The 72089-nt window shown below is 40.2% G+C and overlaps 3 protein-coding genes across 4 annotated transcripts in view; 2 read left to right on the forward strand and 1 right to left on the reverse strand.

Annotated features, from left to right (window-relative positions):
• Positions 1-1633: 1633 nt before the first annotated feature.
• Positions 1634-17607, forward strand: prlra (prolactin receptor a). Of its 2 annotated transcripts, none has more exons than XM_060934956.1 (9): positions 1634-1820; positions 9433-9514; positions 10438-10573; positions 11082-11251; positions 12923-13095; positions 13544-13685; positions 15159-15255; positions 15376-15445; positions 15603-17607. In XM_060934956.1, exons 2-9 carry the CDS (start codon positions 9454-9456, stop codon positions 16494-16496), a joined length of 1743 nt encoding a protein of 580 aa, XP_060790939.1. In that variant the 5' UTR covers positions 1634-1820; positions 9433-9453; the 3' UTR covers positions 16497-17607. The 2 variants fall into 2 exon arrangements, with proteins under 2 accessions (XP_060790939.1, XP_060790940.1); XM_060934957.1 differs by having other exon boundaries at positions 10441-10573.
• Positions 17608-22829: 5222 nt separating this feature from the next.
• On the forward strand, positions 22830-44292 carry agxt2 (alanine--glyoxylate aminotransferase 2). Its single transcript, XM_060934958.1, has 14 exons — positions 22830-22926; positions 29413-29492; positions 29789-29979; positions 30815-30938; positions 31034-31128; positions 34071-34164; positions 34267-34360; positions 37832-37932; positions 38196-38288; positions 38400-38532; positions 40309-40397; positions 42309-42458; positions 43337-43435; positions 43711-44292. The coding sequence occupies exons 1-14, from the start codon at positions 22830-22832 to the stop codon at positions 43810-43812; spliced, it is 1542 nt and encodes a 513-aa protein (XP_060790941.1). The 3' UTR covers positions 43813-44292.
• Positions 44293-50657: 6365 nt separating this feature from the next.
• oacyl (O-acyltransferase like) overlaps positions 50658-72089 on the reverse strand; it is a 25629-nt gene continuing 4197 nt past the window's right edge. The window contains exons 3-17 of the mRNA XM_060936602.1: positions 68995-69178; positions 67395-67528; positions 65049-65127; positions 63432-63567; positions 62912-63135; positions 61315-61497; positions 60831-60933; positions 60601-60702; positions 59230-59395; positions 58886-58965; positions 57596-57706; positions 55335-55455; positions 52216-52393; positions 51913-52055; positions 50658-50934 (exon numbers count right to left, since the gene is read on the reverse strand). Coding sequence (XP_060792585.1) covers positions 50845-50934; positions 51913-52055; positions 52216-52393; positions 55335-55455; positions 57596-57706; positions 58886-58965; positions 59230-59395; positions 60601-60702; positions 60831-60933; positions 61315-61497; positions 62912-63135; positions 63432-63567; positions 65049-65127; positions 67395-67528; positions 68995-69178 — 2034 coding nt within the window. The 3' untranslated portion in view covers positions 50658-50844. The remainder of the gene's footprint in view (positions 50935-51912; positions 52056-52215; positions 52394-55334; positions 55456-57595; positions 57707-58885; positions 58966-59229; positions 59396-60600; positions 60703-60830; positions 60934-61314; positions 61498-62911; positions 63136-63431; positions 63568-65048; positions 65128-67394; positions 67529-68994; positions 69179-72089) is intronic.

The raw sequence follows: 72089 nt of genomic DNA on the forward strand, positions 1-72089 counted from the left end.
CATTCACTAGGTCCCCCCGTGTGGTTCTGGGATTTTTGCTCACCGTTCTTGTGATCATTTTGAGCCCACAGGGTGAGATCTTGCGTGGAGCCCCAGATCGAGGGAGATTATCAGTGGTCTTGTATGTCTTCCATTTTCTAATATTGCTCCCACAGTTGATTTCTTCCCACCAAGCTGCTTACCTATTGCAGATTCATTCTTCCCAGCCTGGTGCAGGTCTACAATTTTGTTTCTGGTGTCCTTTGACAGCTCTTTGGTCTTGGCCATAGTGGAGTTTGGAGTGTGACTGTTTGAGGTTGTGGACAGGTGTCTTTTATACTGATAACGAGTTCAAACAGGTGCCATTAATACAGGTAACGAGTGGAGGACAGAGGAGCCTCTTAAAGAAGAAGTTACAGGTCTGTGAGAGCCAGAAATCTTGCTTGTTTGTAGGTGACCAAATACTTATTTTACCAAGGAATTTATCAATTAATTCATTAAAAATCCTACAATGTGATTTCCTGGATTCTTTCCTCCCATTCTGTCTCTCATAGTTGAAGTATACCTATGATGAAAATTACAGGCCTCTCTCATCTTTTTACGTGGGAGAACTTGCACAATTGGTGGCTGACTAAATACTTTTTTGCCCCACTGTATATATATCATCTCATTATCTGTAGCTGCTTTATCCTGTTCTACAGGGTTGCAGGCAAGCTGGAGCCTATCCCAGCTGACTACGGGCGAAAGGCCAGGTCATCACAGGGCTGACACATAGACACAGACAACCATTCACACTCACATTCACACCTACAGTCAATTTAGAGTCACCAGGTAACTTAACCTGCATGTCTTTGGACTGTGGGGGAAACCGGAGCACCCGGAGGAAACCCACGCGGACACGGGGAGAACATGCAAACTCCACACAGAAAGGCCCTCGCCGGCCACGGGGCTCGAACCCGGACCCTCTTGCTGTAAGGTGACAGCGCTAACCACTACACCACCGTGCCACCCTATATATAATGTTTAACAAGGCTATGTATTTTTTTAAATAGAGCAGAATGACATTTAGATTTACAAAATAAAAAAATACTAGTTTTTTTTAAGTAATATTAGTAATTCTAAAAACAAAATTCAGATTGTTTATTCTAATATAGGAGGCTTTGTTGATGTTTAACTTATTTCTTATTCAAAAAACGTTATATGCAAATTTGTGAAAAAGATCTGTGAAATTTATTTGTAAAAAACAAATATGTGATTTAAATGTGATTTAAATAATAAAATGTGAATATATAAATATGATATTGATAATACTAAACTGATGCAAAAGCAAAAAAAAAGCTGGGAAATGAATACATTTCTGTGATGAATCCAGTTTGTAAAAATAAAGAAGCTTTTTTTTTGCATCAAATAAAAATATAAAGATAGATTAAAGACATATTAAAATTAACACCTTGATGATATTTTATCCGGATAAAATTAAAAAGAGGGCTTTTGTTTACATATAAATCTTTCATTTATTGTCCTGATTCTGTATTACATAACAAACAGGTGACATGGGCAACCCGGAAGTGGTGGGCGGAGTCCAGACAGGTGCGAAGAAAAGGTTGTTATGGCGACAGCACAAGCTCCGCCCCCCAGCCCGTGCTTCAGGAGCTTATGGAGAGTTTCGCGATTTACTCTCTCAGGCACCGCGTCTCCTTCATCATCATCATCCCGCAGTCCTGAAATCTAGACTCTAACACAACAACAACTAATAATAATAATAAACACACTAAAGATATTTTCAGGAGTCTAATGTCGCTGTTCTGGACCGGAAATCCACTTAGACTGGAGAGGTGAAGGTAAGAGCATTAGATTATTATAATCACACACTTGTTATAAAAGTGTTATTTATTCAGGTTAAAAAAAGGTGATAAAATAGATTATTGATTATTTATTGATTGTTTAATTCTTAATTATTTGGCATTATTAAAATATGTATTTATTTTATCCTGATTTAATTACAGATCCACTTTCCTGCCACAGTGACATTTAAATACATTTCACTTCTTTGGAATAAACTTTGATTAATGCAGTACTATCAAGAAAATACATTTTACTGATATAAAAAACCCCAAAGTGCAACAAAGACTACAAATACAGATTAAAGAGTTCAACATTTGCAGAACAATTAATAGTTTCATAATAATGTTTATTATTATAACACCTTTCCTGTGTGTGTGTGTGTGTGTGTGTGTGTGTGAGAGAGAGATTATGTAATGAGATTTTCACCTCTGTTAAATCCAGCCACTGGTCACAACCCACAAATCTCCTGCTTTCAGACACAACACAAGTGTGTGTGAGGTACTTGTGAGAACATGAGCTTGCTTTGAATGTGAATGGAGGAGAGTTAAAGCTGTGAGGTTCTCCACAAGTTGGACAGGATGAACTCGTCTGTACTGTAAATTTGATGTGATAAGTCAAGTTTATTTGTATAGCGCTTTTAACAGTAAACAATGTCACAAAGCAGCTTTACAGAATTTGAACGACTTAAAACATGAGCTAATTTTATCCCTAATCTATCCCCAATGATGAAGCCTGTGGCGACGGTGGCAAGGAAAAACTCCCTCAGACGACATGAGCAAGAAACCTCGAGAGGAACCAGACTCAAAAGGGAACCCATCCTCATTTGGGCAACAACAGACAACATGACTATAACATTAACAGTTTTAATGTGAAGTCAGTTTCGTTGATGTTATAAACTCTTCATTGATGGAAACTTGAGTGCAAAACTGTTCATGACAACTGCAGTCCTAAAGTTAGCAAGTCAACTGTAGTCCTCAGCCATAAAAGCATTACTGTAAGAGTCCAGAGCGTCCTCCAGGTGTGACTTTCAGCTGTCCACATGGGGCCGTCCTCCACAGGAGCGATGCGATGAGACTCCAACCAGACACAGGGCACCAGGATGGATCAGTCAGGTCCGAGGAGCAGAAGAGGTTCAGCATCTCGATCCCAGGACTGACATGTAACTCAGAGGGACAGATTTGGGGGGGGGAGAGAAAACACAGGTTGTTAGGTATGCCCAATGTCACCTGAATAAGTAGGAACAGTATACATATTGCGCTGAGTACAAGCAGGGACTCCGGCAACTAACTATGACAGCATAACTAAAAGGAGAGAGCCAGAAGGTAACACAGGCATGAGGGAGCCCCGGGACATAAAGCAGCAGCCACTACACCATCAACAAACTCGAGTGAGCAAGCGAGTGGGGACTGACAGCATCCATACATCCCAGTTTACCAAAACACTCTGTCTGAGGATCCTCCAGATCTACACCTTTACCTCATAAACACCATTAACACAAGGCTTGACTAAACAGATATGTTTTCAGCCGAGACTTAAACACTGAGACTGTGTCTGATTCCCGAACACTATTTGGAAGGCTGTTCCATAACTGTGGGGCTTTGTAAGAAAAGGCTCCGCCCCCTGATGTAGCCTTCACTATACGAGGTACCAGCAGATAGCCTGCACCTTTTGATCTAAGTAGGCGTGGCGGGTCATAGAGGAGCAGAAGTTCACTCAGGTACTGTGGTGCGAGAACATTCAGTGCTTTAAATGTCAATAGTAGTATTTTATAATCAATACGAAATCTGATTGGGAGCCAATGCAGTGTGGATAAGACAGGGGTGATGGGGTCATATTTTCTAGTCCTAGTAAGGACTCTTGCTGCTGCATTTTGAACTAACTGGAGCTTGTTTATGCACTTATTGGAACATCCAGACAGTAAGGCATTACAATAATCCAACCTGGAGGGAACGAAAGCATGAACTAGTTTTTCCGCATCATGTAGTGACATTAAATTTCTTATCTTAGCAATATTTCTGACATGAAAGAAAGCTATCCAGATAATGTTATCAATGTGAGTTTCGAATGAAAGACTGGGGTCAATAATCACTCCGAGGTCTTTTACTGCTGCACGTGAAGAAACAGAAAGGCCATCCAGAGTCACTGTGGAATCAGAAAACTTACTTCTAGCTGCATGTGGTCCGAGTACAAGCACTTCAGTCTTGTCAGAGTTAAGCAGAAGGAAGTTAATAAGCATCCAGTGTCGAATGTCCTTCACACATTCCTCAATTCTATTAAGCTGGTGTCTCTCATCAGGTTTTGCAGAAACATACAACTGTGTGTCATCAGCATAACAGTGGAAACTAATACAATGTTTACGAATAATATCACCCAGAGGGAACATATATAAAGAAAAAAGCAGTGGACCCAAGACAGAACCTTGTGGAACACCAAACTTTACCTCAGTATGTCTAGAAAAATCACCATTTACATCAACATACTGATAGTGATCAGTTAAATAAGAGCTGAGCCAGGAGAGGGCCATTCCCTTAACTCCCACAACATTTTCTAGTCTATCCAGAAGAATGGAATGATCAATGGTATCAAATGCTGCACTAAGGTCAAGCAACACAAGCAGCGAGACACAGCCCTGATCAGACGCCAACAGTAGGTCATTTATTACTTTAACCAGAGCTGTCTCTGTGCTATGATGAGGTCTAAATCCTGACTGATACATTTCATGGATGTTATTCCTATGTAAATATGAGCATAACTCCTGTGCCACAGCTTTTTCAAGGATCTTGCAGATAAAGGGGAGGTTTGATATCGGCCTATAATTGGCCAGCTGACAGGGATCAAGGTCAGGTTTTTTAATCAGGGGTTTGATAACTGCTAGTTTAAAGGATTTGGGTACATAGCCAATCGTAAGAGAAGAATTTATTATTTTTAGAAGCGGTTCAATTACTTCAGGCATTATCTGTTTGAATAGACGTGTAGGTAAGGGATCTAGTACGCAAGTTGAGGCTTTTGATGCCGAGATTAATGAAAGTAATTCAGTTTCTCTAAGGGGAGTAAAACATTCTAATTGCTGATCTGATACAGTTATATTGTTAACTACAGGGTCACTTACATTGTCTGACCTTAAATTAGTAGTTTGAATTTTTTGTCGGATATTCTCAATTTTGTCATTAAAAAAATTCATGAAGTCGTTGCTACTACATACTGCAGGTGTGCATGTGTCTATAGTGGACTTATTCCTGGTTAATTTTGCAACAGTATTAAATAGGAATCTAGGATTATTTTTGTTATCTTCTATTAGGGAGGAGAGATATGTTGATCTCGCAGCACTAAGAGCTTTTCTATACTTCAGGAAGCTCTCCTTCCACGCTAATTTGAACGCTATCAATTTTGTTTGACGCCATTTACGTTCCAATTTTCGAGTGGTCTGTTTTAAAGTGCGAGTGTCATCATTATACCAGGGTGCTAATTTTTTGTCTCTGACCATTTTCCTTTTAAGAGGAGCTACATTATCTGAAGTATGGCGGAACGTTGACTCTAAGCATTCAGTTGCCTGATCAAGTTCTGCAGGGGCTGACAGTGACCCAATCAAAGCTGATAACTCTGGGAGATCATTTATAAAGCTCTGTGCAGTAGTTGACGTGAATGTACGTTTAATACAGTAGCGTGGTGAGGTGCATATATTATTACTCAGACATAGTTTGAATGAGATGGGATAATGATCTGAGATAACTTCAGACTGTGGAAGTGTGACTATATTTTCTACGTTTAGCCCGAATGTTAGTATTAGATCGAGGGTGTGCCCACCATTATGGGTCGGTCCTATGATATTCTGATTAATCCCTACTGAATCTAAAATGGACACAAACGCTGTTTTCAAAGGGTCTTCTGGGTTATCGAAGTGAATATTAAAATCTCTGACAACTAAAGCTTTGTCTAAGGAAATAACCAGATCTGAGATAAAATCTGCAAATTCAGAAAGAAACTCAGAATATGGCCCCGGGGGCCTGTAAATAATAAGCAATGGAATTAACTGGGTAGACTTATTTTTCGAGGCTACATACATTATATGAGTATGAAGAACTTCAAATGTATTAAATTTATCACCAGGTTTTTGTGTTACACCTAGATAATTGTTATAAATAACCGCGACGCCTCCTCCTCTGCCAGTTATACAAGGCTGGTGTATATAACTGTATCCAAGAGGACTCGCTTCATTTAATGCTATATATTCATTTGGCTTAATCCATGTTTCAGTTAAACACAGTACATTAAACTCCTGATCAGTAATGAGTTCATTAATCATTAGCGCTTTAGATGTAAGAGATCTAATATTTAATAGCCCCACCTTTAGATCAAAGGTGCTGGCAGCAGCTGTACAGTCAGTATGATCTAATTTTATATTGATTAGGTTACTGGAACAAACTCTCTGAGTATTTCTACCTTTTTGTTGAGCTCGGGGAACAGACACAGTCTCGATGTAGTGGGCCCTGAGTGACGACTCTGTGCAGCTAGCAGACAGTCGGTTTAGCCTGTTTGTCTGCTCCCTGGCCTTGGCTCTGGATTGTCAGGAATTAACTAGGCCTGTTCTGAGACTATGACCTATGCTGCAGGAAATGAGAGCAGCACCTTCCCGAGTGGGATGGATACCGTCCCGCCCTAACAGGCCAGCAGTGCCCTCAAAATTAGCCCAATTATCTATAAAGCCCACACTGTTTTCAGAGCACCACCTGGACAGCCAGCAGTTCAGCAGTCTAGAGTGTGAGCGTTTTCCTTCAAGGCGATCACATCCTTGTATACACACACACACACACACACACACACACACACAAGTCTGAACGTCTGGAATGCTGCTGTGATTGAACCAATAAAAAGTGCTGATGAGAACCGAGAGGCAGGACATGGAACTTTCCTCTAAAGCTACACTCCTGTGTGTGTGTGTGTGTGTGTGAGAGGTACTTGTGAGAACATGAGCTTGCTTTGAATGTGAATGGAGGAGTGTTAAAGCTGTGAGGTTCTCCACAGGTTGGACAGGATGAACTCGTCTGTACTGTAAACTTTATGTGATAATGCAGCATGAGCATTTTCCTTCAAGGCAATCACACGCGTGCACGCACACACACACGCACACGAGTCTGAATGCTTGGAATGCTGCTGTGACTGAACCAATAAAAAGTGCTGATGAGAACCGAGAGGCAGGACATGGAACTTTCCTCTAAAGCTACACTCCTGTGTGTGTGTTAACATGGTGTTAATTTTTTACTCCAAACGCACACCTGAGATCATTCCGGTTTTCAGATTTAGTGTTCAGTGTTGCTGGAACGCTGACGTTCATTAACTCACTTTAAATCAGGAACAGAGACGATCACACACTTGGACTCTGGGGTCATCGCAGAAATAACTTGTATTATTCTATAATAATGTCTCAAATGAGCAGACATGTGTAATATCAGGTGTGTGTGTGTGTTTCCTGAACATTATACTAACAGCACCGAGGTCACATTTCATTCTTTACTCTTTAGGTGGCTCAGTGCCACCTAATTATAGCAGAGGAGTGTGCGTGTGTGTGAGAGAGAGAGAGAGAGAGAGAGAGAGAGGGGTGTGAGTTGAGGTGTAAGTTTGGGTGTAGTGTTTCTGGTGGAGGTGATTGAGCTGAAAGCTGATTGGTGGAGACTCACCTGTGCAGAAACCGTACCTGAGCGAGGGATTAGGGTCACTGCATTAGAGTGAGAGAGACAGAATGTGTGTGTGTGTGTTTGTGTGAGAGAGAGAGAGAGAGAGAGAGAGAGACAATGAGAGAGACACGTGTGTGTGTGTGTGTGTGTGTGTGTGTGTGTGTGGGAGAGAGAGAGACAATGAAAGAGACAGAATGTGTGTGTGTGTGAGAGAGAGAGAGAGAGAGAGAGACAATGAGAGAGAGAACGTGTGTGTGTGTGTGTGTGTGTGTGTGAGAGAGAGAGAGAGAGACTGTGTGTGTGTGTGTGTGTGTGTGTGAGTGAGAGATAGAGAGAGAGAGAGATGCGTGTGAGAGAGATAGAGAACGAGAGAACGTGTGAGTGTGAGAGAGAGAGAGAGAGAGACGCGTGTGAGAGAGAGACAGAGAGAGAAAACGTGTGTGTGTGAGAGAGAGAGAGAGAGAGAGAGAGAGTGTGTGTGTGTGTGTGTGTGAGAGACACACAGAGAGAGACACAATGTTTGAGAGTGAGTGAGTGAGTGAGAGAGAAACCAGTTGTGCGAGTCTGTAATAATGACTCTGATATTAAATCTGATTCTGGTAAATTCAGCCCGAGGTCGATGTTGTTATCAGATTTCCTCTCCGTTCGTTCCAGAAGGTTCTTCACAGTCTGTTTAACACACCGACAGGAAAAATGTTGGAAATTTATGAAGCTGAAAAAGCTCCGAACTCTTCACCTCCGTGATCAGGAACACGCATCTCTACAGCAGCGTCACTGAGGTGTGATGAAGCGGAGATACCGATACCGTCCTCACGCTGATTTATTTTCCTCCAACAGTACGACCTGAAGTGTTTTATTCCTCTGACACCACGGCAGCTCACCAACAATTCCTGTTTTTATTTATTAAATAACGACATCAGTAGCAGCTAGATTCATACAGAGCTCTTGCTTTTTTTTTAATTAAACCATGTGACATTTTTGAACTTTTAAAATGTTCTAGTGTTAAATTGCAATAAATATTTTCTTAATCTCTCAGCATGCAATAATTTCATTTAAAACAAATATCGTAAAGTGTAGGCAGTCATAATCCGAAATTAAATTTCATGAACATTTTTAAAATCCGCCCATTTAAAAAAAGCAAACAACCCCCAAATCTGACAAGGTGTGCTGAAAATTAAATGTGACTCTAAACGGATAAAAAGTACAACATGTTCTTTAACAAATAAATTTTAAAAACCACAGTCTTTGGTAAATTGCTGTGGTGTAAAACAAATAAAAGACGTCCTTTTCCTTCCAGAAGCCTTTCCTCAGACCGTCCTGGTGAAAAGTTTTTATAAAACATCTCACGATCAGTGAGGATTTTTGGATTCACTCTCGTGGGAAACTCAGAGTGATCCGCGACATCGTGACGGTTTTACAGGCCTGTGTGTAAAATGCAATAAAACATTAAAGCGTTTGACTTTGATCTTCTTACAGTCAAATCACCTCAGTGGGAATTTATCATCATCATCATCATCATCATCGTCGTCGTCATGTCACTGAGAGAACAAATAACCTGCAGATTTATAGAAGTTACACAGCGACTGCTGCAGTTCCCCGACCTCCCAGTTCACCTCTTACAAATAAAAATAAAAAATATTAGAAATGAAACACTCCATGTCATGCTGTTAAAGGAAAATAATCCAAGGACAGAGTTACAGCCCCAGCACAATGTTCATTATTTTCCTCTTAGGTTTTATTCCTCTAATTTTTATAAAGAATGATCTACACTTGTTGTGGCGCGTCCTCCAGACGAGTCAGTTCTGCTTTCTCACTCACGTTATAGCAGCTATAAACACTCTTTCCTCCCCTGCCTCTCTTCCTTCCCTCTCAGGAAACTGTCAGTTTTACACCTCGCTCTCTGATGTTCTTCTTTCCTTTTGGTTGGTCTCTGCAGGAATCCTTTTCCTTTTCCACAATGAGGCTCCATTCCGGACTGATCGCGGTTTTGTTCCTCACCTTTTCCTCATCAGGAGCTGGTATGTACGGAAATGAAGAACTGCTGAACTTAAGTGTCAATTAATCCTGAACTGGTATGATGAATGAATTATGAGTAACAGACACACATTTAGTGTAAAATATGATACGCTGCAACTGAGGATTTTTCTTCATTTAACTTTTCTGTTTATTTTTGCTCCAGAGCTGAGATCCTTCTACTGAAAAATCATTGTATAAAAAATGTATTTTGTTTACAGTGTATTTAACAGTTATTCCATGAAATGGAGTCGTACATGAGCTGATGGGCAATGAGGAGCGTAGCACTGACTTATCTATAATCCATGTATGACTAGATTGAGTGGAATAACTGTTTTATTCGATCCACATTCACTGGATTTTGAGAAACGGAGCATTTTTATTTTTTGCAAATTTGATAAATAAAAACTTTATTCAAAATGTCCAACAAAATCATTTCCGCTTAGAATGTAAACAAACTGGTGAAACAACAGGAGCAATTTAATTCTTGAAAAATAAAAAAAGATATATTCTTACCCTCAAATACTTTAATTTCTTATTTTGTTGCTTTTTTGTGGTTTTGTTTGAGTAGAATTTTTATTTCGTCCGCGGTTGGTTCAGCAACATGCGCTGCCATTTTGTTTTTCTCGACTCATGGTATATGAGCTGATATCCTAGTAGTAGAGTAGCCAATCAGAGTGTGTGATTGCTCATAATCCAGTGACTGTGGATGGAATGATAATTTTTATCTCTTTTTCCTTCCTTTTCCTGCTCTTACTATTTTTCCTTGCGCACGTTTTGTTTTACCTCCTTCTTCATTACTTCTTTCTCCTTTGTTTTTTCTTTCTCCTCCACTGCTTCCCCTTTTCCTTTTTGTCTTTCTCCTCTTGTGTCTCTCCTCTTATTCCTGATATTTTTTCTTCTTTACCACTTTTCTTCTCCTCCTCAGTAGGTCTCCAAGCTCCAGATCAGCCCCAAATCGTGAGTTGTCGCTCACCTGAGAAGGAGACATTTACGTGCTGGTGGAATCCGGGGCTCAATAGCGATCCGAACACCACCTACGCCCTCTACTACCTCAAGGAGGGGTGAGAAGATCCACTACATCGACATCACTCATTTCATCTCCTTCACACTCACGTTCCAATTCTGCGAGTGTTTCCTAAGAGCTTGTATTATCAGAGATATAACGAATGTCTTTGTTGACTCTGCCCCCGATCGAATCTGGTGGAAAGCCGTTCATGTTTCCTATAATGACATGAAATGCACCAGTAGTTGGAGTTCTTGGGATAGTTGGACTTCTTACACACAGCGCTTCTTTCTCCAAATGCGATGCGCTGAATTACCACCATAGAGCTCTGTTTTTCTCCCTGATAAATAGTTCTGATTTGTCTAAAGACTTTTTTTACACGTCTTTTTTTTTTTTAGCAGAGGAGTTTCGAGTGAGGTGCAGGAGCACGGATGGTTGTGGTGCCGCTCGCTGCTTATTGTTCTCTGTGGAACTGTTGTTCCTGCTGCTTTCAGGTCGTCCTGCAACTCCTTTCAGCTGACTGTTGCTTTCTCTCTTTTTTTTTTTTTTCTCTCTCTCCCCTGCAGATCAGAGGAGGTACAAGAGTGTCGGGATTATAAGACGGCTGGACCGAACTCCTGTTTCTTCAATAAAAGTGACACGTCATTGTGGGTGAATTATAACATCACCGTGGTGGCCACAAACTCCATGGGCACGAGTGTTTCCGAGCCCGTCGTGGTGGATGTCGCCTACATCGGTACACATTCATCACCTTCATATTCATCCCTCACGCACACTTTATATAAATAAATAACAAATATGAACAAATAATTTTGTTTTGAATCTTTTTAATGAATCTCAGAAACGTTTACTGTTTTTAACAAACTGAGCAATCAGACATTTCGTAAATACAAAAATAAAAACTTAAAATATGAAAGGTTATACAGTAAGAGAGCAAAAAAGTTGTTTTCAGTAATGCCTGATCACATTGTAGGTGACCTTTAGCACACACTCGCAAACTTCAGAAGTGTAAGGTGATTTAAAAAAAAAAGCGACGATGGACTCTGCTCTGTTCCAGAAAATAAATAAATAAATCAGTTCTGCAGTGTGTGAATGCAAAATTCATTCTCATCTCATCTCATTATCTCTAGCCGCTTTATCCTGTTCTACAGGGTCGCAGGCAAGCTGGAGCCTATCCCAGCTGACTACGGGCGAAAGGCGGGGTACACCCTGGACAAGTCGCCAGGTCATCACAGGGCTGACACATAGACACAGACAACCATTCACACTCACATTCACACCTACGCTCAATTTAGAGTCACCAGTTAACCTAACCTGCATGTCTTTGGACTGTGGGGGAAACCGGAGCACCCGGAGGAAACCCACGCGGACACGGGGAGAACATGCAAACTCCACACAGAAAGGCCCTCGCCGGCCCCGGGGCTCGAACCCAGGACCTTCTTGCTGTGAGGCGACAGCGCTAACCACTACACCACCGTGCCGCCTGAATGCAAAATTATTTTAGTAAAAAAAAAAAAAGACAAATATAATAAAATAGGACATTATTATTAATCTTCAGATGCAGAAATATTATTTAGCCTGTATTCATATCTAAATATTTTAAATAATTCTCTTTTAATTTCTCTTTACTTCCCAACAGAGTGACTGATATAGTTTCCTTTTTTTTTTGTGAAAGACTAAATTTAAAACTTTTTCCGATATCAGTAAGAGAAAATCAGTGTGTTATGGTATAACTCAGTTAATTTCTCATCCTGACTGGTAAACTTCATAATAAACGTTAACTCATCCTTCAAATAAAGGTGTGTGTGTGTGTGTGTGTGTTGGGGGTAATCTGGCTGAACCAGCAGTGAGCTGCATTTTTATGCAAGTTATGTTTTAGTGCCAGTTAAACTGCAACCTTACACACTTTAGGAGGGTTTCAGTATTTGAGCGTTTCAGCGTTTCGTTCCTGTTCCATCCAGATATTGCAAAGAACTTTCGTTGTAGATGTTTGAGTTTTACTCAACATTTCAAAAGAAATTTTTAAATTTTTTATTTAGAACATCATGAAACAGTTTAATCTCATTTTTCATTTGTTTTTTTTCCTCTTTTGGTTTTCTTCCATCTCTTCTTGAATTCTTCTTTAAGTTTCTCTTTTCTTGTTTTGTTCTTAAGTTTTCTTTCTATTCTATATCCTTTTCTGCCCTTTTGTTATTCCCTTCTCTACACTTCTGTCTGTCATTTCACCCATCTTTTTTCTTCTTGTCTTTACTTTTCCCATATTTTATTTCAAATTTTAATTTGATCATTTATCTACCTTTTGAAATTTTCCTCTCTTTGTTCAGTTCTGTAAGTTTTATTGCCCTGTAGATGGTCACAGGTTTGCTGAACCATCATTAAACTAATGAGTTTTTATACTTACCCCCAGTTCAGCCCAACGCTCCGGCGAGTGTGAAGTTGGAGGTGACGGATGACGGTGAATTTAAAGCTCCATTCCTGCATGTGACGTGGGAGAAGCCGAAGTCTGCAGACACGGCCTCGGGCTGGATGTCGCTGCTCTACCAACTCCGCATTAAACAGGCCAAAGGCAGCACCTGGGAGGTGTGTGTGCAGGGTAAAGGAGTTCAGTGTAACAAAGGGCTAAAAACTACAGTTCTGTTATTAAAGAATTTTTAAAAAAATGTATAATTGGTGTGGTTTAAGGGAATAAAACTCTCCAGGACATGCTGTTGTAGGAAAACGGAACTGTCCCTCCACTTCATCACACCTCCCTCAGGCTGATTTTCTTACAACAGCACACCATGGAGTGTCGTCTTATTTACTTACTCCAGACATTTCCAGACTGTGTCCAGATGTTTGTATCTCTGCATGCTGCGTAATTCTCAATGCTCAGGTGCTTTTAGTCCTGAAGCTTTGTTTGGAAATGAAACTTGTGTGAATTAATGTTCAACAGTAATAGAGATGTTTTTAAAAGTTTGGAGTTTGTATGATGCTTTGAATAAACACCACAATCATAATGGTGTGTGTGTGCGTGCGTGTGTGTGTGCAGGAGTATGATGCTGGTATGCAGAAGTACTACAACATCTTCAGCCTGTTTTCAGGTAAAGAGTACATGGTGCAGGTCCGCTGTAAGCCAGACCACGGCTTCTGGAGCGAATGGACGAGTCCCGTCTACGTACAAATGCCTGAGTGTAAGAGAAAATCATCCACTCTGCTCCTGTTCTTAGCATATAATATCACTGATTTTTCTTAATTATAAAATTTTGATTTCTTCAGCACAAGTTGAGCTTTTGGAGTCACGCTTATCCTGAGTGATGAACAAATGTGTCACGTTCCGTATAAAGTTCAAAAGCTGGCATTTACCTGAAAATCAAATCCAAAAGCTGTATCATGCTCCATTACCCAAAGTCAGACTCCAAGATGAGCAGCAGGCGTCGATAAAGACTTGATAAAGTGTGAAGTGAGCCTAACGTTAGCAATGGAGATGCAGATGTCTGATATTAACAGGACTGACGTGATGAGCTTGAACGTGCCGCTATTTTATGTCCTTCTAATGCGATGAGCTCAAACCCAATCTTCTGTTTATTTCCTGTAGATATTTTTTTTTCATAAACAAACCCCATGCGCACTTTCTCCTCCTCCTCCTCCTCACCTCCTCCTCCTCACCTCCTGTTCCCTGCCAACAGATGGACTGATTTCATAAAGACAATGTGATCTGATCTGACGTAGTGTTTGCTTTATTCTTTCACTCATCAGGGTTTATTGTTTTTCAGACATCACTTACTGAGAAATATGATGATGTCACTGTGCACCTGCTCACCACCAACTGTAAAATAAATCTCTCCAGATAAACCCCTTTCACTCCCCCCGACACACACCCACGTCATCCTCAACAGGACACTGATTCCGGAATCGGATAAAAATAACAGTGCACCTTCTGTGGAAAAAAAACAAAACTGATATCATGCTTTACATAAGCAGCAATGAACTAAAATACATCTATATTAATACAATTTAATATTTTGCGAATAATAAAATCTCATTCTCATCTCATTATCTGTAGCCGCTTTATCCTTCTACAGGGTCGCAGGCAAGCTGGATCCTATCCCAGCTGACTACGGGCGAAAGGCGGGGTTCACCCTGGACAAGTCGCCAGGTCATCACAGGGCTGACACATAGACACAGACAACCATTCACACTCACATTCACACCTACGCTCAATTTAGAGTCACCAGTTAACCTAACCTGCATGTCTTTGGACTGTGGGGGAAACCGGAGCACCCGGAGGAAACCCACGTGGACACGGGGAGAACATGCAAACTCCGCACAGAAAGGCCCTCGCCGGCTACGGGGCTCGAACCCAGACCTTCTTGCTGTGAGGCGACAGCGCTAACCACTACGCCACCGTGCCGCCAATATATAATGTATTAATGTGTATTAAAGTATAAAATATATTTGGAAAACAATTTTTGTATAATATTTTTTAAATTTTATATATATAAAATACACAACACAATAAGTGCAAATGAAATATCGTATATTGATATTTAAAATATGCACTTTGATAAATTAAAACAAAATCTAAAATTATTTAAAAGAATAGGAAATGTAAGATGACTTTTTGTGAATGCTGCTTTTCACGAGTCGCTTTTCTTTTTCTACAGACCTTGATCAGGAGCGCTCCGTGTGGATCGTGGTGGCAGTTTTTTCAGCCTTCGTCCTCCTCATCCTCATCTGGACCATGACCCTTAAGCGGAACAGGTGAGTCTGAGACTCCCGGTTAGCGTGCATTAATTACATGTATGTAGTCTCAGTGGAGGAGGCGTGGCCTCAGAGCCTGTCTTTATAATTACTAATTTTTTAAATTATTATTGCGTCTAGTGTGAAACATTGTCTGCTGCCTCCAGTTCCTGGACCCAAAATCAAAGGCTTTGATCAAAAACTTCTGAAAGTAACTAAACACACACACACACACACACACACACACACTTCATCCATTTAATTAATCAGCTCATTAACCAAAACATATACATGTTTTTACTTCATTTTGACTAATTACTAAAGTATGATTGGTTAATTAATCTTTACTCTTGCTGTCTTCATGACAGAGTGGGAAATCAGAGGAAGCGTTCAACGCCCTGGTGATCCACAGTTTCCCACCAACCAAATACGAGGAGCTGCTCATCGATTATCTGGAGGTTTACGATAACGAGATGCACAACTTAGTTTTAGACTCCAAAGATCCGCCCGTAGTATCAGAGACGTCCACGTCATCAGACAGCGATTCGGGTCGTGGAAGCTGCAACAGTCAAACCCTGTTAATGGACAAGAGCACAGAGGAAAGGAATGAGGGCGGAGCCAAGCAGGCTGGCAAGGTTTCCATAGAGCCTGGTTCTCTGAACAAAGAAGGAAAAACCCAGATCTGGAATAACATGGTCTCGTCACCTCAGCTACATCCTGAGCATCACTATTATCAACAAGATCTCCATTCACAGCAGCCACAGGACACCAGCTGTACCTATCACAATGTTCCAGAGACTTCCTGCATCTACTCATCCATCCAAATCAGGAGAACTCCAGAAAATCAGCTGGAAGAGCTTCTGAACAAACCTCGAGTCTGTGGATCCTCTGAATCCGACAACACGGCCGCTGTCAAGCCCCAATCCACAGAATCCCAATCCACAGAATATGTAGAGGTGCAGACAGTCAATCAGGAAAACCTTCTCCATGTCCAACCTCTCTCTGATCCCGAGGAGCGAAGTCCGGATCTTTTGGACTCCTCATTCAGCAAGAATTATAGCAAGGTGCAAGACATTACCTCAGATAATCTGCTGCTGCTGCAGAGGGATCTGAGAGGTGTTCCAGAATCTTCTGGGGATTGCCAATGCCAAACCCTTCAGCAGGAGAACCATCAGACCTGTAAACCCAACACCATCCTGTCCTCGTCCTCCATTTTGCAGCTGGGGAACGGATATGTCGACTCAACCATGATTATCTTTTAACATCTTTTATCCATTTCTGATTTGCAAGAGATAAAAATACAAGCTTTCAGAGGTGACTCATGGAACAGGCAATCAAAATCTCTTCACTGCCAGTGGTTCTAGAAGCTCCCTGGAGGTTCCGAGAAGGTATGAAGGATGCCTGGGGAGAACGTCTGTGTGTGCTGTGCATGTGCTACAGACCCGAACCTCATGTTGAATGTCTTTGGTTGAGACGAGGTTCTGCTGGGTTGGTACTTACCTCAAAAGAAGCAAATTGAACTGGAATACCAAACCCAAGGTTCTTTCATAGCAGAGGTTCATGCAGAAGATGACCATCTGTCTTACCCAATCAGTAGACTGAAGAAGTTTTAGTGATGCTAATCATCCTGATTTATAGCAAACTATTTTTCAGCTTATGCAAGACACTACAGGGCGAGCTGGGAAGTCTTTTTCAAATATTATGTTAGTTATCATCATTAATCTTCACCAGTTCATTGTTGATATTCTTAAGTATTTTTTGTTTTGGACCCTTTTCATAAATGTACACTTATTTATACAAATGAGGCTTTGTCTAATTAAATATTCATATATTTTATTCATATACTTAATATGGGCATAAACCTCAGATGTCCATATGATCCGATATCATTCATAAGGCAACAATTATATACTCGGCGATACCACCGCATCCGATACAAATTTTTATTCTTTGCTCGACAAGCAACCAACGTCGTTCAGAAACTGGAGTAAACCAGAGATTCAGATTAGTAAAAAAAAGCAAACTTTTTTTTTTGCTTGTTTCGAAAAAGACACAACCGTTCACCTCGAACGTTTGCAAATGCAAACAAACTAAAATCTGAGGAGGTAGTTCTCAGGGAACAAACATGGATGCTGGCATAAGGGAGACGTTTGTCCACATGGGAGTTACACCAGAAAATATTCTGTCCACATTCACTAGATATGAGCAATCATGCTCTCTGATTGGCTACTCTACTACTAGGATATCAGCTCATATACCATGAGTAGAGAAAAACAAAATGTTGCTGAACCAACTGAGAACGAAATAAAAACTCTACTCGAAAACAAACCTCCAAAAAATACAAAGGAATAAAAGTATTTGATGGTAAGAATGTGTGTGTAATTATATATAAAAATTCTAAAATATCGCATTTTTCACAAATTGCTCCTGTCATTTCGCTGGTTTGTTTACATTCCAAGTGGAAATGATTTTGTTGGATGTTTTGTATAAAAGTTATCAAATTTGCAAAAAGAAAAAGCTCCGTTTCACAAAATCCAGTGAATGTGGATAGAATAAAACAGTTATTCCACTCAATCATCATACATGGATTATAGCTATCAGCTTATGTATGACTCAATTTCGTGGAATAACATATACGTGCTCAATTTTATTTAAATTTCTTACAGTAATTCAAGTGGTTAATGTGTCTAACTTTTAATTACATTGATATTTTTCTAAAAGCCTCTTTTGTGTGCCATCAATCTTTAGTGATTATATCACTCTCTGTGGTTGTGGTTGCTAATTTAGGCTAACTAGCATACCTTGCGTATAGCTAACGCGTTTGGTATTAAGCCTAGAGGATTAATGTTGCTGGAGTATGATGGCCTCGCTAAATCTGTAACACTCGTTAACAAAAGCATTCAAACTTAAACATTTAAAGAAAACCTGCTCGCCTGGAACTTTCACCTCAGTTTGCCAAGTTTTGAAAAAAATCTGCTGTTAATTCATTAATCAAAAACATGAAGGATTATTTATAAAAGTATCACAGTTACAACCAAATGACCTGGAGAGAATGTTAAATTATTTATAGATTATGTATTATTTTTTGCTCACCAGTTGTTTTAGTCCTTTTCAAAAAGAGTACTGAATAAAAACCAAAAATATAGTTCAATGATGTTAGAAAGTGCCGTACTGTAAGTGTCATTCCTCTGTAGTACCCTTCTTACAGGAAGAGGAATGATGTTATACAGGAACTTAAGAAACTTGTAATTTTTGTTTGTGAATTAATTGAAAAATGTACATCATAAATTGCGAGATCAGAAAAAAAAAGCTTTTCAGATGTATAGCATAATGTCATGGTGAAGTGGGCGGAGCTTAGAGCCTTATTCAATGATAAGTTGATGTGGTGGTCACGAGTGGATGAAAAAAACAAACAGTGAAATTAAAATGGCGCATTTTTTATTTATGACTGTAGTTTAACAATGTTTTAAAATCCAGTTTGTACAAATCTGATTTAAAAAAAAAAAAAATTCTACCTGTAGTGTCTTGCATTAATTGGTCATTTGCTGTTGAAGTTCTGAAGTTCCTCTGACACTGTGATAATCACTATTTAATTTTAAACACTAACAATGCACATCACGATGAGGCAAAAAGCAAAGGGGAGTCCCATATACGATTCGTACATTGGGGGAGTGCCTGTTAGAGAGCGCACTTGTCCTGGGCCATCGGCATAGTGAGGTAGGGTGGCCAGTTCCTTTCCTCGCCGCCTTTAACTTCCCCAGTGTTTCCACCAGGTCCCCATTCACTGCTGGGTGGACAGGGAGCGAGCCCCAGATCCCCGTCGAGCCGAGGCTCGAACCAGGGACCGTTCGCTTAGCGGTCAAGTGCTCTAACCACTTGGCCACCTGCACTCCCACGATGAGGCACTTCTGCTTCATTTACTGGAAAAAAAAAACTAATTTTAATAACAGCAAGTTTTAATGGGAGTGAAATTTGAACTTGAGATGATCATTTGGATTCTCGCTGATTTACTGCAATTTGCACTGGAACAGAAAAACCGTCTGGATTTGTTTCATGTTTTGCGTTCGTGTGAATGCTGAGGATCCATTTTCATTTCTGATGGAGTTACAACACACCAAGGTTTTTCTGAACATTGGTTAGAAATATTTCAATCAAAATATTTCCAAATTTCAGTGACTCGAAAAATCACTGGATCTGATTAAGTGGAGAAAATCATTCCTTTACTGGATAAAAGGTTTTTGTTCTGAGCCATTTTATCATCTCTGAATCCTGTGGATCAGCTCGAAGGCGTTTATACTCGATTACCACACACACACACACAAAACTCCACACCACTAATAAGCTAAAATGGTAGCAAGAGAGGGAGCGAAAGAAAAACGTAGCTAGCTAGAATTGTTATGTACTGTGGTGCTTAATGTTATTATATACAGTAATGTGTAGCTATAAAACAAAATTGACTCAGTTAATCTGATTTAATAAAAATGCATCATGTGCAATGTTCAACACTTGATGTCTTTCAGATATTTATATTATACACAAAATAATTGTGTTCGGATTAATTTTCTCATCACGGACATGAATACTTAAAGCTGAACTGATCGCCACACAGTCACCTTCAGACTGAAAATGCTGCTTTTTCTGAAAATCTTTCCACTGACTAAAGCCAGAAGTGTGTTAGTTCATGGCTGTATGTAGTTTCTCTTTGCTTGCTCAAGGTCACAATTGTCTTAAGCGCACTCCTGACGCACAGTGTTGGTCAGAAAGTCTTTGTAAAGGGCACAGTTTGTGATGTAATATTCATTTTTAGTAAATACAGAGTCTCTATATGAGTTATGACTCCTGTGATGTTCCATTTTGTGTGAATCATCTTTACTGAATTTTTTTTTGAACAGCACAGAGTGAAAAAAAAAAAAAAAAGCATTATAGTGTGGCTAGTTTATCTTCAGAATAAAATCAAAGCCCACATTGCAATTGAACTTCGAGTCTCTTCACTTAGCTGAATGATTCAAGTTAAATGATTCATTTAGATTTCTTCAGTTGCATGGTTTGCTCAGATTATGCCATAGTCTGAAGCAGACAATAAACACACCAAGTCATGTAAAAACACCTAAGAGAGTCTTTGCTACTTTTTTGTTTTTTAAAAAAACGTGTTTGAATATCCATGTTTAGAAGCATTGTTTTTTCACAGCTGGTCCAACACACACGCGCGCGCACACAAACTCTTCACCTTGGCTCAAATGTGATTCATTAAACTCAAACACAACTGATTTCACAGGAATGCATTTCAGTAATGACAGAAAAAAAAGAAGTCTTGGACTTAACAGCAATTCAGTGGACAAGAAACTAAATCACATTCATGATGGAAAGATTTATCAAGTCATACACTGACCTGTTGAAATTACCATCATAAAATAATTTGATTCAGATATTGACCAACTGAACAACAGAGGGATACATTTCAGTAATAACCAAAAGATTCACTGATTCAAATACTGACCTGCTGAATGAGACAAGCAAAAAAAAAAAAAAATTTATTCATTAAGGCAGTGAATGAGAGACAAGTGAATCTTGGTAATGAAAAATTGATTCAAAAGACTGACCCAGTGAATGAGAGAACAAATCCTGTTCAGAACAGAAAGATTTGATTCAAAAACTGACTTGCTGGAAGACAGAGGAATGACTCTTGGTCACAACAAAAGGAGTCATTGATTCAAACAAAGATTCACATACTGACCTGCTGAACACCAGAGTGAGTTTGCAAATGACTGAAAGACTCATCAATTCAAAACACTGACCTGGTGAATGAGATAAGAACAAAATTTGCTGATTTAAACACTAACTCACTGCACAGTGTCGGGTTTACAGGTGACAGACACAAAACTGGCAGACAAAGGCAGAGTCAGTAAACAGGCAGTGGTCAGGCGAAACACAAACTGGGTCAATAACCAAATAAACAAGCACAGACTAAACCCACTTACTAAAATCAGGCACCAAGCATTTATTTCACAATGAACGTTTGACGTGAGAGTCCTGAAATACACAACGGTAATGAGGTAGTGATCGGGAACAGGTGTGTGCAATAATCAGTACTCCAGAGCCTGAGAGCGGTGAGGTGCAGGCTGGTTATTGTAGTCCGCGGCGGCCATGTTTGGAGGCCACTACCAACTCTGGGAAGTGTATTCCTGAGTGCGAGCAGGTCTAGATGTGACACACAAGAGAAGAGCGAATCTCTGTTGTAATGGAAAGATTCACTGACCTGCCAAACCAGAGAAGAGGATCCAGGTCATGTCAGGGAGATTGACGGATTCAGACACTCACTTGCTAAATATGAGAGAGCAGCAAATGATGGAAAGGATTTAGTGACTTGAGGAATGAGGATCAGGTTCGGCACACATGCTCACTGACTGTGTGATGATCATTTAGACATGAGGCTAAACCGGTAGCTGTAAGCCAGTATCTCACTGGGCTGCGACAGCCTGCGACTAGTTGGAGACACAACAATTGCGATTAAATATGCAAATTAGTGACAATTTTCACTTGGAATCACACTGAATTGATATTCACATATTTTATCGCAAGTGTCTCCAACTAGTCGCAGGCTGTCGCAACCCAGTGAGATCCTGGCTGAACTCGCACTTCCTGTCTCACGGAAACTGACTTGAGAAGGGTTCGTGACAGCTTTGCGACACCAGCGACGCATTTGCTGCTATTTTGAGAGAAATTTTGTCGCACAAATTTTTTGAACATGTTCAAAATCTCAGCGACGAAAGAGCGACACTTTGCGACTCATGCGAAGAAATTGAGAAGCCCCGCAAATGTTTCAAGGCACTTTTGAAACTCTCTCGCGAATGATGTTCACAATTTGTCGCAAGCTGTCGCAGCCCAGTGAGATACTGGCTTAAGTGTCCATTACACTCATTGCAAATGAGAGAAAGCTAAATTCAGACACCAGACATATCGCTCTGATTAACCATATTTTGGGCAAACTGGGTAAATTTCAACTTTGGTCAAATTGTTCCTTTAACAACAATGTTCCTTTTTTTTCTCTCTCTCTCTTATATCTTATTTTTTATATTTGTATATGTAAATACTTAATTTATCTAGAAGTTTTCTCTATTTTCTATTCTCTGTTTATCCTGTAATGATGCTGCTGGAATTTTCATTTCCCTGAGGGAACCCTCCCAAAGGGATCAATAAAGTTCTGTCTAATCTAATCTAATCTAATCTAATCTAATCTAATCTAATCTAATCTAATCTAATCTAATCTATACAGGTTGATTCATCAAATAACTGAATTTAGCACTTCTGCCGTAAAGGTTAATGGGTTTTTTTTGGACATGTTAGTTCTACAGTTATTATTCTGTGATATATGTGTATGTATATATATTTCAGATCAGTGCTGATGGAAAGAGCTGAATGCTTTATCGCCCCTTTAACACCCTCAGATGATCTGACAGCAGCTGGACTTCACCTTTGGAACAGCTGCTTTTGCCCCCAGTTTATCATTAGTGGACTTCTCTCCACCCCTTCAGTCTATCAGAAATCTATTACTCACATTTACTCACTGAGAAAACGACTGAAATTCTTTTAAAAACATGTATAAAGTCTTTTCCAGAGTGAAGACTCCACAGTGGGCCAGGAGGAGATCCGGACATGCAGGGGGCTCTGTGCTTCAGCTCCACCGACCGACTGGTGAGAGGTTTTATGCCAAAATCCCTGCATTTTGATCTAAATCACCAAAATGTCATGTCAGAGAAGTGCTCAGCGGTCTGAACAGTTTGTTTAGGAATATTTTAACCCTATAAACAGAAGAGCTTTCATGGCATGAACTTTAAACTGCATACTAACTCGTATACTTCCATCTAAATATATAAACTATCAGTTTACCCTGTTGCACTGTGATGGCATATCTATAACATTTTATATATTTGGACATAATACTGATGCTGTATATACTATTTTACATTCGTATGTATGTATATTAGTAGTAGTAGTATATTGTGTGGTGATATTATATGTGATTGATATACTATCCTACCCTACTGGGTAGTCTAATAAGTACACTGTTTATTATGATAGCATACTTCATAGCACAGTGTGGTATCCTGTGCTAGCTGATGCTAATCGCCAGAAAACTTGGATTTATTCCATATTTTAGCTCTGTATTTTAACTATCAGAGTTCTGATCAACTAGACGCCGTCATTTATCCACCATTTTAGTTATATTTATTTTTAAAAAACAAATAAGAAGAGAAAAAAGCCACAGGTTTTCATGGTAACGAAACTTCACCACAGTCCCTCAAGCCACATTGCCTAGACAATGCAATATTAGTGATATACCTCTGACAAGATGTGTTTCATTCACTTTAAAACAGCACAAAGTGTGCAAATAATAATAATAATAATAATAATATATATTTTTTTCGCGTTCCGAATCCTGCGCTCTGATTGGCTGGCGAGCGGGTCCGTATCCTACAGTACAGACCCCGGTTACAGACCTCTGGCGACTCGCTCATTCACAACAACAACAAACGTAGCATTTTTTGTCAACATTTATCCTTTTTTTATAAGCTTTATTTATAAGATTATCAAAAATCTTATACATTTTTGCCAGCATTTCTCAGGAGAATAGCATTAATTTTACAGCGTGGATAGCGATAATGACAGTGTTCACAGCGAAAGTGAGTTTTACTCCCCTGAGGAAGAAGAAATAAAAGAAAACATTTCAGGAGAAAGCTAAAAACCTGCAACTCGCTAACGCCGAGCAAAAACATGGCTGAATCCTGAATGACTCCTATTTGTATAAATAGGGGACGACATAGGCGGCAAAATAGTGTTTTTCCTGCCATGGAAGTGCACTTGTATACCGAGGAGGAAGCGATTTGCATTACAGCGTGAATGAGGATTCAAAATGGCGGCTCGGCTCGGTTTTCCCTTTCGGGCGCTCTCATTTTCTGTTAGAATTTGGTAAAGAAAAATATTATTTCTCAGGAGAATCGCATTAATTTTACATCACGGATATCAATAACGACAGTGTTCACAGCGAAAGCGAGTTTTACTCCCCTGAGGAAGAAGAAATGAAAGAAAACATTTCAGGAGAAAGCTAAAAACCTCTAACTTGCTAACAGTTGGAGCTCATTAGTTAATGAGGCCCATTTTGGACCATGTTATCCTAATACATAATATTACATGAGGTAAAAACTTTAAACCAGTACAATCTCTTCTTCAAAGTTTCACCAAATGGCTTTATTTATGCAATATAAAGGTCATAATACTGTAGAACTTTGGTTGAGCAAAAACATGGCCGAATCCTGAATGACTCCTATTTGTATAAATAGGGGACTACATAGGCGGCAAGATGTAGTGTTTTTCCTGCCAAGGAAATACTGAGGAGCATGCGCAGGAAAACCAAGCCGAGCCGCCATTTTGAATCCTCATTTACGGCTGTAATGCAAATGGCTTCCTCCTCAGTATACAAGTGCACTTCCATGGCAGGAAAAAAACCCCTACATTTTGCCGCCAGCTTAAAGTAGGTCCGTATGGTGAAATACCGTGACCTCGGTCTTGAATACTGACCTCAGCCCAGAGGCCTCGGTCACGGTATTTCACCATACGGACCGACCTTAAGCTGGTAAATAATATATATGTATATTAACGACACAGAGGATTCAGCTGAACAGTAAACACTTAAGATTCTCTGATTCCAGACGTTAGGGATTTCGAGTCGACTCTTTTTAGTGAACAACTCCCTGCCTTAGTTTTCCATGAAAGGAATCGATTCTCAGTTCATTAGGGATTAAGACTCGACTCCAAAATTGTAGAGCCAATTCCACACAAATTCGCGCATCTCTCTGACAAATCAAGAATTTCTTCGGTGCTGTTTTATAAATAAACTACAGACATTTAATATAAATACCAACAAAAAGTTTGAAATAAGCTTTGACTGGTTTGACAGGGATCCCAGCAGTAATTGAAAAAAGTAGAGGAATGTAAGAAACTATCAGCAGGGGTCAAGGGCGCTGCAAGCCCCCTGAAGCTGTTGAGATTTTAACATAAAGATGCTATAGAACACATTTTTTACATAGATTTAACATAGAAAAGCAACAGAATTTAACAATAATGTGTATCTATTTGATGGCATATTTTGTAATCAATGACATAAGTGGCAAAAAAAAAAATTTTATTTATAAAAATTAGATGAAAATGTAGCTTTGAAGAATATACTTCTTCTAACCCGGACACTGTTCCGCTATCTCTTTTATGGATGATATCTTTTTTCCACGACATATTCAGGGCTGTGAAATTGTAAATAAGAAATCTGAGGAAAAGGGGGGGTCTGGGGGGCACAGCCCCCCAGCATAAGCCGGGAGTCTAGGGCCCCAGACACCAAGCCATTTTAGGTGTTATATGGTGTATTCTGAGCATTTCCTGCAAGTAAAAAATTGATCTCAACAAGTAAATATTTGACTAGTCTTGGTCTTCATTTTGCCATATAAAATACCTATCAACAGTTTTCTCTTTTAAAATGAAAGATCCATGTAAAATACCTTGAAATATCTAATAAGTGACTATGTATTTTATCTCTTAATCAAAATAAAAGTTAAAAAAAAGTGTAAATAACAATTTAAAGAAATGTTAATAAAAGAAAACTTTGATAGGCCTTTCAAAATGACTTTGTGAAAAATCATGCTCAATATTTAAGTGAGAGATACCTGCTGTCTTCCAAATTACACTTAATTCTTGTATTATGTCCTGGCTTTTTCCAAGAGTCTGTCACAATGTCTCTTGTCTACAGAGCAAAAGTTTAAAAAAACTAGCGTTTCTTATCTAATATATTATTTACATCTTTTCTTTTACTTCTGGCTCCTTCTATTCCTCTTTGCATCACTCCCAGCTATTTCTTTCAATTCATCTTTCAGTAAGGCTATTAGTTATTAGTTCTATAGTATTTGCATTCCTCTATTAAAGCTATTTACAAAATGTTCATAGTCTGTCAAACAGCATCTAATGAAAGTCTTTTAATTTTCTTTTCTTTAACACCATCTCTTTCAGTTTTGCAAACTTGTTCTTTTTCATCTTTTCCTTCAGTCTGTCTGTGTGTTCTTTTCTAGCCCTCTTTGCATCTCTCTCAAACACCTCCTTAGCTTTCCTTTTTGATGGCATCTTATCTATGTCTGATCTTGCACCCTGTAAATACAAAATTCACGTACGCGGTGCCAGGTCAGGCAATAGCTATTTTTAGCTCCGTCATGCACGAGTCGCAGTCAAGACGTGTTCCACGCTCAGCTGGCATAAAACTCCGCGAGTCCGGCTGGATTGAGCCGCCGGTCTCGTGCAAGGCGATTAAAACCGACTAGACCCCCCCCCCCCCCCCCCCCCCAATGATTTAATGCAAAAATAGACGTTTTGTGAAGATATTTTTCGTGACAGAATCCGCGGAAATTTCACAGCCCTGCATATTGAATTAAGTTCAACGCATTAGAAACAAAAGCACGAACGGAGTTAAAACACATTTTCTAGCAAAATATTGTTTTCTCGTTCTATGATAGAACTTCTATCGCGTACAGTCTCGCGGTATTTACATCAATTTAACTTCCGAGTGTTCCCAAATGTCAACGAGAACAAACGAAGCTGACAAAAACATCGCTAAACAAGCAAACCAAATCAGAATGTATTCTGCTGGTCATTTTACTTAAACAAACATATTTTTAACGGATATACAAGAGATTTAAAACAAAAAACAAAAAAAAAACCACCACCGCTTTGGCTAGAAAAATAGCGGAATTCCGCTAAATAGCGGACGTCTGGGATCCCTGGTTTGAGGATCAAACTGACTCAGTCACACAGAACCGAATCATAACCCACACCACGAACATCAGTATTCTGCTCGTGTTTTACATTAAATAAAGCAGAAAACAAACAAAAAATGTGAAATTTGTAACAGAATTTTGACTTAAAACTAAAAAAAAAAAGACTCTTGGCCAAAGTAGCTAGTGTTAATTTACCTCTGAACATATCAGATTTAGCACTTTAACTGTTTATTAGCATTTAGCTAGCATATGTAATTGAGCATGTCAAAATTAGCATGCTTATTAGCATTTTGTTAGGCTAAGTGGTTTCTATAAGAGTAGGGTGACCAGACGTCCCGGTTTTACCGGGACAGTCCCGATTTGGGGTTGTGTGTCCCGAGTCCCGACAAAAGTCTGTCGGGACACGGATATGTCCCGGTTTTCGCCACTCGTGACGTTTGCGACTGAGCAGCGTGGGAATCATTAGCGGAGAAATGTCTGCATTTACTATTTTGATGAATTGACAGGAATCGCAAACTTCCCTGGTTACTGCCCCCTGGCCCTGTGGCATGGGTGTTTATTTAGCCACATTATTCCAGACAACAGAACGTGTTGCCATGCAACAATAAAATAAACATTAACTGGCGCGAATGTTCTTTGTCTAGCAGCTAGCAGCAGTAACGCCGCAGCAATTATGCCGAAAAGAAAATGTACCTTTTCCAAAGATTTACAGGGCACCTACCCCTTCCTCCGAGAGGTGCAGAACAGTTGGGTAGCCTATGCTGCAAATGATGTGCGCTCCTGTGGGGGCTTTCCTTGGGCTGCCGCCCCTCTCGGCCCTTCATATAATCTTTTTTTTTATTCACCTTGTTATCCCGAGATAACGACATAATTAATTCGAGATCTTAAGAAAACAAAACCGTTATTCCGAGATCTCGAGTAAACAAAACCGTTATTTCATGATCTCAGCTGGATCACTGTATCTCCGTCGGTAGAGACGAAGCCGGGCCAGTCTTCTGCGGAGGTGCCGTGGACTAATTTTGAAATTATCCCTTATTAAAAGACTTAATGCAATCTCTCCCTGTGTCAACCCCTGATCAAAATATTGCCTTATTAGGTGATCGATTATTCCAGACATTCTAATGACCAAAGTTGCGTCTATACAGAATGAGAAATAGCCCCAAAGTCAGCATATCACAAGTCTCTTGGCGCACCTGAATGAACCATTTCTCAGCTGTTTTCTTGAGATCTCGGAATAACGGTTTTGTTTTCTCGAGATCTCGAATTAGTTGTGTTGTTTTCTCGAGATCCTGAATTAATTATGTCGTTATCTCGGGATAACAAGGTGAATAAAAAAAGGATTATACGAAGGGCCTCTCTCGGCTTCCGTAGTATATATTCTCAAATCACTTGTCTCTTTTTTGTTTCTGTTTAACATACCATTCTGACAGTTTGGCCATATTGCTGTGTTGAACAGCTTGTTGCACCTTCCATTAAAGTGTTCACTTTTGTCCACATCTTCTTGCTTTATTCATTCAGTTGTGGGGAATGGTTAGTAAGGTTGATTCTGACCGAGGCTATGTTGAGGTCACATATCTACTATTTAAGTTCATGCTATAGTGCATACAATTTTAGAGATATAGCCTACATGTGCATATGCATTCTTCTTGGTGTTCTCACAAACAGGTGAAATAAATCAGTTTAAATGTGGCCTATGGACATAGCCTGGCCTATTCTCAGCCATTACAACATCTGTTGTCTGACCATAATTTAACTGATCTGTATCCCACTGTGCTACTAGATAACAAAATGCCTGTTTGTTTTATTTCATGTGAGATGTTGATAAATGTGAGCTTCAACACAATGATAAGAGCACCTCTCTGAGTGTCACGCTTATGCAAAAAAAAAAGGTGTGCGTGCACGAGCATGGTCGCGCGCAAAAGTGTCCCGGTTTCAGACTCGGGAAATCTGGTCACCCTATATAAAGAGGCAGAAAACATCAAAATTAGATTTTTTTAAAATGAACATTTTAAGAGCTTATATGATTTATTACAGGTACAAAGTGTTAAAATGAGCATGTTTAATTATTACTGTGCACTTTATTATGCATAGTTTGATTTTTATCACTGGTAAAATACATCAAAATGTGTTTATTTATTGTCTATTTTCAAAGTTATTAGTATTTTATTAGTCTATTTCAAAGTAGACAACTACAGTTGGTTAAATTACTTTTTTTTTTTTTTAAAGTGAATTTACTGTCATCCCCTTTACACCTGTTCACCCCAGTTTAGCCCTGGTACACTGTCTAATTCATGACATTCACTTCAAAAATCAAATCTCACACAAAATAACATTAGAAACGATTTCTGAATATTTCCTTGTTCAGGAGATAGGTTATGTCAGGAGGCAGCGATGAAGGAGCTGCGAGTCCAGATGCCCTCGTGTAACGTCACACCTGAGACGTACCAGGTAAAGCCGCAGTGCTAACTCAGGTGATGAACACAAAGTGTTCCCTGTCCTGAAGACTTTCCTGTGTTGGACAACATAAAGTTAAATCTTTACATTTGACTGGTACAAAAATATAAATGTATATATACATATAACCATTGCTGTGGTGAAGTTTTCTGTCAGGAGAGATGTGTTTCTATAACATTTTAAAGGAAGGAGTCCCCAGTGCCAGTGCTTTGTAGCAGTCAGAGGTGAAGCTGGAACTAAGTTTCCCGATGAGCTCTGTTCATATTAACGTTGAGTGTTGGTCTCTGTAGGGTATGAGTAAGGAGCGGATGCTGGAGATCAGGAAGATGAACTGTAATGGCATGACAATGAAGGTGACGTACTACAAGAAGCCACTTTTTATCCATCAGGGTTTCATGCAGTGGCTGTGGGACGTGGACGGCTCGCGCTATCTCGACATGTTTGCGGGGATCGCCACCATCAGCCTGGGACACTGCCATCCGTAAGCTTGTGTCTGGCTTAGGACTATTCCAGTTTTGCTATTTTACAATTCCGCTCTGTGATAGCAAGAACCAAAAAGACAAAAAATATCTATTTCAGTTGACATCTAATACTGTAAACTTGTGTTTGGCCTGCTTAAAACTGATTAACGAAGGAAACCCATTCCATTAATGGCATTTAGCAGACGCTCTTAACTAGAGCGATGTACAACACACCCAGAGCATCCTGGGAAGCAGTTGGGGGTTAGGTGCCTTCCTCAAGGGCACTTCAGCCATTCCTGCTGGTCCAGGGAATCAAACCGGCAACCTTTTGGTCCCAGCGCTACTTTTCTAACCATTAGGCCATGGTGTTCTCTTCCCCTATAGAGAGAAATTATTTTTAGGGGTCCAAGCACTTCTCCTTCTTCTCTAAAACGAACTGTGCAAAATAAACTGATAGTATTAGAGATGTGATATTTGGTAAATAGTTAGTGCACCCTCTTGCTATTCAGGCAAGTGAGATTGGACTGATGGTGGCGCTATAGTGAAGCATTTTCGTTTTGGGAAATATCTTATGAACGTTGAGGTGTAGAGACAAATTTTTTTTTTTTTAAGACTTGGTTTAAACAAAACAAAAATAATCATTAAGCCCCACCCAGAATGATTTTGAGCTAATTTGCATAATATGCAAGATTTTTTTAAACTTCTGATATATTTTCAAATTATCAGCCAAAAATTAAAACTATAGAATATTGGAACATTTTTAATTTTCTTAATTAGTGTAATTATCATTTTACCAGTTTGTGATGATTTATAGTGTCAAATGTGTGTGTGTGTGTGTGTGTGTGTGTGTTTCAGGAACGTGACGAAAGCTGCCCATGAGCAGCTGCAGCATCTTTGGCACACCTCAGCTATTTATGTTTATCCTCAGATCCAAGAATACACAGAGAAACTCGTCTCACATCTGCCTGAACCTCTGAAAGTACACACACACACACACACAAGCTGTTTGTTCATTGATAAATAGGTTTACATAATCTAAACAGACATTTATTTATTTTTTGTGTGTGTTTCTAGGTAGTGTATCTGATAAACAGTGGCTCGGAGGCCAATGATCTGGCCCTGCTGATGGCGAGATTACACACAGGGAACTTTGATGCTATCACTCTGAGGTAAGCACTAGAATAGAATAGAATAGAATAGAATAGAATAGAATGCCTTTATTGTCACTATACACATGTACAATGAGATTAAAGCATCTCCAATAACAGTGCAAACAGCGTGGAGAGAGAGAGAGAGAGAGAGAGAGAGGAAGGGGGGAGAAAAAAAAGGGGGGGTGTAAGGTGCACAGTCTGAGGTGAATGTGTTGTGTTACACATTATGGAGTGAGGTATTGCACATATAAAGTATTGCACAGAGTGAGTCACATTATAAATTACTGCACAAGAGTGTCACATTATAAGATAAAGTATTACACATTATGAAGTATTGCAAGGTAAGGTAGGTGCACAGACTTGAGGTGTATGTGCTGTGTGTAGGGTGCACAGTCCTGAGGTGAATGTGTTGCGTTTCACATTATGGAGTGAGGTATTGCACATTATAAAAGTAGTGCATAGAGAGAGTCACCTTATAAAGTACTGCACATTATAAATTAGTAAAATAGTAAAATAAATAGACTATAAAGTCAGTGCATATCCGAGTTCAGGGCGGTTATGGCTTTTGGAAAGAAGCTGTTTTTTAATCGATTTGTTTTTGTCCTGATGCACCTGTAGCGCCTCCCTGAGGGCAACAGGTCGAACAGATCAAAGCCAGGGTGGGAGCTGTCCTTGATAATGTTCTTAGCTCTGCTAAGGCAGCGGGAGGTGTAAATGTCCATCAGGGAGGGGAGAGGGCAGCCAGTGATCTTCTGTGCTGCCTTAACTACCCTCTGGAGCCTCTCCCTGTCTACAGCAGTGCAGCTGCCGTACCATACTGTAATACAGTACATCAGCAGGCTCTCGATGGATGAGCGGTAGAAGGTCAGCAGCAGGTTGGAGCTTAGGTTGTACTTCCTGAGGACTCTCAGGAAGTGTAGCCGCTGCTGAGCCTTCTTAATGACTGCTGTAATGTTTGCTGACCAGGAGATCTCAGTGTCCTCATCTCCGCCGACAAACCGGAAGGTGTGGACCCTCTCCACATACACGTTGTTGATGTAGAGGGGGGCTAGGTCGGTGCTGTGCTTCCTGAAGTCAACAATGAGCTCTTTGGTTTTCTTGGTGTTCAGAGCGAGGTCATTTTCTGAACACCAGGCTGCCAACTTCAGGACCTCCTCTCTGTAGGCTGCCTCGTCTCCCTTTGAGATGAGTCCGACCACTGTGGTGTCATCAGCAAACTTGACAATAAGGTGGTTGTTGTGGGTCGGACTACAGTTGTGGGTGTAGAGGCAGTACAGGAGGGGGCTCAGCACACAGCCCTGTGGAGAGCTCAATGTGCGGGTGGAGGAGAAGTGGGGCCAAGTCTCACAGTCTGGGGCTGGTTAGTAAGAAAGTCCTTTAACCAGGCACATGTGGGGGGGGGAGGCCAAGAGTGTCCAGTTTTCTAATAAGGATGTTCGGGATTATTGTATTAAAAGCTGAACTGTAATCCACAAAGAGTATGTGGATGTAGCTCTGCTGCTGCTCCAGGTGATTTAGCGCAGAGTGGAGAGCTACGGTGATGGCGTCCTCTGTGGATCTGTTTGTGCGATATGCGAACTGGTAGGGGTTGAAGTCTGGGGGGAGGTGGTCCTTGATATGCTGAAGAACTAGTCTCTCGAAGCACCTCATGATTACTGGGGTGAGGGCCACATGATGGTAATCATTCAGGCTGGTGACGGGAGACTTCTTCGGCACTGGGATTATTGTTGCAGATTTTAGGCAGGGCAGGATGACTGCCTGGGCCAGGGAGAGGTTAAAGATCCTGGTGAAGGTAGGGGCGAGCTGGTGGGCGCACGCTCTGAGCATCTTACCAAGTACACCATCTGGGCCGGCAGCTTTCTTGGGGTTCACTGCCAGGAGCATCCGTCTGACATTGTGCTCCTGTACAGTGAATGGAGTGGCGTAGGAACTGTGTGGTGGTGGGGGCAGGGCAGGAGCAGATGAGTGCTGCTGAGATGTTTCAAAGCGAGCAAAGAAGCGATTTAGCTCCTCTGCTAGCGGCGCACTCCAGTCTCCTGTTGGCACATCACAGTCTCTGAAGTTTGTGATGTCCTGAATGCCCTGCCACACCTCCCGTGTGTTGTTGCTGGACAGGTGGGACTCTATGCGCGGCCTGTGGTCCGCCTTGGCTTTATTTATTCCTCTTTTCAGGTCAGCTCGAGCAGCTCTGCACAGAGCTCTATCACCTGACCTGAAGGCAGCGTCGTGAGCCCTGAGGAGTGAGCGGACTTGGCTGGTCATCCAGGGTTTCTGGTTTGGGAAGACCCGGATGTTTTTATCCACCGTCACATTCCCGATGCAGAACTTGATATAGTCCAGCACCGTTCCTGTGAATGTCTCCAGCTCCTGGTGTTCAAATAAGTCCAGGTTGTGATAGTCCTTGTGGTGGGCGTGGCTCTGCGTCTGAGGGGGGTGTAGGCTGGGGAGAGCAGGAGGGAAAGGTGGTCTGACTGGCCGAGGTGGGGGAGGGGTATGGCTCTGTACGCATGCTTGATGTTGGAGTAAACATGATCCAGAGTGTTCTCCCCTCTAGTAGGACACTTGACATGTTGGTAAAACTTCGGCAGTACAGTCTTCAAGTTGGCCTTATTAAAGTCTCCCGCGATTATGTGAACACCGTCAGGGTAGGCTCGCTGCTGTTTGTTAACGGTGTTCAGCAGGAGAGAGAGCGCTGTGTTTACACTACAGTTTATATTATTATTATTTTTTAATTTAATAATTTTTTAAGGTTCATAAATATCACTAATCTCTACATGGATACAGCTATCATCCTCTGTTAAACACCCATCTGGTGTATCATCAGCGTGTCTGTCTACGAGTTTCGGATGCTTTCAGAAATGAAGCAGTAGTTTCGAGTCATTTCTAACACCAGCTAATAATCGCTGAATTCACTAAATCTACTACTGAGAGTAATTTTTGTGCGTTTATTGTTGCTGTAGAGGTTCCTATCATGGCGGAAGTCCACTAGCAATGGGTCTGACCTCTAACACGGTGTATAAATACCCGGTGGCCTCCAGTCTGGGCTGCTATAATGTACGTACAGCATCACATGACCCCTACTTCCTGTCTACCACTTCCTGGTTTGATCTAACGTTCATCCTGAGTCACATGAACAAGTTGTGGTTTCTTTTTCAGACCATGTGTCCTGATGTGTTCAGGGGGCCGTGGGGTGGGAAACACTGCAGAGATTCACCTGTTCAGACGATCAGAGAGTGCAGCTGCTCTCCTGGTACACACACACACACACACACACGCACGCACGGTTTAATAATTTCTTAGCCCTGCATTTATATTAACTTTTACACAACAACTCAGCGCCGTCCCCAACGTCTCTGGTGACCTTATTGTCCTCGTAAAGTCGAGAAAAGTTCATAACTTTTACATTTTCACTCTTATAAGCAGATTTTATACCAAAGTTAAATAAAATCACTTGGTCTTAGTGATATAAACATAATCTAGTGAACTTTATAGCCATATTACTGTCAGTGTGATAAGATATTGAGTCAGGATTCTTGTCTCGCACACACACACACACACACACACACACACACACACACACACACACACACACACACACACACACACACACATTTTACAGAACAACACAAAAAAATAAAAATTAGGGTCCATGAATCAAGTGGCTACCGTTATTAAAATTGTACTTATTATTATTTAAAAATAAATAAATAAAATAATTAATCAATATGAATTAAATGGACGAATTAATACATTTTTGCATTCTAAATTTAATTTATTATATAAAATAATGATATTATGGCGGCACGGTGGTGTAGTGGTTAGCGCTGTCGCCTCACAGCAAGAAGGTCCGGGTTCGAGCCCCGGGGCCGGCAAGGGCCTTTCTGTGTGGAGTTTGCATGTTCTCCCCGTGTCCGAGTGGGTTTCCTCCGGGTGCTCCGGTTTCCCCCACAGTCCAAAGACATGCAGGTTAGGTTAACTGGTGACTCTAAATTGAGCGTAGGTGTGAATGTGAGTGTGAATGGTTGTCTGTGTCTATGTGTCAGCCCTGTGATGACCTGGCGACTTGTCCAGGGTGTACCCCGCCTTTCGCCCGTAGTCAGCTGGGATAGGCTCCAGCTCGCCTGCGACCCTGTAGAACAGGATAAAGCGGCTAGAGATAATGAGATGAGATGATATGACATGAATAGTGTATTTTTTAATAATAAATATAATTATAAATATTGTTTTTAAGCTGCTTGACTTGAATGGGTTTAATCCAAACCTCAATAAATCCATAACAATAATTTATGAATAATTTTAATAAAAACATGTCCTTATGTCCCGTGAGTCGAGCAAAAATCTCTACAACTGAAATAAACAACCAAAATATTATTCAGCATATTGAATTAATGAGGCTAATGTTTTAATAAGTTTGAGTATATTCAAATAAATTAAAAATATATCTTTACTGGATGGTGTATTGGTAGATTTATTTATTTTACAGTTAAAGGGGCCTCTGGGCTGCGTTCAGTAAAACCCGAAAGCTGTTTGGACTTTAGTACAAGGTCAGATTTTATTACAGTGTAGAACATTAACCCTTTTCTGAAAATTCCTCCATCACGCGTTCATTCTGATTTTAAAAACGAGCCGCGTGTCACGGAGTGATGACATCATCATACTGAGTAACGCACACCAGTTTATATTAGTGTTTACACAGAGTAATAAACAGACCGTAAAGCTCTTCAGGATAAGATGTGTACACACACACACGCACACACACAAATAAAAATAGCACTAACGTGTCCCGAGATTCAGCCTGCTGTAAAGGTTCTGCTTTGAAATGCAGCTGTGACCACAAGTGGACTGCATTTAATAAAAATGCAACAAACAACAACACAAACACAAATAAAGCAAGAATTTCAGTAAACATTTGCATAAAATATTGTGTGAGCAGTAGTTCTGCTACTGAGGGATTTGGGCGCTTCAAAGCACATCATCACTATCCTAAAAGATCTCGACTCCAATCAAGAAGCCTGTGTGCAACTGAACAAGGCATCATCTGACTGGCTCAAGATTGGTGAGGGCACAAGACAAGGTTGCATACTGAGTCCTGGACACTTCAATCTATATGCTGAGAACCTCATCAGACATTCCTTCAGCGACAAGGAAGCTGGAGTTAGGATCGGAGGGCAAGTGATTAACAACTTAAGGTATGCAGACGACACGACCATCTTGGCCGAACCATGCGAAGACCTGCGTGATCTCATCACAGCTTTGAAGACAGGGAGTGAGAACGCAGGCCTGAAACTGAACACGAAAAAGACAAAGATAATGGTCATTGGAGGAGAGGATCCTCAGCCGAGCACCATTAAAACAGGTGATGAAGAAGCTGAAGTAGTCAACCATTTCAACTTCCTGGGCTCCTTCATCACACAAGATGGAGACTGCAAAATGGAAATCCTGCAGAGGATTGCCATTGGCAAGAGCGTGATGAAGAAAATGACCAGAATCTGGAAAGACAGAGACGTTCAGTTGTCCATGAAAATATGACTCGTGAAAACTATAGTCCTGCCTACCATGTGATATGGTGCTGAGTCGTGGACCATGAGCATAGAAGCCAGGAGGAGGTTGCAGCCGGCAGAACTCTGGTTGGTGAAGATCGTTAAGAATTCCTTGGACCAGCAACATCACAAACGAAGATGTGATTCGAAGGATTGGCGTGGTAGCAGAAACTCCTTTAGACGACATAGCACTTAGGCTAAAATTAAAATATTTTGGTCGTGTGGTGCGTATGCTGACATCTCTAGAAAAGACATGATGTTGGGAATGATTGAAGGGAAACGAAGGAGAGGCAGACCCAGAAGCAGATGGCTGGATGAACTGAAAGCAGCTACTGCAATGGACCTGAGGGATCTCATCTCTGCTGTACAGGATCGGGCTCGCTGGAGGAGGGTGTCATTCGCAGTCGCTAGGAGTCGTCCGCGACTCGGCAGCACCAAGTAACCAGGAGCAGTAGTTTAATGCTAGCAGTTTATATTTGACTAAATGGGCTGTTTGGTGGTGCGAGATGGTGGGGGAGTAAACAAACAAACAAACAAACAGTCAAACAAACAAAGTCAACTGAATGCATAAAACAATAAAATGTCTCTGAAATTTTTTTTTTAAATTTAAAAAAGCATAAAAATACAAGTAGATAAACAAACAAACACCAATCAGCCAGTGAAATATGTAAATCTTTAAAATCTAAAAAAAATTTTCAATAAAGCAAATAAATAAAATGTTCGTATAACTCATACGAACGAATGAATGAATACATGTATACTTTAACTCGGGGGGGGGACATCATTTTTAAAAATGTATTTTCCTTTTTTTTTTTAAATAAAGCTGGATTGGATGTTAATGCTGTCAAACTTGGAGGAAACAGTTACATACAGATGAGAGAGTTTACACGCCCCGTGATGTTTGACTGGAAAAAAAATTGTAAAGTTAAACTGAAATGTGACGTTAAGAGAAAAATGTAAAGTTTCTTCTGACAACATGACGATCCAAAGCTTTCGGGAGACATTTCAATTGATATAATTTCTTTTTTTGCACTCTCTGAAAGAAACCACTTTAACCTGAACAGTGAAATGTGTATGGGGTGCACAAACTTTTACATGTATTTCTTTATGGATATATATTTAATAAATAGCTAAACCGGACGTATTTTTAAACTGTCATTAACGTTGTGTTCTGATCACAGATCAGTGTCGGGCCAACGACAGGTACATCGAGCAGCTGAAGGAGGTTTTCAGTACGAGCGTACCCGATCGCATCGCCGCGTTCTTCGCAGAACCCATTCAGGTTAGCACTGCTAAACATGCTAATGCTAGTAATGTATACTTCTAATAGACTTAAAGCTGTAACTTTAAGTTTTCCTCCATCAGAAAGTCTTCAGGACAGGGTGAGATTTCAGCCGTTGTTACTTTTACTAACGCAGAGAGAGAGAGAGAGAGAGAGATGAGGGAACATCTGTAGGAATATTGCTGTGGTAAAAGAGGAATAAAACACGTTGGAAATTGCTAGAACATCACAACAGCACATCACTTCCTGTTCTTTTTTTCCAGGGATTAGGGGGAATAGTCCAGTATCCGAAGAACTTCCTGAAAGATGCCTACAAGCTCGTGAGAGAGAAAGGTGGAGTTTGCATCGCTGATGAGGTATTAACGTACAAACATATAAACATTTTTCATTTCAATAATTTTCCAGTCACAGTTTGGATTTAAATTTAGATCTTTTATGTTTTATATGATATTCTGTTCCTGGATCAGGTTCAGACCGGTTTCGGACGCACAGGAAGTCACTTGTGGGGTTTTCAGGCGCATGATGTTGTTCCAGACATCGTGACATTGGCTAAAGGAATCGCTAACGGGTTTCCCATGGGTGCTGTGGTCACGAGCGAGGGTGAGTCCCTCACGGGTTTTAAAGCAGTCATGAACTTTCTCCACTTTCATTATAAAAGGTCAGAAAGAACGCTTGCAAACTGTCATGGTTGTCATGGTAACGGCAATGCTAAGCACAGCATAGTAGGCGTATCAGATGCTCGCTGGCCGTGCTGCAAACATTGTCCATGCAGACGCTCATCTAAGTTTCCATACCTGTCATTGTTTAACTCTTGAATATTTTCTATCATGAATACAATCATTAAAAAGCGTATAATCTCTGCTTTCCACGGAAATGTATCCGGTTAAGATCTGTTCAGTGCTTTGGGAGTAACGGCAGGTTGAAGTCGGTACAACAGAGTAAAAACTCTGCTCGCGTGACGTCAGGAAACTGCTGGTGTTTTTCTTTTTGAGTCACGGGAAAGCGCTCCGGCGCGCGCTCTCTCGTGCTCTCTCTCTCTCTGTCTCTCTCTTTCTCTCTCCTGATCGGTTTCCTACTGGATTACTCGTCAATATCGATCAGATCACTTTTATAGGGATGTTCTCTCGCTCTCACTGTTTCTGATGAAGGATTCAGCAAAATTTCCCCTCTGATGGTTTTGATGTTTTGATTCGCAGGAGACTTTGAAGTGAGTTTTCAGAGCTTTACCTACTTATTTTTTCAAATCAAACTGATTCCTGTAAATAAATAACTATTTTAGAATAGAACTGGAGTTGTTTTGATGAAAAATATTGAGCTCTTCGTGGTCGGAATGAGATTTTTAAAAAACAGAAGTCAGAAACGCGAGTGTCAGTTTCAGTGGAGTTAATGTGAATTGTTTATTGGATGTGGATCAGACAGTTTTTTCGAGGTTCACCTTGAAAGCTGTAAATATTAATCAAAATAGTCATTTATATTCTTTCATATAAACGCTAGTCGGCCCTACTGAGAAATACAAAGGCCTACAGAGCACAAAGAGGGGATCAGAAATAATCTTTTATTACTTTTTTATTGAGTGTACCAATTTAATGTTTTACCTAATTAGCATAATTAATACTAATTAAATACTAATTTGGATAATTTGGTTTTACAAATTTTTCAAACTTTGTATTCAGTACGCCAGGTCATCAGTTGTCACACTTGTACTGTGATGACCTGGCGACTTGTCCAGGGTGAACCCCGCCTCTCACCCCTAGTCAGCTGGGATAGGCTCCAGCTTTCCTGCGACCCTGTAGGACAGGATAAAGCGGCTACAGATAATGGATGGATGGATTCAGTACACAGCCATCTATGTGCCTGCCAATTTCCATGTAAATATCTTGAAAAATAGAAAAGTTATGAAGAAAAATCATTTGATCTCATTGGTTAATGAGGCCCGTTTTGGACCATGTGATCCTCATACAGAATATTACAGCAGTTTTCTAAAAATTAAGCCGTTTCTTCAATCTTTGATTTGTAATATCTCAAGAACGGATAAACATTTTAATTCTGTAAAAAGTACGTTGTTCTGCCTTCAATTCTGAATTCAATGAGAGCAGTTTCAGGCAATTTGGATTGAATTTGTATTTTCACCTGATCTGCCTAAGCATGGATGTCCAAAAGAGAAAATCTCTGAGCATGAGTAAATTAAAATCCAAAGAGCCAAGATTTACTTTAATGAATTGTCTTCGTTCGTGCATCATGCCAAAGATTAGGCTGAAAAAAAAAGGTGTCAAACCTTTGTGAAAAGAAAGAACAAGAACACAAAAAACTTTTAGTCGAGATCAAGACCAAATGATTTCGGTGCTAAACTGAAACACAGTTCGGACTTTTTTTCAGAAATCGCTCGACCCTTCGCTAACGGTCTCCACTTCAACACGTTTGGTGGAAACCCTCTCGCCTGCAGCATCGCCTCGGCTGTGCTGGACGTGAGTACGCACTGACCCACCCACGGGCGTGGCACGTTCAGATTGGGAACAAAAGGAAGTGTCATTATTATAGTTTATTTCAGGAAAAATTGTATAGGAGTTTTTTTTCTTCATTAGTGTAGAAATAAAGGTTAAGAATTCATCTGTTTCTTTGAGCTGTTTCATTTCATCAGATAAAAACAACGACTTTTAACTTGATTAAGACTTGAGTATGACGGTGTGTTAGGGCCAGTGTACTGTAGGTTAAAAAAAACGTGGAGCTGAGGGAGCAGTAACATTCCAAGAAGAAATTCGACATTTAAAAAGTCAAAAATTTATGAGAAAAAACTTGGAAAAATAGTGATTTTTGTAAAGGAACCAGAACACTTCACTTTGCAGGTCGGATCACACCACAGACTGAGCGGAGAGTTTACAGGAAACGCCGTCTTTCCTCCTCGATCGTGCAGTATATAAAGGATATTACACGGTTGTGCCAAGATATGAAGTTTATCTTTGAGTGGTGAATGAATATATTTTTCAACATGAGAAGATAAACGTCATATCTTCACCCCACCTTATAATGTTCTTTATATTATTTGGACACATCCACAAAAAAAAAAAACACAAGTTAATCAAAAGAATTTTAATTTTGAACCGGGTCACCATTTTGACAAGTCAGTGGGAAAACACTGGGAGTGACATCATCGGAGTGAAATATCAGGAATTATTATCCATACAGGACACTTTTTTTGATGGAATAAAAACGTGTTCTATTCCCTTCTAGCAGGTTTCATACATTTGGTTTGATAGCATGCAATATTGTTAGCATATCACTTATCCTACATGTATTACGTCACTCTACCCAATGGAGAATGAGCGTTGAATATGGTTTACGATATTGCATGGTTGTCAAGACAACATGACGTCACACGTCGGAGACATAAAACTTCTGCACTAGCGAGCGACTGGGACAATTTGTAAACAAACATGGCCACCAGATTTGCTTCGTTAAATACAGAAGATTTTGAGAGAATTTTGAAAGAGAAAGACGCGTTGAACACCTGTAAGGAATGTGTATGAATAATAATAATAATAATATTGTCTGGCTTTTTTCGTGGTCTATCAGATATATTCCATTCAGCTGCTCGTCTTCGACTCGTTCAGTATCATGCTCGCTGAATGGAATATATCTGATAGACCACGAAAAAAAAGCCAGACAATGTTATTTAAATATGTCGCTCAGATCCGTGATGTATTTCGTATGAAAAATGTGAGTTTTTCAACTTGAGAAGATAAACTTCCTATCTTCAATCCAACGTGTGATTTTCTTTTTATTATATCGACACATTCACAAACAAAAAGTCCCCAAATTTATCAAAACAACTCACTCATCGATTTCCTCACGAGTCACAGATAGAGATTTATGTCCCGGTGTTGGTTCTCCATGTTCCTGATGGAGCTCGGATCGGAAATACCAGTGGTGTATTTCACACTAAAACACTCCTGTCTGTGTAATATAAATAAATAAAGCGCTAAGAGAGTTTCAACTACATTTCCCAGAATGCACTGCAGCCGGGAAGCATGAGAACATTTCTGAGGGTTTTTTCTCATAAATTTGTAACTTTTTTTTTTCTCAGAATATTATCCTCTCCCCCCAGCAGCATTTATTATTATTATTATTGAACCTATAATGGTCTGAATATGCAGGAGTACTTCAGTGCATTGAAAAGTAGAAACTTTTTCCTCTTACTCGAGTACTCAAGGCTGTATGGTTTTATTTTTAACTGAGTGAGACGTTTTCTTGACTTTCACTGAAGTAAAATTTCTCAGCACAATATAATGTAAAGAAGTTACACAAAAACGGTTTGATTTCAAATAAGAGAATAAACATGCCGTGGAAATCAGTGAAAACAGTGCGTGTGTGTGTGACAGACGATTAAAGAGGAACAGATCCAGGAGAACTGTGCCGCAGTGGGAACACACCTGCTGAAGGAACTCTCCAAACTGCGAGAGAAATACGAGATCGTCGGAGACGTGCGAGGGAAAGGACTGCACATCGGCGTGGAGATGGTTAAAGACAAAGTGAGACTCAGTGTGTTTTGGTTTCTGTGCAATATTTCCATATTGTGTTGCTTCCCCTTTTGCTAATTATCTAGCATGCTAACTTTCTGGCCTGCTAATTAGCCACATTGTTGATTTCCGAGCAGAATAACAGAGAAGATGTTTCCTGAAACCTTCAGCACACAGGAGTTTCTTTTCTCAGTAACATGACAAGCTTCGCTTTGTTTTTTTGTCTTATTAACTTTAAGCAAGAGAAAAACATGAGGCTGGTGACGGAACGACGGTTTAGAAATGAGAACAGAAACGGATCTGTATCATTAACGTCACTGACGGCACACAAAACTACGATGTGTCATTCTTTAATATATAAGCATCTGTACTCATCGGAAAATTGCTGTAGCTTAAGAGGACCAAAACACTTCAAGGACGTGCTCTTATAGGAAAATAATCAACGTTGTCATGGTAACAGTGACCCGCTTGGCTACACCATCCCATTTCTGATTATTTTCCGATAACAGCATGACATGGAGAGTTTTATTCTTTACTCAGCGGGGGGTTGAAGAAGTGTTCCTCCCAGGCGTGTGTGTTTATGAACTGATTCCTTTTTCCAGGTTATGAAACCGTAGTTAATAATTAATCAGACATGAGCTGAGACGAGCTTCAAAACATTCCAGCGAGGAATTTGTTTAAACCTTAACAAGAAGAAGAAGATCTACACCGTGTTTGTTTTGTGTTTATTTGAACTTTGTTATGTTTGTTGCAGTGTGTGTTTCAGAGCTGCGTTAACTCGAACCCATCGTTCAGCACGGGATTATACTCCGATTTGATGATTTATAAGCTAAGATTGATAAAATACTTCTCGTCCTTCATACACACTGTGTGTTTGTTTCTAATTTAAGGCGAGTCGAGATCCTCTTCCTGTCGAGGCCATGATTGAGATTATGGAGGACACGAAGGACATGGGCGTGCTGATCGGCAGAGGCGGGATTTACGGGCAGGTAACGATGATTAAAACATGGCTGACTCTGGAAGACTTCTGGGGTTCTGAAGGGGGAGGGGATAAGTGTGATTGTTGTCATGGTGACACTCCAACAAAGCCAGATCAGCTTAGCTGTGTCCTGATGAAAGAATAACCTCGCAGCCAATCAGAAACGAGTATTTTCTTCAGCACTGGTATCATAATTTTTTATATATATAAAAATCACGATGCTATAATTCTAAATGAAGTAGAATTTCTCTCCGTCTTTTCCCTGACTGCTCCGTTCTGTCTCAGACGTTCCGGATCCAGCCGCCGATGTGTGTCAGTAAAGACGATGCTGATTTCTTCCTCGCCGTGTTCGATCAGGCCCTGCACAACTACACGGAGAGGAGATGAGACGCAAACAGCACCGAGCCTGACACACTGGTTCTGTTCCAAATCAGCCTTTAATTCACTAATCAGCACTCAGTTAGTCTGGGTTTCAAATCCAACAGGATCTCACAGACCGGTTCTGTTCCAGATCGCCCCTCATCTGCTCTTCTCTTCCCCCTACAGAGGACGGATCAGCACTGGATCTTACAGCTCGGCCTGGATCCGTTCCAAACCAGCCCTCAACTCACACTTTCTCAAAAGGAGGATGCTGCACCACTAGAACTTTCTAGGGCTCCTTCAAATCCACTACTGACCACTTTCCCTGTCCACTAGAGCACTGTAGCGTCAAGTCTTCCAGCTTGGCCTCGTCCCAAATCACTATGCCATACAGACATATAGTATAGGAGCTCATCTGTTTGTCTCTCTCTCTCTCTCTCTTTAAATATTTTTTCATTCTAACACTGTATATTTTGGGTTTTGTTTCTGTATTTGCCTGAAGGTTGTGTGAACTCTCTCTCAGCAGCTCCTTTAATAAAGATGATGTTTCAGATGATGTTTATTCTGCAGAAATCTGATTTAACTGAACAAATCGAGTCCTTTCTTTAATCCGGATGTTAAAGACTGATAAAGGCCCTGAGGTTCGGTGTTTAGTTTTGTGAAAACAGAAGCACTGAAGTGAGTCGCTAAACTCCAAGAGCTGCATTAATCGATGATAAAGATCAGAGACAGAGAGAAAGAGACGTGGAGATGGAGAGAGAGAGACATGAAGAGAGACAGATGGAGACAGAGAGACGTGGAGAGAAAGAAAAACAGATGGGAAGAGAGAGAGAGAGACAGATAGATAGAGAGAGAGGACAGTTTCCTATTTCTGAGATATTTAAATATTTTCCAATATCTGAGAAATAATCTCTCACGTCCCTCTGAACGTCTTTTGGATTCTCGTCATTTGTAATATTTATTTAAAAATTTTAATATTTTTCATATTTTATTACACACACACACAAGAAATAGATTAGACATCAGGGTTCCTGCCTCAGGCTCCAAACTGAACAGCATCATAAACACACTATGTTTATACATCAACATATTTGTGTGTGTACTGTCACATCCACCTGGTGTTTGTGTATTGTATGAAATGGAGCGTTTAAATTTCCCAGATGTCAGTGAAGAATCTCGACTCATCTGTGGAATTTCCCTGAACACTGGGTTTATTCCACAAACGCAGTGAATTTTATCAACTCGAACCTTGTTACATTACAGGTGATGTGCGGCACACCCACATCAGCGTTTTCATCTACAGCTTGATTTATATCACATAAAATAAGAAGGCAAACTTTTCAGAGTTCACTGAGACAATTTTCTAATTCTAGAGAAATGATCTTGAACACTTTTCTTGAAAAATAATAATAATAGGTGTTTAAAACGTTTGCTTGACAGCGAATACAGATTTTTATATTCGTGTAAATTGAAAAGCTGCGCATCGTATATTTTACTGCAGCATGCAGTCAAAAAAACAAAATGCCAGTGAATTATTAAAGATGTCAGAGAGCGGAGTAAAGTTCGAAGCTGTTTGTTTTGTACTGAATGTAACCCTTGTGCTTTATTCCCCTTACACCACAACAGTTTGTATTCTGATATATTAAACGAGGATGGGTTATACTTTTAATCCAAACAAATAAAAAATAAAACTGCAAATAAAGATGAGGATGTATCTCCAGTCAGGGATTTGCTCCACTTTAATGAAAGATGATGTTTGATTAATTATGAACTAAATACTGAAAAGTTTATCGAGTTCCTGATGAACAGAACATCCACACTGACCAATATAAAATAAGATAAAAAAAATTTCTAATTAATGTTTGTGGTGGTTAATTGGTGAAGATTGTAAACTGTGCAGTGAAGCTGGAGAGCCGCTGATCAACATTTAGTTCATCATTTCATTTCATGTCAGAGGAACATTCTGGATCACACTGACCGTTCCTTTCATCAACACCACTAAAACACTGTAGATTCCGAAATAAATAAACACTTTTGAGACGATAGATTTTTGTCTTTGAGTCTTTGTTCTTAAATGTATGAAGATAAATGTGCTATTGTTTTTAAGAATATTCCTGAAATTTGTGTTTGTTTTGGAAACATCCGTGTGATGTCACATCCTGAGCACTATATAGGCCATAAATTATACACACACACACACACACACACACACACTGAAAATGTGACACTCTGTAAGACGACACTGGCTCATACGTCATGTCCATAACCGCTGATGTTGTTTTGGTCGTGTTGGAACTTGAACCCGTACCCTTCTCTGACCTCGGTGTTTAGATCCAAACACAAGTCAATAACACAAACAGCTAAAATGTGGGAAAACAAACCAAACATTTAAACAAAAGCTCAAAACACAATGCATGCATTTTGGGAGTGTGTACAGGCATCCCAGCGCTGTGTGTGTGTGTGTGTTGTATAACTCTGTGCTCTGGAGTCCTGAGAGAACATCAGCGCACACAGTCTGGAGAGAATTAAACCTCACACCACTCCACTGACCCACTGCCTCTTTTACGATTGAATATGAACTCTTTCTCCTGGTAGATCTTTGGGAAGATCTTACTGGCTTCAGGACCTTCATCATCAGGTTCTGTCTGAGGCAACTGAACATCAAGATTTTATAATTTTCCTCAAACATCTGGAGCTGATTAAACCTTTATACAGAACATTCATCAGGCTCCTCCCATCACTGCCTTTTATCCCACTCTGACTGGTCATCAGGTGTTGATTAATTCTCTGTAACAGCAGCTCGGACAGTAGTGCAGGTTTATATTAATGAACTCCTTCTGATATTAATACGTTATGGTTTCTATAGTAACAGCTCATGTACAGGGATGTGGGGCACAGCGCACTGATAATAAACTGGATTTTAAAAATCGTTTATGTAACGAAAAAGTTTACATAAAAAGTTTATGTAATGTTTATGAAAGGAGTCTCCAGTACCAGAGCTTGGTAGCAAAAAGAGGGAAATGTGAAACATCTCATCTCATTATCTCTAGCGGCTTTATCCTGTCCTACAGGGTCGCAGGCGAGCTGGAGCCTATCCCAGCTGACTACGGGCGAAAGGCGGGGTTCACCCTGGACAAGTCGCCAGGTCATCACAGGGCTGACACATAGACACAGACAACCATTCACACTCACATTCACACCTACGCTCAATTTAGAGTCACCAGTTAACCTAACCTGCATGTCTTTGGACTGTGGGGGAAACCGGAGCACCCGGAGGAAACCCACGCGGACACGGGGAGAACATGCAAACTCCACACAGAAAGGCCCTCGCCGGCCACGGGGCTCGAACCCAGGACCTTCTTGCTGTGAGGCGACAGCACTAACCACTACGCCGCCCGAAATGTGAAACAGAATTTTTTAAAAATCAATCAATAAAAATGGTTAGTGCTGGCACACTGTTGTGGTGTAAGAGGAATGAACCACTTGGGGTCATGCTGTTATTGGAAATGAATCACCTTTGGGGTGAGAAGAGAAACTGCCCTTCATCACAGGACCAGGTGGAGGCGTCGTGTTTCGTTTCTGTACCGAGTCACTCATTTAGCTTCATCTGCATATGCAAATGTGCCATTACTATGTCATTCTGTGTAGGTGTGTATACATTGAGTATACAGCTGATCAGTTTTACGGTGTGTGTGTGTGTGTGTGTGTGTGGTGGTGGTGGGGGTTTGGTTAATATCAACTAGAGCGTTTAATTTCCCAGCATTTTATTTTCGTCTCTTTTTTTTTGCTGATTCGCAGAACTGTTGCTCTTCTTCGTGGACTTTAATTGAACGTGACATAAACAGTATGAAGCTCGGGTCAGAACCGCTTTGGAAATTTTGAGGCTTAATTTCCAACCAAAACGTTTACGGATTATTATCTGGGTAATATTTAGTGAGGCGGCACGGTGGTGTAGTGGTTAGCGCTGTCGCCTCCCAGCAAGAAGGTCCTGGGTTCGAGCCCCGTGGCCGGCGAGGGCCTTTCTGTGTGGAGTTTGCATGTTCTCCCCGTGTCCGCGTGGGTTTCCTCCGGGTGCTCCGGTTTCCCCCACAGTCCAAAGACATGCAGGTTAGGTTAACTGGTGACTCTAAATTGACCGTAGGTGTGAATGTGAGTGTGAATGGTTGTCTGTGTCTATGTGTCAGCCCTGTGATGACCTGGCGACTTGTCCAGGGTGAACCCCACCTTTCACCCGTAGTCAGCTGGGATAGGCTCCAGCTCGCCTGCGACCCTGTAGAACAGGATAAAGCGGCTACAGATAATGAGATGAGATGATATTTAGTGAATATTTAGATATTTAGTGAATTCTACCAAATGTAAATAAATAAAAAGAAAACAATAAAATAGCCGTGTGTTTCTTGGCATCTCAGGATAATTTTCACAGAACATTCTGATTCGCAGCATCTCTGTATTTATGTTCTTTTGTATTTCTGTGTTGTGTTTTTATTCCCACACCCTGGAGATCATGAACCCATGCTGTGGAATGTTGGATTCTCTGAAATCTAGGACATGTGGCGCCCCCTGCAGGCTTCAGGGCCAGAAACTTAAAACAAATGAAAAAATATATTAAAATTCCAGAATTCTCAAAATGTTAGTCAAAGGGAAGGTGAATGAATTGACTACAATAATGTGAAAATCCTAAAGGAGATGTAAAAGTGATCATCACTTCAGTGGATTTATCTCATCTTTTTCTTCTTAAATTTTCTCTTTTTTCCTCTTCAGGTTTTTCTCTCATTTCCCCCTCTTTCCCCCTTCACCCTTTTTATCTCGTCTTTTCCGTCTAAGCCTTTTTACCTTGTCTTTTCCACTTCGGTCTTTTTATCTCGTCTTTTTCTCTTTGGTCTTTTTATCTCATCTTTTCCACTTCAGTCTTTTTACCTCGTCTTTTTCACTTTGGTCTTTTTCTCTTGTCTTTTCCACCTCAGTCTTTTTACCTCGTCTTTTTCTCTTTGGTCTTTTCTACTTCGGTCTTTTTATCTCATCTTTTCCTCTATGGTCTTTTTATCTTGTCTTTTCCACCTCAGACTTTTTACCTCGTCTTTTTCTCTTTGGTCTTTTTATCTCGTCTTTTCCACCTCGGCCTTTTTATCTCGTCTTTTTCTCTTAGGTCTTTTTATCTCATCTTTTCCACTTCGGTCTTTTTATCTCGTCTTTTTCTCTTTGGTCTTTTTATCTCGTCTTTTCCTCTTTGGTCTTTTTATCTCGTCTTTTTCTCTTTGGTCTTTTTATCTCGTCTTTTCCACCTCGGCCTTTTTATCTCGTCTTTTCCACCTCGGCCTTTTTATCTCGTCTTTTTATCTCATCTTTTCCACCTCGGCCTTTTTATCTCGTCTTTTTCACCTCTGCCTTTTTATCTCGTCTTTTTATCTCATCTTTTCCACCTCGGCCTTTTTATCTCGTCTTTTTCACCTCTGCCTTTTTATCTCGTCTTTTCCTCTTTGGTCTTTTTCACCTTAGCCTTTTTATCTCGTCTTTTTCTCTTTATCTAGTCTTTTCCACCTCTGCCTTTTTATCTTGTCTTTTCCTCTCCGTTCCTTTCCATCTTAAGCATAAAGCAATTTACTTTTGCAATATTTAGCTTTATTTCAGTTTTTTACTTTATTTTCAATTTTTAAAATATATCTGGATGAAAAAATCCATTTGTAATCTTATTTAAAAAAAAATAAGAAGCAGTTAGTCTGTGTTATTACAGTTTGTGAAGTTCAGAGTGAATTACAGAAGCTCATCAGCCACATTTCCAAAACAACTTGGGCACTGAACCTGTTCCAGCTGCTGGACGACAGCAGGAGAGCTGAGACTTTCACTCTACACTGCTGCTGGGACTCAACCTTCACATCACTTTATTTACAGTAAACAGGGATACAGTGTAAATTTAAACAAAACCTACAGCAGCACACCCATCTTTATATCTCTGATTTAATATTCCATTTATATTAGAAATTAAATAATAATGCACATTAATTTCATTGTCTAGAGTTATTTCTGATCCAAGCATCTCACTGTAATGTGTCTTTCATTGGTCCATTTTTCTTGATGTTCCTTAATCTTTACAGAATCATCTACAGTTTCCCAAAGGGACCGCAAGAGGGCGCTGTGCTACAAACCACCTGAGTTTCTTTCAGCAGAATATGATCTGGTGTTGTTTTAGGGAGTCAGGTTTGACCCAAATGAGCTCAGGAACAGCTTAGTGGATAAGAAAAAATGAAATCATCTTTAAAAACAAAGAAAAAAACTGATATGTTTAAAGCCTGAAAAAACAAACAAATATTCATTATTAAATGCATGACCCGTTTACATTTACTCAGATGTCTCTAAATGATGGTCCACTTTTTAAAATATTTATATAACTTTTAGTTTATTTCTCCAAACATTATATTTAAATTTGATTGGCAGCTGCTTTTTTTTTATCTGAATTTGTATTCTTTGTGAGACAAACTTTCTTTAAATAACTTCTTGTACACATCTTTACTACAATCACATTTATCAGTATTGTAATCACTGTATGTAATACTTGACTTATTAATATTAAGTATTGCATATACAAGTGCAGTAAATTAAACCTAATAAAAACATCAGTTTGTGGAATTAATTCTGCTTTGTTGTGAGGCACAATGCATGGATCTCTTCTACATCTGTGTTAAAGTCTCATTTTTGGTCAGGCTTCATCAGGTACAAATCAAAACATTACAATAAAATTTAAAACTGTATTAAATATACTTAATTAGCAAACTAAATAAAACCAAACTCAATTACTGAATGCTAACTACAAAAAAGAGACATTTTAAATCATTTAGTTTTATTAAAATATTTCCCACTCCCTAATGAAGAATATAATACACACACACACACACACACACACACACACACACACACCACTGGTGTGTTGCTCAGGTTCAGTGTTGAGAAACGACACTGACATTAATTCAGTAATAGATATTTGGACTCGGTTCGTCTGTAATTCTTGGACCAACACGGAGTTTCTCTGTGAGGTTTGTTGTTTTATTCCAGTGTGTTTATGCTTTAGAGGAGCTGATAGGGTTTCTCAATCAGAACAGTGAGAACCCACCCGAGAACCACAGTGAGGACTGAATGAGCGAGGAACAGATACAACTGCAGAGAGAGAGAGAGAGAGAGAGATTCATGCTTCAGGTGGACATCAGTCCAGTACACGTCACATGTAATTTTCTCCTGAGATGATGAATGGATGTGATTGCACCTGATCATGTTATTCAGCATGTTATGTCTTACAACTCCACATGTGACAGGAAATAAATAATGAAAAATATACATGTAAAAATAAATACATGTTAACATCTCATCTCATTATCTGTAGCCGCTTTATCCTGTTCTACAGGGTCGCAGGCAAGCTGGAGCCTATCCCAGCTGACTACGGGTGAAAGGCGGGGTTCACCCTGGACAAGTCGCCAGGTCATCACAGGGCTGACACATAGACACAGACAACCATTCACACTCACATTCACACCTACGCTCAATTTAGAGTCACCAGTTAACCTAACCTGCATGTCTTTGGACTGTGGGGGAAACCGGAGCACCCGGAGGAAACCCACGCGGACACGGGGAGAACATGCAAACTCCACACAGAAAGGCCCTCGCCGGCCACGGGGCTCGAACCCGGACCTTCTTGCTGTGAGGCGACAGCGCTAACCACTACACCACCGTGCCGCCCCACATGTTAACATTACATGTGAAAATAAAAAGTGTATAAAATCACATGAAAATAGTGTAAAAACCACATGCATAAAATTCACACATGAACTTTGTGCTGAATTAAATCCTTCATTTTGATTTGTGTTTAGGGCAAAGGGAGGGCATTCGGACCCACACTTGATTTAAAGATTATATGATAAAGAATGTAACTTTATTTACAGTGTAATAAAAAAAACACATAATTGCAAATTAACTGGCATCAAATCCAATGACAAAAGTGCAAGTTTTCCAACAAGTCAATGTTCTCACAGTAGAGCCAATACCACATAGGGCCAAAGACCCCGAATACCCCATAGGGCCGAAGACCCCCCCTGACCTAATTGATTCTCGAGTTCCAGACATTTCATCATGGACACTTACAAAGTTGAGGTCTGTGTAGTGGATGAGAGTTTCCTGTTTGGAGTCGTAGAGTAAAATGAGAAGAGGGTGAATGAGGTAGCAGGCAAAGCTGATGTTCGACAGAGGAACCCACACATGCATGGACAAGAACTTATTCACAAAGCCTACACACACACACAGATGCAGAGTTTACTGAACCACCTGTTTGGAGGTGAAAGTGTGATGATTAAACTGGTAGCTATGGTTCCATTTTATTCCTACATTGCTTATGTTTCGTCTGATTGACTATGTCTGATCTGGATTACAGTTTCTTTTTGCGAGTACCTCCGTATCCCTCCTCACAGGCGAGGATAACCCAGGTCACAGCCAGAGCCCACAGTGAGCGATGGAGCCCCTGATACACAGCGTGACCCGCTGACCCCTGACCCCTCAACAGGTACGCGGATCCCACCATCACAGCCATGATGGACAGCGACACGAGCCAACCGGCCACCGCCTGCCACTAAGGAAAAAAAGTCAAATATTTTTCCAATCAATAAATCTGTACAGATGTGTGACCTTTGAAAATGTAATCAGTATTAGCAACTAAGCAAATATCATCAAATAGCAAACAAACATTCGGCACCTTTTTGAAAGTGCAGAATGGGATTGGATGCAAATGCAGATTTTCTTTATTAAAGGAAACTCTAATAAATCAAACAATGGCAGGGAAAGAAGCAAAAACTAACTAATTACAACAACTAAACAAGGCAAGAAACCTCAACATAAACATCAGCTACTCGCAATCATATCACAAACACAACACTAACACTAACACTCAGGAAATAAGGAGGGAAAACACAGAGTTTATATTGTGTCACTAATCAGAGGAACACAACACACGTGCACAAGATATTCCAAACATGCGAGTGAGGGCGCCCTCTGGTGGTCTGGAGGAAATTGTGCGCCATGATGGATGTGACATTATTTTTTATTATATGTATTGTGTTATTCATTGTATTGTTCTAAATAAATCAGCATTTGTAAAGCAACATGTGGTTAAATATATAATTTATAAATAATATATAGATAAATATAATTATACAACAGTTACATCCTGTCCACTAATCTGATTGGTCCGATTGGTCGAGTGTCATTCCGAAAGCGCTGATAATTTCCGATAAGAACACTGGGACATTTCACTGTGTGTATCACTGCACTCATCTGTGTCCTGCATATAAAATCCCACTTCCTAGTTCAACACGGTTACTCCGGTAGTGTTAACGACATCATTAGCAGACATTATCAGCAGACATGGGAAATTATAGTTTTCAGGAAGATAACTTTTGCCTTAAAATATGAAAGCTCATCAGATGAAGATTTAAAGGAAGAATGGACGCCAGTTTTACTGGAAACATCTTTAACGCGGACAAATCAATATGAGCTAGCTAACCAGCTAGCCGATATGCTATAACGTGAGTGTGGTTTTTTCAGGAACTATCAAGAACTTTTAGCCATATTGTGTCCAAAATGTAACTTGATATTAATTTCTTGAATATCAGCATGGCAGTGGCAGCTGGTAGTCTTTCAAACAGGGGAGGCTGGTCGGTTACGATATTTCCAGATTTTAAAAGAAAAAACACATAAATTTTGCCCATACTCTTGCCTCTGATCTGGCTGATTGTTGGCAGGGTCACAAACTGTGAAATAACAGGTTCTTTTGGCCCATTAGCCTACTGTCCAATATACATGATGGTGGTGTTGGGGGGGGAGGGGTATATTTTAACATTTTATATTTTAAAATTGTGGCATGTTGTTTAAAAATTGACCTCGGCTGTGTTTTTGTTTAAAAATGTTTTCCAAATTGTAGCTGTGTTTAATTCATATCCAGAAAAACATATATTCCAATATAATATACTCAGCATAAACATTTTAAATAGATTCTATATTTTTGGTCCATCCATGACATATTACTAAAGTAGCCTATTTACTGTTGTTGATGTGGGTCACTTGCTGTTAGCCAATTCACTTTCTCGTACCAGGAGAGCTGAAAGGAACGAGTATTATTCCCTACCTTTTTCACCAAGTCAATTTGAGGCGTTGGTCTACCCTGCTCTTTAATTTTTTCCTCGAAAGGAAGACTGGCAAATGGCTTCGCCAAAATTAAATCAGCAGTGCTTGGCATCCGTGCGCAGCTTTCTTGCTAGCTGACTAGCCCCCTCAAGTTCAAGTTCAGTCACTCAAATAAACAAAATTTCTGGAACTAAGATAGCAAACTTGACAACACTATATTTACACTTTATTTACAATGAAAATATATACAAACTAAAAAAGCTGGTAGAAACCGTATGTAATGAATGAAATCGAAATGTAAGCCGATCTCTTACAATACACCACAGCACTTATGAATCCGCATGGGACTGAACTGATGTTGCCAGATACTGCTGACGTTATCCAGCCCAAAATATGTTCAAAACCCGCCAAAATGCACTTAAAACCGCCCAATTGGGCGGGAAATCGCCCAATCTGGCAACACTGTCCGCTGCCTGTCTGTAGTTGAAACAAGCTGTCAATCAAAGAAAATATCTGGCTGCTTTCACTAATCACCAGTCTCCTTGCGGAAACTGACATGTCCCTCCCATGTGAGGCTCGGCGTCCGTGGGCGGGCACTTTCGCAGTATTTGTCCAATAACCATCTTGCATTTTGAGATTGAAATGCGCATAGCTCCCAAATGCCGTTGAAGTCCATTGAGGCTGGGAGTCCGTGAGACTCCGTGGGCGGGCATTTTCGCAGTATTTGTCCAATAATTGTCTTGCATTTTGAGATTGACAAGCACATAGCTCCCAATCCACTGAGGCTGGACTGCATCACGCTGTCACGAGGGGGAGAAACTCACGGACACATTAGGCGAACTGGGGAAAGTTATAACGGAATGATTTTGCACTGTAGTTGGGTTGAGCACATATATTTCTATGATTCTGGATCTGAAATAGCAATGCTATAAGGTCGGCTATAACATAAGCCTAGCGCAATTCATCCTACACGATGTTCGTCATTTTTAGAGGAGGCTGAGCCTCCCTCGCTGTCTTAGAGCAATCGCCTGTGCAGCATGGCTGGGATTAGCTACAACCTCCGGCCTCGTTCCTGCGACCGACTCACAGCCGTGCTGATATTCAGTCCAACAGCACGACCTCAAAAGTGATATTATTTAATTGTCAGTTTTTATAAAAAAATAAATCTGGATAGCTGAGTATCTGGATCTAAAAACTATATCTAAGTTTTGATAATGAAAATCTCACATGTGAGGACCAAATCAAGTCAACTCGACTTAATTAATTCCAAATTTGTACACTTCTTTATACATTTTCTGAGTAGTAATCTTTTTTTTTAGAAATTAAATCCCGAATATGCAAAAATATCACTTCCCACAGTATTTATTCAGTATTTAATCTTTAATCATTACCCGCTGCTTTATGAGATCTTTCTTGGTCACCATGTAAATTCCTGTGAGGACGCCGAGCAGGTACGGTCCATATCTGGTATATGGCTTGTTGTAGTAATACTCAAAGTAACTTTCATATTCACTGAAGAGGAAAAAAAGAAAAAAACAGATAAAGTTGAAAAGTAGACAGACAGAGAAGCTCAGTAGTCAGGCGGTGCGCGTTCATGTGTTTTGGAGGAGTGGATTTGGATGGAGGGCTGAAGGCAGGGGCCAGGATTTTTCATTTAGATCATTTAAAAATCTATCTTACTCAAACTGGATTCTACCCTCACTTTAAGCTTTTGGAGCATTAATGAAACAAGTTCTCACTTATGTTATAGCAGCTATAAACACTCATTCCCTGGTCTTTCTTTATTCTGTCTCTTCACATTAATAAGACAAAAAATGCACAACTTGCTGTTTTTTGTTGCAGAAAAACTGCAAAGTGTAAACTCCTCTGTCCATCAGAAAACTTAAAGTTACAGCTTTATTTCTGACACTGGAGACTCCTTCCATAAATAAATGAACATCTCCTTGCATTAAGAAAACGCCACCATATCAAAGATTAGACTTTTTTTTTTAAATCCTTTTAAAATCAGGTTAGAGATTTTTTACATGACATTTTTATGCCTTGATATAAAAAGGAAACAAAATATTGGATATTTACTGTATATTATACCTTAAACTTTAATTATTGTCTGAATAAATTTTCTAATTATATTGATATCTTAAATATATCATGATTAACACATTTCATTGCTAAGAATCAGAAACGTGAAACCATAGCTAAATATTGGCACCTCTGGCTCACATTCACACAAAATGAATGTGAGAGGGTTCTGTGTGAAAGTGAGTACATAAAATAGTGAGCGTAAGAGTGAGAGAGTGAGAGCATGAGTGTGAAAGTGTGAGAAAGTGAGAGCATGAGAGAGTGAGTATGAGTGTGTGAGAGCGTGAGAGTGTCTGTGAGAGCATGAGTGTATGAGAGAGTGAGAATGTGAGAGCATGAGTGTGAAAGTGTGAGAGCATGAGAAAGTGAGTGTGAGAGAATGAGTGAGAGCATGAGAAAGTGAGTGTGAGAGCATGTGTGTGTGAGAGAGTGAGAGCATGAGAAAGTGAGTGTGAGAGAATGAGAGTGAGAGCATGTGTGTGTGAAAGAGTGAGAGCATGAGAAAGTGAGAGTCTGAGAGAATGAGAATGAGAGCATGAGAAAGTGAGAGTCTGAGAGAATGAGAGTGAGAGCATGAGAAAGTGTGTGAGAGAATGAGAGTGAGAGCATGAGAAAGTGAGAGTCTGAATGAGAGTGAGAGCATGAGAAAGTGAGTGTGAGAGAACGAGAGTGAGAGCATGAGAAAGTGAGAGTGTGAGAGAATGAGAGTGAGAGCATGAGAAAGTGAGAGTCTGAGAGAATGAGAGTGAGAGCATGAGAAAGTGAGTATGAGAGTGAGAGCATGAGGAAGTGTGTGAGAGAACGAGAGTGAGAGCATGTAAGAGTGAGAGAACGAGAGTGAGAGCATGAGAAAGTGAGAGTCTGAATGAGAGTGAGAGCATGAGAAAGTGAGTGTGAGAGAACGAGAGTGAGAGCATGAGAAAGTGAGAGTGTGAGAGAATGAGTGAGAGCATGAGAAAGTGAGAGTCTGAGAGAATGAGAGTGAGAGCATGAGAAAGTGAGTATGAGAGTGAGAGCATGAGGAAGTGTGTGAGAGAACGAGAGTGAGAGCATGTAAGAGTGAGAGAATGAGAGTGAGAGCATGAGAAAGTGAGAGTCTGAATGAGAGTGAGAGCATGAGAAAGTGAGTGTGAGAGAACGAGAGTGAGAGCATGAGAAAGTGAGAGTGTGAGAGAATGAGTGAGAGCATGAGAAAGTGAGAGTCTGAGAGAATGAGAGTGAGAGCATGAGAAAGTGAGTATGAGAGTGAGAGCATGAGGAAGTGAGTGTGAGAGAACGAGAGTGAGAGCATGTAAGAGTGAGAGCATGAGAAAGTGAGAGTCTGAGAGAATGAGAGTGAGAGCATGAGGAAGTGAGTGTGAGAGAACGAGAGTGAGAGCATGTAAGAGTGAGAGAATGAGAGTGAGAGCATGAGAAAGTGAGAGTCTGAGAGAATGAGAGTGAGAGCATGAGGAAGTGAGTGTGAGAGAACGAGAGTGAGAGCATGAGAAAGTGAGTGTGAGAGCGTGAGAGAGAGAGAGAGAGAATGAGAATGTGAGAGTGTGTTCAGTGAATAAAAGTGAGGTTTACTCACAGTGTTGTGGGTTGGTGAACGGGTAAATGCAGAAACACAGTGATTAAAGCACTGGAAACACATGACATCACCAAAAGAATGATGGCCACACCCACAAACACACGCTTGTTCCTGAAATTAAAACATATTATAAGATTACAATTAGGTGGGCATCGATACGATTATATCAACCACAAGTACGAGTACATGTTTTATCGATACCCCTCGATCCTGATCCCGAAATGAGTCATTGAGTTAGTGTTCATCATTCAGGGACATTTGTTTATGTTTAAATGGAGGCCTTGAAAAGCACACGTGTGTGTTCCTGCACTAATGCTACTCGGCAAATTCTTTATAACACTAGTGAGTAGATTTTAAAGTAAATTAACTAGCTACATGGATAGTGTTGTTGAAATCGAGTTGGGTCTCAAGTCCACTTTCTGAAGGTCTCGGTCTCATCTCGGGCTCAGACGTAGAGACTCGGATTTTATTTCAAGACCAGTCAAGACCACAGCTGTGGAGATTTCACTAAACCACTTGTGCATTGTCTGATTTATTTGTTAACATTGTTACAGTGATTGGATGTAAAACTTCCTGGTTCAAATGCGACCAATAACGTGACTCATTGCCAATTAAAATTTGTTTCTTCCTGTTAACGGCCATCGCCCCTCCCCCACTGGTCTGGTCCTGGTCTTGACTCAGTCTCGCTCTGCCTTGATCTTGGTCTTGACTTGGTCTCAATCCCTCAAAGTCTTGGCCTTATCCTGATTTCGATACACTCTGGTCTCGGTCCTGACTCGGTCTCGGTTTATTTGGTCTTGACCCCAGCACTACTACTGGTTACAGAGACGGAGTGGAGTTGCAGTGCTCGCACAGCTGTGTGCTCGTTGCATCAAAATTCCTCAACGTCAATGATGACTAGATTGTCAAGAACAACACACTGGGTAAGAGCTGTTATTTCCACTCTCCTAGCATCATCATCTGCAGACATTTTGTCTCACTGAGGCAGTATTTGTTTCTCTGCTTGAAATATTTAATCGTTTATGTTATCAGAAGATCCTGTTTGATATTTTCACTGAGCAGGTTTTTTGACTGATGTCATTAACTCGCTGTCATTTCATGTCATCTGGTTTTAGTGCAACACTGTGCTCTGGGATGATATCACATAGTATCAGGGCATTTGTTTACGACTACGAATAAATGTGCACAGTATCAGTGCGATACCTGACAGTAGTCTCAGTATCGACGCTTCCCTGATTATAAGCCTGGAGTTATAAATATTACAGGTGTGTTTTAGGAAAGCGTACTCACAGTCTGTAGAGAAAAATGAGGAATGGTGTCGTTGCATAGAACTGAAAATCGACTGAGAGGTACCAGGTCCACGGTGCACACTTCAAAGGAAGAAGAACTTCAAATAAATGAGAATATTATGCCTATATACTGTATTTATAGTGTGTGTGTGTGTGTGGTGTGTGTGTGTGTGTGTGTGTGTGTGTGTGTGTGTGTGTGTGTGTACATGTGTATAACCCTGATATTAATACACACTCTTCACATTTCATACACTAAAGCATGTCCTACCTTTTCAGACAGTGTGTGTGAAGGTGAAGGGTGTGTATATGTGTGTGAGAGAGTGTGAGATGTGGGCAGGGCCGTACCGTGTGTGTGATGGTGATCAGGTTGTTGATGAGCAGCAGGTTGGACCACCAGAACTCCTTACAGTTCAGTGTTTGGTCTTCAGCTGTGAACCAGAATGGACCTTTACGAAGAAACGAGAAGAGAGTGACGACCAGACACACAATGAAGAGGTGCAGCGGCTGGATCCTGAAAACACACACACACACACACACACACACACACACGGTTGCACAGGAAGTCTCAAATTGTGAACTGTGTTACTCAGCTAATCAAGACAAGGTATCTTTCTCAAACAATATTAATATTATGCAAATAAATATAAAAATAGTTTAATATTATTAAAAATTACACAGAACATAAAATATTAAAAAATATATATTTATAAAAAATGACTCAGGGAAAAAAATAATGATTGTATTTAACATTTAAAAATGATAATTTTTTTTTTTTTTTTTTTACATACAGGACTGCAATGATGAAATAAATAAGCAGATAAACAAACAAAATATTTTTTGAAGAGCCAGCATGGAGTTTAATAGAAAATATAATAAAGATGAACATTATAAATAAATAGGAAATAACTATAATAATGTAAAATGAGTGTAATAATGTAAAATGTAATTTAAATAATAATAATAATAATAATAATAATAATAATAAATATAATAATACAAAAATCTATCCTTACCATCTAAGATTTAAAATAAAATAAAGTTTAATCAAATGGTAAATAAATAATTTATAAAATAACTCTATCTATCTATCTATCTATCTATCTATCTATCTATCTATCTATCTCTCTCTCTCTCTATATATATATATATATACACACACACACACTACCGTTCAAAAGTTTGGGGTCACCCAGACAATTTTGTGTTTTCCATGAAAACTCACACTTTTATTTCCCACCATAAGTTGTAAAATGAATAGAAAATATAGTCAAGACATTTTTCTGGCCACTTTGAGCATTTAATCGACCCCACAAATGTGATGCTCCAGAAACTCAATCTGCTCAAAGGAAGGTCAGTTTTATAGCTTCTCTAAAGAGCTCAACTGTTTTCAGCTGTGCTAACATGATTGTACAAGGGTTTTCTAATCATCCATTAGCCTTCTGAGGTAATGAGCAAACACATTGTACCATTAGAACACTGGAGTGAGAGTTGCTGGAAATGGGCCTCTATACACCTATGGAGATATTGCACCAAAAACCACACATTTGCAGCTAGAATAGTCATTTACCACATTAGCAATGTATAGAGTGGATTTCTGATTAGTTTAAAGTGATCTTCATTGAAAAGAACAGTGCTTTTCTTTCAAAAATAAGGACATTTCAAAGTGACCCCAAACTTTTGAACAGTAGTGTGTATATATATTTTAATATTCCAAACCTCTTGAACCTCCTGAACAGGAAGTGAGCGATCAGTCGGAGGCTCAGTTTGTCGTCTGATCTCTGGATGCAGCTGAGGAAAGATTTTGCACTCAGGAGTCCACTGGAAAAAACACAAACACACAAATTAGGAATGTCAATGCACTGAAACTGCTGTCGTTTGCGTCCTTCAGCGCTAAATTTCTTCACTGCTGGAGGAGTGATTTGGGATTTTACGTGAGGTTTTCTTACCCGAGTAATAAAAACGTATCGACAGCGAGATAAACTGGTCCACTAAAAGCCACCACGTACAGGGGATTGCGCTCCACAGCCGCTCTCCATCGCTTCCTGTTATCTAAAATACACAACATTTAACACAGCACTGCTGAATTCTCCTCTCTGATTGGTCAGAAGGTGTTGATTAATTCTCTTTAACAGCAGCTCTGATAGTAGTGCAGCTGCACATCACAGGTTTATATTAATACACTATCTATCTATCTATCTATCTATCTATCTATCTATCTATCTATCTATCTATAGCGGCTTAAATGTTCAGTGTTTGGTTAGAAATAAGAGATTGTGATTTTTATCTGCAGGTTTTTGGCTTTTTCTGATTTTGCTTCTTTCATGATTCTCATTCCTGTCTCACTCACTGTACTGTGTATCTGTCTCTCTCTCTCTCTCTCTCTCTCTCTTCCTGTGTGTGTGTGTGTGTGTGTGTGTGTGTGGTTCAGACCGAGGCCACTCCAGACACTGAGCTGCACCGTGTGTCCACAGATGATCCAGAAGAGGCTGAGAATGCGAACACCATTGAGAGACAAATAATTGCTTCTGGAACACACACCGTTACACACACCGCCACCGAAACACACACCACTGAACCGGATGGAGAGCGAACGCAGGAACGACATCACATGGCCTGAGAGACAGACACATCAGACAAAGAGTGAAATAACTCAGGATTAATTTTCACCAATAATTCCATCTATTGAAATATGGGGGTCACTGAAATGTGAGCATCATTATGTCCATATCCCCTTTGGACACAAGAAACTTCATGCTATGGAACTTCACGTGTACAGTTGCACACATTATGTCCGAAGGGGATAAATCAAATGGGAGGGGCATGTCACCAAGTTTATATAGGGAAATATAGGTAACATGTAGCTGTCACTGAGTCCATTTATGGAAATGTAGACACCATGTGAGCTTCATTGAGTCTGTATATGGACATGTGGGAGTCACTGATTCCATATATGGAGATGTCAGTGTCATTGAGTTTATATATGGAAATGTGGACATCATACTTAAGATCTTATATGTAAATGTGGGCACCATATGAGTCTTATTGAGTCTACATATGTGAAAATATGGGCATTATCGGGCGGCATGGTGGTGTAGTGGTTAGCGCTGTCGCTTCACAGCAAGAAGGTCCGGGTTTGAGCCCCGTGGCCGGCGAGGGCCTTTCTGTGCGGAGTTTGCATGTTCTCCCCGTGTCCGCGTGGGTTTCCTCCGGGTGCTCCGGTTTCCCCCACAGTCCAAAGACATGCAGGTTAGGTTAACTGGTGACTCTAAATTGAGCGTAGGTGTGAATGTGAGTGTGAATGGTTGTCTGTGTCTATGTGTCAGCCCTGTGATGACCTGGCGACTTGTCCAGGGTGAACCCCGCCTTTCGCCCGTAGTCAGCTGGGATAGGCTCCAGCTCGCCTGCGACCCTGTGGAACAGGATAAAGCGGCTACAGATAATGAGATGAGCTGAGATGAGATGGGGATCATCAAGTCCACATATTGGAATTTGTGGGTCATCAAGGCCATATATGGAAATGTGGGCACCATGTGGGTGTTATTGAGTCTACATGTATGGAAATGTGGACATCATTAAGTCCATATATGGAAATGTAGACATCATGCTTAAGACCTTATATGGAAATGTGGGCACCATGTGGGCATTATCAAGTCCATATATGGAAATTTGGGGATCATTGAGACTATATATGGAAATGTGGGTATCACTGATGCCATATCTGGAAATCATTGGGTCTAAATAAGGAAATCTGGGTGTCATCACATCCATATATGGACATTTGGGGGTCATTGAGGCCATATATGGAAATGTGGGCACCGTGTGGGTGTTACTGAGTCTACATGTATGGAAATGTGGGCATCATCAAGTCCATATACGGAAATTTGGGGATCATCGAGACTATGTATGGAAATGTGGGTATCACTGATGCCATATCTGGAAATCATTGAGTCTAAATAAGGAAATGTGGGTGTCACTGAGTCCATATATTGAAGTGTGTGTGTGTGTGTGTGTGTGTGTGTGTACTTGCCTGTCTCTTGACCCTCCTGCTCCCTCTCTCTGTAGCCCTCCTGCACTTGTGTGTTTTGGAGTAAAATACATTCCTTGCTCTGATTGGCTGAACTGTTGCCCAGAATCGCTCCGTAGTTTGCAGGGTCGACCTTACGCTCTGCTTCTCTCTTTTTATTCCACTGGACCACAGCTACACAGACGGTCGCCCCAAGAGGCAGAGCCACCATCATGATACACACACACCTGAGAGCAAAACATGGTGTGTTTATGAAGAAATAATTTATTCACTGCTCTCCTTTACCCCAACTGTAGTCCATGTGGTTTAGGACACAAACGAACTTCACCATGCAGCCGAATGCTGGAACGTTATGGCAGCCGGCAGTCATCTTGAATTCCTAGAATCCCTTACTTCCTTTATGCAGTTTGGTGTCACACACAACACTCCAGTAGTAACAAAGTGTATTTAATAATTATGTACCTGAGCCTAAAGATGTTTATGAAATTTGCCCATTAATTTAGAGAAAAACTTTTTTACTTACAGACACACCACAGCAGACAGATCAGGTGTAATGGTGTTTCTGATACACCGAGTCATAAAAATTCCCAGTATGGGTTCTGATACGAACAAATCCGGAACAGGAGGAATGACGGGGGTCCGACCACGGAGGAAATCTTCTACACACAAACACACGTGCAATATATCAGTGTTGATTCTGTCAATAATTTCTGACAACAAATCGAATAAAACTAGAGGTTTAGGAAACAAAGTTTTAGTCTTTTCCCCCTTTATTTTCCAAATATCTTCTTTTAAGTTTCCAAAAGGAATAAAAGTTCATGTAACATCTGGTGAGGTGTCGTTAGCTCTAGTAAAGTAGTACTAGATTATCCTAACAAAGCATACTCGACAAAACTCATATCTCAAACAAGACTCTGTCAAGAAAAAGAAGAGTGACTATATCAGTTAGACAACAAACAACAACACAGAATGACTCTTACTAAAGGAAATATCTCACAAACAAACAAATTGAGCTAAAAGTCAGTCTGCATGTTGAATTTGTTCTTAACGATACACCCACTAAAGTGATGAAAATAGATGGGACTGTTTTTTTGTCAGGCAGGCCGCTATAACGTCATCGTGTGTGATGTCATTTTCCACGAGCACAGTGGAGGTGTACAACTGCGTGCTGTACGAGTGTCAGCAGGGTGGAGTATTCTGTCAGGGAGGGTTGGAGACGGCTGTAACTGCAGGAGATCTTTATTATAAAGAAAAAAGTGCAAACAGGCAAACAATCTAAATCGGCAGGCGGATATCGTGAACAGTAAAACAGGTAAAAGGTCAAGTGAGACACAAACAGAATATCGTAGACAGAGGCAGGGTTAAAAACGAGGAACAGGAATCAGAAACCAGGAAATCAGTCAGGAAACACAGTTCTGTAATGTGTCACAACAACGTAATACTTCGCAAAGTAAGTCTACATTCTGAGTCCTTATATAAGCGTGCTGATTGCGCCTTAATCCCGAGCAGGTGTGTATCATTCACGGTGTGCGTGAGTCAGTTCGGAGCCCGCGCTGTCCAGAGCGCGCCTGAGAGGCCTTCTATTGCAACAACTAGACTATAGTATGATATTATGGTCTAGTGTGACTTATCGGTCAATTTGCTTGCATTTCTCCACCAAAATTATGGCAATGCAGGATTAGAAAAGGGATCAAAATAAAGTAGTGGTGAGTTTATTGCCTGTTTATTAAAAAAAAAACATTTACCTGCTTATCTTCCATCCGTTTGATGCGTGACACAGTATGCTGTCGTGCGGACTCCTACATCACGTAGCACCACCATCATTTTCATCTCCTAATACATCCATGTATCTAGCTAACCCAGTACGGCCACGCCCAGGGAAATGGCCCAACGGTTTATGTTAATGTTACAACTTTAACGTTTTTTTTTTAGCTAAAATCCACTTAATTTTTTTCATATAGAACATCTTGTATTCATGTATAATGATGATATTCCATAACCCTGTAATGTCAAAATGTCCTGGTTAATCACTTTAAAGGCACCAACTGCTGGACACTGATTAATCTCTGTGGTGTTTTTACTCTTTTATTTTACTCAAAATTGGTGGTAAATTTGGTTCAAGTTCATGTAAATATCTCACCGTAGAGAGTCAGTGTGCTCACGTCTGTTTCATCGCAGGAATCAGGTACACAAACACCGACAAAATAGTCCAGCGCCCCCTACAGAACAACACCAACACTATGATCGTCAGCGTAAAAATAGAAATAAACACAGATTTCACAGGAAGACTCTGACGAAACAAATTTCTACACAATTTCACACATCACACTAATGTTAATGCAATCGAATAAGCATGACACGTTTGGTGTTTGAAGTTTGCTTCTCTTTTTCTCTCTCAAAGTTAATAAGACAAAAAAAACATAGTCAAGTGAAGACAATTTTATTTGTATAGCTCTTTTAACAATAAACATTTTCAAAAAGCAACTTTACAGAAATAAATACACTCACTGGCCACTGTAATAGGAATGTATTGTTGATTCTAAGATCCCTGTTCTTGGCTGCAGGAGTGGAACCCAGTGTGTTCTTCTCTCTCTGTTGCATGCTGAGATGCTTTTCTGCTCACCACGGTTGTAAAGAGTGATTATATGAGTTACTATATCCTTCCTGGCAGCTCAAACCACCTCGAATCTGTCCATTTCCCTCTGACCCTCTCTTATCAACAAGGCGTTTGTTTCCACCCACAGAACTGTCGCTCACTCACTCAGTGTTTTTTGTTTTCTGCACCATTCTGTGTAAACTCTAGAGACTGTTGTGTGTGAAAACCCCAGGAGATCAGCAGTTTCTGAAATACTCAAACCAGTCCATCTGGCTCAAACCAACACCCGTGAAAGAAAGAAAGTCACACTTCACTGTGAGATCACCATTTTTCCCGTTCTGATGTTTGCACATTGCGAACATTAACTGAAGCTCTTGATTTGTATCTGTGTGATTTGATGCTGATTAGAGAACTGCATCAAACAGAACAGCAGGTGGGTGTAGGGGAGTTTCTAATAAAGTGCCTGGTGAGAGTAAATCATAATAATATGAATTGATAAATTTGCCCCTACAAATTGTTCCCTAATGATCAATCCTGAGGTGATGGTGGAAAGGAAAACCTCCCTGAGACTTCATGAGGAAGAAACCTTGAGAGGAACCAGACTCATCTGGGTGATAACAGATAGTGTGATTATAAATAACTCACTTCTATAAATGTATCCTGTATGGACAAAAAGTGCAACTGTGTAACCAGGAAATTCATTATAGTTTTATCATGAAGTCTATTTTGTTGATGTTATCAGCTGTTTACTGTTTACCAGCTTGTCATGTTACCGAGAAACCGTCTCTCGGAAACTCTTCTGTCCTGAAGATGTCGGAAAAGTTACAGCTTTACCTCTGACTATTACAAAGCACTGACACTGGAGACTCCTTCCATACATGTTAAATAGATAGATAGAGCCTTCCAGAAAACTTCACCATAATGTGTCTGAAGTTTCTTTTTGCCCTATTTTGCACTGGAGCTATGAAGTGAGCATTGCTACCAATGAATGGGAACGTCCTGAACAATTAGGCTCAATAAATAACAGTTATTCCCTGAAATCGAGTCGTACATGAGCTGATAGCTGACGAGGTGCGTAGCACTGAGTTGTCTATAATCCATGTACGACTAGAGTGAGTGGAATAACTCTTTTATTCTCTCCACATTCACTGGATTTTGAGAAACAGAATATTTTTATTTTTTGGAAATTCAATAAATAAAAACTTTATACAAAATGTCCAACAAAATCATTTCCACTTAGAATGTAAACAAACCGACGAAATGACAGGAGCAATTTGTGAAAAATGCGATAATAATTCTTGAAAAAAAAAAATGTTCTTACCATCAAATTCTTTCATTCCATTTATTATTTTGTTGCTTTTTTGTGTGTGCTTTTGGGGTTTTATTTTCAAGTAGAGTTTTTATTTCATCCTCGTTTGGTTCAACAACACGCGCCGCCATTTTGTTTTTCTCTACTCACGGTATATGAGCTGATATCCTAGTAGTAGAGTAGCCAATCAGAGCACAGGATTGCTCATATCCAGTGAATATGGAGAGAATAAAACTGTTTACACATAAACAACTCCATAAAATCCCCCAAAAAAGAGAGACTGTATTAAATAAAAACAAAGTTGTGTTTGTTGCTTGGTATCATGGTGTATAACATTTGCATTTTCTTGTTTACATTTTTGTGTTTTATTTTTTATTACTCATTTTGATTACCATATTATGATGTCATACATCATGTATCTCGCACAATTATAAAACCATTTTGATCTTGTTTTATCCATTCAGCTATGGCTTCAGAAACCAACAATACGTGGCTAATCGAGTATCTTTAATGGCACTGTAAAACTCATATTAAAGTGTTTGGATAAATAAAATCTTCCCCACTTTTAAGAGCGCAGGTACCTCTTTGACGAAGACCTGGCAGTATTGTCCTCCAAATCCAGGGCCTTGAACAGACAAACATTCCTCCAGAGATCCGACTCGGTTCACGTTCCCACCTTCAACGTCACTGCCCATCTTCCCCAACGCATCATACACTGATCAAAACACACAGGAGGTGCTTTACTGACGGATTAATTTACTTGGAAGTAAAAGCAGCATCTAAATAATTGATTACGTCTTTAATAAATCATCGATCTAGAACTATTCAATAAGCCTTAATTATGTAATTATGGAACAGATTCAGTATTTACAAAACAATTATTGGGTCAATGTTCAGTCGTAGTTTAGTTTAGTGTTATTAATAATTAATGTACGGGATAAAACACTGTGTGTCATGCTGTTGGTGGAAAATAATCAACAGGGTGGTGTGATGAAGCAGAAGTAATGATTATTTTCTCCAATAGCACATCCTCAAGTGTTTTATTCCTCTTACACCACAGCAATTTACTAATGATTATAAAGCTGTATTTATTAAACAATGTCACATTTTTTTCCCATTTACGGTTACATTTAACTTATAGTTACATCCACAAGACGAATCCCTGTTATCGCTGATGTTATAGTCACGAGTCCTTAAAATTAGGGCACGAGTCGGACTCGAGTACAACAAGCCTGCATTAAATATAACTATAAATGGATAAAAAAATCCATAATGTTGTAGCCTTATGTTCATAATCATTACTAAAAGAAATTAAAGACCTCAAGTCATCTCATCTCGTTATCTGTAGCCGCTTTATCCTGTTCTACAGGGTCGCAGGCGAGCTGGATCCTATCCCAGTTGACTACGGGCGAAAGGCGGGGTACACCCTGGACAAGTCGCCAGGTCATCACAGGGCTGACACATAGACACAGACAACCATTCACACTCACATTCACACCTACGCTCAATTTAGAGTCACCAGTTAACCTAACCTGCATGTCTTTGGACTGTGGGGGAAACCAGAGCACCCGGAGGAAACCCACGCGGACACGGGGAGAACATGCAAACTCCGCACAGAAAGGCCCTCGCCGGCCACGGGGCTCGAACCCGGACCTTCTTGCTGTGAGGCGACAGCGCTAACCACTACACCACCGTGTCGCCACCTCAAGTCATGCTGTTATTAAAAAACAAAAGATGAACAGATCTTTTTTTCAAAATCAAGATAACACTAACTCTGCTTCATCACACCTCACCCTCGCTGAGTGATTTTTATTTATTCCAAGCATTTAATTCTAGAGCAACAGTAGAATAAGACAGTCTCAGGCTTGAAATGTGTGAAAATCTCTAAAAATAGACTTATATTTGTGTTATAATCAATTTATATAATGATAAATATGATGTAAATTTGCATAATTTGATATTTTCACCTGCTCTAGTGTGATTTAAGAGTCAGACACCTAATAAATATATTGTCTAAAGTAAAAGAGAGAGAGAGAAAGGTTAGTAAATGCTAATCAGGTTCAAAGTTCGTTTTTGTATTGGTAAAACTCCTCATCAGTTCTTCGATAATGTAGTTAATAATCATCAGTGATTGTTAATGAAGTAAGAAGCAGTAATTATAAGAGATTATAGATGACTTACTGAGCACTGCGTATTTATCTGGTTGACTTTTCCTCAGTTCTGTGAGAAACGTCACAGTATCCTGAACGCATTTCGCAGTGATGTTGAGTCCACACACAGCCATCCAGGAGCAGAAAATGAGGCAGAGGGTCAAGAGGACTGTGCTCTTTCTCACCTGCAGCATCTCTGCAGTCTCAGGCCAGCTCTGATGGAGTGTGTTTAAATAACCGTGATGACAGAAGAATGGAGATGTTACTGGTCTCTTTAAATCCTGCACGCAAATTGAAGTTTCATGCACAGTGAAAGGTCAGTGCTTTGGTTACACACCGGGGTATTTTCATGCCAGATTTATTCTACAGTGGATTCAACTGTGCGACTTACTAATCACTGTGTATTTGTCAGGTTGACGTTTCATCAGTTCTGGGAGAACGTCAGTAACTAATCTGTGTCACATCCCATCTGCATCTCTTTCTCTGTCATTACTCGCTCTGCGTCCCTGTGACACTGCTGGAGCCAGAACGTCCACCCAGGTCTCTGCTGTTACCTGATCTGCATCCCCTGTGTTGTGACCATCATAACTAAATCTCTGTGTCATTCTTGTTACCGGATTTGTTCTATGTCACATCTGTATTGTTACCGAATCTGCCTCCCTCCTGAGTCCTTTCACACATCTACAAGCTACCACATTTTCTGTTATGTTTATTTGGGCCTGAGCACCGGAGGTGTCCACCGGAGGGCACTGCACTGAGGTACAAGGCTCTATTTTTTCTAAGGAATCTTATTATATTATTCTTATTAGCATTGCGCAATGCACAATACTATTGTTCTTCCTCTTCTTCTTCAAGACTTGGCCATTTTTGAGGTTGTTTCCACAAGCAAAAAAATCATGAAATTTGGTACACACATCAGTCCTGGCCACCACTACTCAGGCATTGAGGCTTGACCCTGGGTGTGTCCAGGGGACTCCATAGCGCCCCCACATGTCACTGAGACTTTTGCCCGGTATATAGTTTCACCTCTCCGTGCCAAATTTGGTAGGTGTGTGGGGCGCCTCAAGACGAACAGAATCGTAATACAACCCCGATTCCAAAAAGTTGGGACAAAGTACAAATTGTAAATAAAAACGGAATGCAATAATTTACAAATCTCAAAAACTGATATTGTATTCACAGTAGAACATAGACAACATATCAAATGTCGAAAGTGAGACATTTTGAAATTTCATGCCAAATATTGGCTCATTTGAAATTTCATGACAGCAACACGTCTCAAAAAAATTGGGACGGGGCAATAAGAGGCTGGAAAAGTTAAAGGGACAAAAAAGGAACAGCTGGAGGACCAAATTGCAACTCATTAGGTCAATTGGCAATAGGTCATTAACATGACTGGGTATAAAAAGAGCATCTGGGAGTGGCAGCGGCTCTCAGAAGTAAAGATGGGAAGAGGATCACCAATCCCCCTAATTCTGCACCGACAAATAGTGGAGCAATATCAGAAAGGAGTTCGACAGTGTAAAATTGCAAAGAGTTTGAACATATCATCATCTACAGTGCACAATATCATCAAAAGATTCAGAGAACCTGGAAGAATCTCTGTGTGTAAGGGTCAAGGCCGGAAAACCATACCGGGTGCCCGTGATCTTCGGGCCCTTAGACGGCACTGCATCACATACAGGCATGCTTCTGTATTGGAAATCACAAAATGGGCTCAGGAATATTTCCAGAGAACATTATCTGTGAACACAATTCACCGTGCCATCCGCCGTTGCCAGCTAAAACTCTATAGTTCAAAGAAGAAGCCGTATCTAAACACGATCCAGAAGCGCAGACGTCTTCTCTGGGCCAAGGCTCATTTAAAATGGACTGTGGCAAAGTGGAAAACTGTTCTGTGGTCAGACGAATCAAATTTGAAGTTCTTTATGGAAATCAGGGACGCCGTGTCATTCGGACTAAAGAGGAGAAGGACGACCCAAGTTGTTATCAGTGTTCAGTTCAGAAGCCTGCATCTCTGATGGTATGGGGTTGCATTAGTGCGTGTGGCATGGGCAGCTTACACATCTGGAAAGACACCATCAGTGCTGAAAGGTATATCCAGGTTCTAGAGCAACATATGCTCCCATCCAGACGACGTCTCTTTCAGGGAAGACCTTGCATTTTCCAACATGACAATGCCAAACCACATACTGCATCAATTACAGCATCATGGCTGCGTAGAAGAAGGGTCCGGGTACTGAACTGGCCAGCCTGCAGTCCAGATCTTTCACCCATAGAAAACATTTGGCACATCATAAAATGGAAGATACGACAAAAAAGACCTAAGACAGTTGAGCAACTAGAATCCTACATTAGACAAGAATGGGTTAACATTCCTATCCCTAAACTTGAGCAACTTGTCTCCTCAGTCCCCAGACATTTACAGACTGTTGTAAAGAGAAAAGGGGATGTCTCACATGGCCTTGTCCCAACTTTTTTGAGATGTGTTGTTGTCATGAAATTTAAAATCACCTAATTTTTCTCTTTAAATGATACATTTTCTCAGTTTAAACATTTGATATGTCATCTATGTTCTATTCTGAATAAAATATGGAATTTTGAAACTTCCACATCATTGCATTCCGTTTTTATTTACAATTTGTAATTTGTCCCAACTTTTTTGGAATCGGGGTTGTATATATTGTATTAGCCATACTCAACATGAAGAGAGTTATTTTTGGTTTTGTGTGTTTTGTCACGTGTTACATTTTGACGTTCTTCTCCAAGGCAGTTTGTTGGATTCATGCCAGATTTGGTATACTGGAGGTGCTCGGGCCCTTCATCACCACTTGTGGTTATATTTTTTTTATTTGAAATCTGTCCCATACAAAATAATTTGGCTTGAATAAATCAAATGTTGGTCAAAATTAAACCAAAATTTGGCCTATTCCCTGTTCTTTAACCAAAACTAGAACAAAATTAAGCCATAATCAGATTTTCGCTTGTGTCCCAAAGCCACATTTTGGTTTATAAGCTCACTCAGTTGACCAAATTTTGATCAAGTGAATACTCTCAGGAATGAAAAGCAATCCCTTCACCAAATTTTGGTCGAGAGAATTCTCCAGTCTGAGGTGAAAAAAGTCC

Source organism: Neoarius graeffei, chromosome 12, assembly GCF_027579695.1.
Source record: "Neoarius graeffei isolate fNeoGra1 chromosome 12, fNeoGra1.pri, whole genome shotgun sequence".
NCBI classification, from domain to species: Eukaryota; Metazoa; Chordata; class Actinopteri; order Siluriformes; family Ariidae; genus Neoarius; species Neoarius graeffei.

Coding starts and splice junctions, on each gene's coding strand:
- prlra (XM_060934956.1), top strand. CDS start 9,454: ATGAGGCTCCATTCCGGACTGATCGCGGTTTTGTTCCTCACCTTTTCC. Junction 10,574..11,081: donor CTCTACTACCTCAAGGAGGG/GTGAGAAGATCC, acceptor TCTCCCCTGCAG/ATCAGAGGAGGTACAAGAGT. Junction 15,256..15,375: donor ATGACCCTTAAGCGGAACAG/GTGAGTCTGAGA, acceptor TATTGCGTCTAG/TGTGAAACATTGTCTGCTGC.
- agxt2 (XM_060934958.1), top strand. CDS start 22,830: ATGTATAAAGTCTTTTCCAGAGTGAAGACTCCACAGTGGGCCAGGAGG. Junction 22,927..29,412: donor TCAGCTCCACCGACCGACTG/GTGAGAGGTTTT, acceptor CTTGTTCAGGAG/ATAGGTTATGTCAGGAGGCA. Junction 31,129..34,070: donor TTTGATGCTATCACTCTGAG/GTAAGCACTAGA, acceptor TTGTTGCTGTAG/AGGTTCCTATCATGGCGGAA.